Raw genomic sequence first — 71500 nt, 5'->3', positions numbered from 1 at the left:
CACTATTATCAATTTTCATAATTAGGAGCTTCAGTCCGTCACCTGCATCTGAACCCTTAGGTTGGCTAGATCATTTCAGTGTTTTTAGTGAATATTTTTAATCTCCTGAATTGCTTGTATAGTTTTTCATTTAGTTACTCTGTACTTTATGAACTGAAACTGTGAGAAGAATCCTCAAATCAAGCGCTGCTGCTACTTCTTGTTCTGTTAGTGTTTGAAAATAACGTTCGAGTAGTGTTAGCAGCTTTCCGCAATTTAGAACTTAAGAGAAAAATTTGAATAAAAGAGTCAAGAAATAGATAGAATTTTTATACATATAAAATAAAATCTTGTTCTAACTCTGTTAAAGTAAAACAAGCAAAGACATCTACAGATCGTGCAGACATCACACTTCACCAACAGCGAGCCTGGCTGTTGAAAAATGGACTGCATAATAAAGCCCATTACATGCAGAAGCATTTGCAACCGACGTGCATTACAGCAACATCCAGATTGCACTGTGCACCTCCGAGACATTATCTTATTAGGTAGGAGATGCGTAAGCATTAATTAATATTACAAAGAGCAGAAAGTGTCTCATGTACTAAGACTTTTAGTTTATTATGTACAGAAATTTGGATAATGCCTTTTATATATATATATATATTATATTTTGGAATGTATGCGATCCTATGATCAGTATATATTGAAGAGCTTATGAGGCTTTCACTTCCACAGATCAATCTGGCAGCTGGAGGTGGACGTCGATGCATAATCTGATGCCGCTTCTGTTTTATTTGGTTGCCGAAGGAGGAGGTTCATGTGATCGGAGACATGGAAAGCATTGGCCGTGTTAGAGTGGTTGGATTCTTTCGAAACATCGTCTTGGCTAAGTTGTGAAGCAACGAACTTGTCCAGAACCCTCCAATCTGTAACCTGGTCGACTGCTTGCTCGGAGCTGTTATTGTTGTATACGGAGCTCAAGTGGTTCTTGTGGCTTTGCTGTAGCTGCTCCTCTTGAGTAAGAGACGACGAATTGAGGGTACTTCCCCGGTTGACCTCAAGGCCGTATGCAGCAGCTGAGCTGCAGCTTACAGTGCCGGCGGAGTTGGGAAGTTTGGGGCTCTCTAGCATGGGGAGCTGAAGGAATGGATCATGCGGCATGTGGTAGTGTAGCTCAAGCTCTTGCTTGCAAGAATATGGGTGGTGGTATCCAACGTCAGGCTGAGACATCCTCTTCGGTGAATCGAATTCTGGCATGAAAGAAACTTGTTCATCGTACCAACAGGGTGATTCATGCTCGTTCCCTTTTCTTATTGCTGTCATTCGCTTCTTGAACACTCGGCACACCACCCAGCCCTCCTCCTGAGAGGTATAGAAATATGAATTATTAATCATATTAGCAGCTTAGGGGAAAAACTTCTGAAGTTAATTTACGCATATGCAGGAAAACATTGAATTGGGTTTCTGCTGGTAACTTAAGGGAAGAGCGTCTGCAGCTAATTTAAGAGACATTGAGGAAAACTATGAATATCAAAACTATATGCAACTAGTGCAAAGCTGAGTTACTTGCCTGAGGAGTCCCATTTTCATTAGTTTCGAGGCGGTACTCGTGCATTATCCAGTCCGATTTTTGTCCATTTGGAGCTCGTCCCTTGTAGAAGACTAGGGTCTTCCTCATGCCGATCAAGTTATGCTTAGTGTATATAGCTTTGTCTCTTCCAGTTGCTTTCCAGAAGCCTGCAGTTGTAGCTCTGTTGGTGCGCGTTCCAGTAGGGTACTTCTTATCTTTATGGCTGAAAAAATAAAACTCGCTCTGCTCTTCAGTCCCTATCTTGCACTTTTCTGCTCAAATGAAGAAGCGCAAATATCAGCAACACTCTTCAAAGTCTACCTGTTTCAAACTCGTACCGCACTTGTCATTTACCTTGAAGGTCCCATGGTTCAATTTTGTAGAGGTCGATATCTTTAATGACATCTAAGTCAATTCTTCTTGAGGCCACCTTCTTCCGAAGGTAGTAATCAACAAGCTCCTCGTCTGTTGGATGGAACCTAAAACCAGGGGGAACATATGAAAAGGTATTCATATTCTCCGAGGATGAGAAACCTGCATTTCACATGGTAAAGCACATTAGCAATGCAATGGCTGTAAATGACTTGTAAAAACTTAATTTAAAGGAATTGTGGGATCAAAATTTGGTTGTTTTAGATAAGAAAATGGGTAAAAGAAGTTAAAAATGATGTAGGAGTGCTTTGAGAGGAAACCAGACAAATTTATAAGCGATTTTGATGAATTCCTAAACCAAGTCGCGCAATTTTGATGAATTCCACCACTCTTGTCGTCTGGAATTCTAAACTCACCATGCTTATGGTTTTAGTTTTAATTGATGAACAAATGAAAGAGCTGAGCAAGAAGATCCTCCAAAGGCTTTCTCTAAATGTGATAGAATCTAACTTATGGATGATACCTACCACATTATCATAGTTCTAGGAAATAATGTTTACAACCATTAAGAGACAAATTGTGTTCATCAATATAAGATTTCTGTAATTTTTTTCACATAAAACCTTATTTTATCAAACAAAGTCTAGAAGCAACAAAATTAGGTTTCACAAAACTAAACATATACCATTGCTATAGAATGCACAAAGCAAGAAAAAAAGGAAAAAAAAATTACAGGTCTATATTCTTGCCTCCAGAAAGCTTCATTTCATAAGCTGAAGTTTACCCATAAAAAAATGCGAAGGAGTATTACATCATGAACAAAACTCTCAAAAGGAATAGAAAATCTATACGTTCATTTTAATTTTGATATTTATCCAATTTTATTTCAGAAAAAAAGGGCTTATTACAGCAATTTCATTCAGAATTCAACTGCAGAATTTCGAGAACGAGAAAAGATTGCAGCATGAAGAAGAGTCTTAAAAAAAAAAAGTAAAACTCAGTAGAATTCATGCATGGAGATGAGTGATTTGGAAGAAGTTCCCAGATCATGGCAGTTTTGAAAAAATGAAAGGCAAATATGAGGCTTGACAAATCACTCGGTGACTCTGCAGAAAGATTCAAGTTCGAAGACTAACTTTTGAAGAAAATTTTTGCTTTTTTTTTTCTTGAAGAAAAGATTAATTTGTTGATTGTTTGAAAGGAACTAGTAATATCAGAGTACATAAAATTGTTCGTGATCGGTCATGGAAGGATAATGTAGTAGCAGATCAGTGAAGCAAAGATTGCAACATTCTAGATCTAGTTTATCTAGCATATAAGATGTAGAGGATCACGGCGAAGAATGGAGTAAAATAATCGGCGAATAACCGAAGACATCTACGTCCAACCAAAAAGAGAGAAGAAAAAACGAAGCAAAAAGAAAGATGGAACCTCACGGTTGATAAAACCTTCTTCAGCCCTGTTAGTTCTTTACCCTAGCTGGAAGTCAGAATCCACAGATCTGCGTCAGCGCCAACTTGTGCTAATGGGGATAAGATGAGGGAGATAAACTCGACAAAGTCGAAGAGCAGCAGCAGGCAGCAGGCAGCAGTCCCTTTCAGAGTCGGGAATAACCGAAACCAAAAGAAGCACAGGAAAAGAAGACAGGCCTCGGGAATCGAACTCGCTCCGAAAGACTGTTGAGATCTGATCCCGAGGAAGAAGGACGTGAAGGTAAGTTAGGAACCAAGAAGCTCAAGCGAGAACATGAACGGAAAAAGCAGAAAGGCAACCTTGGGAAGGCGAGTTTGGCGAATGGGAGAACGGAGAGACGACGCGGTTAAGTAAGACAAATGCCCTCTTCCCTCCCTCAAATCAGCAATCACCCCCCTCCCTGGCTGGATTGCAGGAAAAGCTTCGGAACCACAAAAGCGAAAGCCAGAGAGAGAAAGACCGCGAGAAAACTGCGGGAGAAAAGGCCCTGAGTGCGTGGCGGCAACCGCCACCGCCACCCGCCACTGAAAGAGACCACCACAGAGTACACCCAAACAGCGTCTTACTCTTTCGATCTCGGTTCTTCGTCCTCCAAAATCCGCGCCAAATTAAAGCAGGGAGATCCAAAATGAAAGAGGAAAGCGAGTATTATATCTGCTCGATCGAGTTCAGAGACAAAAACAGAGCAATCTGGAGGTGACGTAACTCGCTAGCCTCTACTAAAAAGCCAGTCCATTCTTCATCTTCTTCTTCTGCTGCTGCTGCTGCTGCCTTGCTCACCCGCTTGTGGGCCCCCATAAGTCCCTACCCCTCTATCCCTTTCAGATAAATCTAATCTCGGAATCTCTAATCTCTTCAAACTAATCACGTTTTTTTAATAATAATCCTGGTTTTGTTAAGGGCAGTTTAGGTACTTTCGGAGATATCCGGTCGCTCGCTACAAAATAATAAAATCCCTAACTTTATATATATATATATTTAACTTCACATTTAGGGTTCGGGTTTGGGTTTTAGGAAACCCGACCCTTTGTCACTCACTCTCACGCGCTGGGCCCACACGAACCGACCCTCAACGTAACGAAAGCGACAGCTCTCCAAAAGCAAACAAAAAAAAAACACAACGACTCCAAGCCGAGAGTCGGCTCGAGCCGCCAAGACAGTGATGCCCGATGGGTCCACCGAAACGGAATGATGTTTCTTGTCCGGGACACTGTAAGTGGCGGCTCCAGATCCGGCGTGGGCTTATCCCCGATCATGAACCTCGCAATTTGGTTGGTAGGTCAACTCTGCGCGACCTCAGAGTCTGAGTCCTCTTCGACACGTATTGCCCAAGTCTATCCAAACGTGCGAACAGAGACCGTGGCCGGTCACTGGTGGCGGGTGGGTGGGTGGGACTGGGACTGGGACTGGGACAATCTTTTTGTCTATTCTTACTGCGTTCCCGGCCGTTCCTAGGCCTCTGCATAAGGAAAAATAGAATTTGTATATTATATGGTTCTAAAGTATATATTATACGTGGTAGAAAAGTGAAGCAAAAGTGTCACACGTGATCCAATAGTCATCTTTTCCTGCAAAAAGTAAAAAAAAAAAAAAAAACGCTTTTCTCGGTTGTACTTAGTGTGAATAAACTCATAATTACTGTTTTCATTCCTTAATAATCATAAAAAAATAAATTAATTTATAAAAAACTCTGAAAGAAGGGGTTGACGCGAGGAGAGTTAACCAGGGTGAGGTGTAATGATTGCGGAAGGGAACTCATCATTCATTCCGTCGGCCACGTTCTAGCGTTCCCGTTACAAAGAGCGGTGGGCCCAGTTGGGTGGCTGTATCCGACCGTAAAACCACCAATGCGGTTTCTCCAATACATCTTGGGCCCCACACGGTACGCCCATCATTCTTCTACGGTGGCCCGGACGAAAGTAAACGTGGAGAGTTCCTATTGTCCCCCCACCAAACCAAATAATTTCTTTAATTTCGAGGTTTAGTTTTTAATTAATTTTTACATCTTATTACAGGCGTGAAGGGAGTGAGACAGAAAATGACAAAGTTGCCCTTTTAGCCGGCCTTCCAGTGTGTTCAAGGATTTGAATATTAATCCTCGGATGATTTAATTAGTTAAATACAGCCGAGTTGCACCACTTGACTCATTTTAAAATATTTTGGTTTAACTAATTTAAGAGCGCTTTTTGAACTGCTTAAGCAGGAAATCAGAATGGGTTTAGTGGGTTTTCATGAGCTTATAGCATATATCGATGACCTAATCCTATCCCTTAAGTTTTAAGATACTTTATGATTAGGATCATTTTAAATATATATATATATATATATATCAAAAGGTCTAGATTTTTTTATCGCCCTTCGGTTGTTACGAAACATTTTTTAATCCCAAGAGTTTTTGGGGTTAAATTAGTAGGAGAGTACATATTTTATGTATTAGACAAGATGTTTCAGATTTTAAGTGGGGGAGATGTGAAGTTAGGTCTAAGACCTATCCCAAAAACTAATAAACTCAAGATCTTTAACACTTCTCCTCATGAGTAGGCCCTCTTTTGTGGCTCTACAAGTGGATAATTTAGTACATGCTCTTGATACCATGTGGAGTTGAGTCCAAATGCTTATCCCAAAATGATTAACCAATTTAGAAAACCTATTTTTCAACTAATAAACTCAAGATATTTCTACTCACTAATCCATATAGGACTATTCTTTAACACTCTTTACAAATGCATATAGAATTCAGTTCGTAAAGCTTAAGGTCTTGTCTTGTTTTAATGAATGAAGCAATGTTAGGCTCACAGGGGTACTCTTTGCATCCCTTTGTTCAAAGAAAAAGGGAAGCGGTGTTTTGTACCAACCAAACTTCAGAAAGCAGTGTAGAACCGTATTTGTATCGCTCGGGCCAATCCTTGTATAATGTCCTGTTGTGCTTTCCTAATAGGTTCGAGTCTTTTAGCCTACTGGTTTCAACATGGTATTGGCCCGAGCGATACAAATACGGTTCCACAGGCAGGCTTAGGCAACAAGCGAAAAGGGTTTTGTAAACAAGGTAAAGTTCTTTTCAGGGGACGCTAGCCATGGTGGGAAAACATGTTTGATGGGTGATGGTTGCTTTGCTCCACACAGGAAGCCAAAAGTGGAAGACACATGAGAGCACGTGTGATGCACATAGCTGCTCGACAAAATGCCTCCTAGCTCCCACAGCATGCGCCCTTGTCATTCTCCTCGTGCTCCCTCATCTTCTCATGCCTTCTCGTGCGATTTTCTTTTCACAGTAAGATCCCAAAACCCGGCCATCTTCAACAGTTAAAACAAGTGAGAGCCATCCCTGCCTCAAAACCCAGAAGCAGAAAGCTAGTTTTTACAGAAGGAAGGGATATGGAGATGGCTCATGGATGTTTTTAGGGATTAGATTAATGGCGGTGGGGGAGGATTTGACTCTGAGAAACGCCCGTCAACTCACTGTCCCTGACCTTTCAGAGGTGCGCCTGAGGTTTAATGGTCACCATAATTGCAGTTCATGGTCTTTTTATGTTTTGTCAACTTTAAGAGTGTCTGTGATGTCTATTTGAGTTGGGGAAAATACATGAAATCTCACCTAAAGATAATAATAATAATAATAATAATAATAATAACAGGGATGATGATTGCATTTGGTTTATATGTCCCCTTCAAATTAGTAATGGCAATTATCACAATAATAATAAGAATGGGAAATAAGAACAATAAAGAGCAAGGAAGTGGGAAATTTAATGATGAGGATCATGTTGCGGAGGATTTGCTGAGCCAGGGATATGAGCGATGAAAATGGCTACCGGTAGGTTGAGGGAGGGTCATGGAAGCTTACTCAATATGTTCAAGAGGCTTCGTTTTTTTTTTTAGAAAACAAAAATAAAATCCATTTTTCCTGGTATGCGAAATTGTTTGCCATGATTAGTGTCGAACTGTTGAAGTAGGTGAGGGAAGGAAGAGAAGAGAGGGAGGTCAACGAAGAAGATGGCCGTTTTGTATCATTGCTTGGAGGAAAGGGCAGTTTCCTTACTATTTCTTTTTCTTCAAGGGAGTCTACTTCATTTTTCCAAAGCTTTTGTAGAGATGGGACCGATTTCTTTTTCTGATTAATCTTGGCTTCTTCTACATGGCTTTCAACTATAAAATTAATCATAAAACAAATGCAAAAGGACTAATGATGTGATTACGCATTGAAGAAATCAAGAACAGACCCTCTTGAATCTCTTGTTAAATCGTCAAAACTTGATTAATTAGTATCTTCATTGAAGCTCTCGTCAATTTCTTTCGATATGTCACATTGGTCCCACAACTGAGTGATGTTAACTGCCAATAGGGCAGCTTGTATTCATTCCATTCAACACTTATGTGAGCTACTGTATGACTACTCAAAAGGGGGCTAAGCATGCAACTCATTCTACAAAGCAAAAACCAAGGTGAAAAAAAGTAACTGATTAGTGTGTAATATCATGACCTAAACAACACCCACCCTACTTTATTATTTAGTAAATGAGATCATATGTGCCCCCATTCGCTTACGTGCCATTCTCGAGTCTAACTTAAGGTAATATAATTGCATCTTTGCATTTTAATTACCTTAAGAAGGTTTGATTACGAATGACATTAACAATGGGAATGATACTTTTACTGAGTATTGGTGGTAAAAACTTTTGTTATCTGATTGGAACCATCACATTATTTTGCATCATGGTGTAGAACTGTAGATGTAGCTAGTGCGCATGCAGGGTATTTGTCCTCTTATAAATAAAGAGCAACATCTCCATGGACCATATTGATCAAGAATAAGACTTCAATGTAATCAATTCGTTTGAATGAAGACCCATGACCCATGTTGAGCAATTTTCTACCCTAATCCATACATTATTAGTGCTTCAAAACTTTCCAGTGGCTTCTATTTGTTTAGTCTTAAACATTCTCCAAAAACCCTAGTTCACATTGGTTTTGTAACTCTTTGAATGACTTGGTTTTTTTTAGAGGACACTTTGGTATATAACTAGTAACTGACCCGTTCTGAATTGGTGTAACTCGATCTAAATCATTTAGAAGAAGATTGGGTTCTTTCTTACGTTATTTGGGTCCCATGCTTAGCTTTAGGTTTCGGTCTCAAATCGAACCAAATCGTTTTAACTGAACCGAATATTTGAGGACACAAGACATTGGTTCGAACCATTTCTACACCATTCATAATCTCAATTTACCATCTAATTATAATAACTAGGTGGTAAACCTGTGAAAAAAGATGTAAATTGCTGAACAAGGAAGGAGTTGACTGAATATCTTTTACCAGGGTGAGATCCCATTGTTCAGACAAATTTAGAAAGTTTGGAGTTGAATATAATGGCAGTCCCCATCAAAACCCAAAGAAAAGGAAGATGGTTGAAAGGGGTTCAAATTCCAAAGCACAAAGCTGCATAGTAAAAGCCTCCGAAATCCAAACCCGACTCTTCTTGCTACCTTTTCAACATGGCAAAAACGACTCTTTCTCTTCTCCATCTTCTCCGTCTTCTCCTCCTTCCTCTGAAACTGGCTTTTGCCAATCTGTAAATTTGGACCCACTTAGCAGTGTCCTCTGTGAAGCACTACAGACATGGTCTGCCCGCGCTGTATGATGGAATATAGTAGTGACCCATGTCCTCTCAAACAGGAATAAATAAAGCCAGAAATCTGATGCCCAAGGGCCGTCGCAGGCTTTCCTCTCGCCCCAGAATCTGAATTCGTTCACACTTGAATCGCAGTCCCAAGCCGGGTTTGATTAATCATCTGGGCATCAGCAAACGATGAGGTCTCCTCTCCAGCAATGAGTCTACTTGGTGAGATATCAGAAAGCCATAATGATAATCCATAATAACGACGGTAATCATAATCAACCGTGCTGGTTGATTATTACGGCGAGGTCACCCAAGAGGTTTCGTTAACTGGTGTCACTCTTAACGTCATTAAGTGGTAATTTTAGGGTAATCTGAAATTAACAAGAAAATTTTGTTTTATTTACTCAGCATGACGTCGAGTCAGGTTGGGGTTAGACTTGTCTCTTCTATTATTAGAGAGAGTATCCCAACTCATTCCGAGTTTTAGTTTCTGGACTGGGATGACCGGATTCAACCTAGTTTCACTATCTTCGAGTCAACTCTGGATTCCCACTCGTGTAACCTTGGATTTAGAAGAGAAATACTGGGTGTATCAAACATTTTGTTACAAATATTAATTAAAAATTTACATTAAATTACAAGACAATATAGGCCACTTGTACGGATCAGTTATAAGACATTATGAAACAAAGGATGTGACTTATTGATAGATATCATGAATGATAAATATCTTCTCATTAGGCCTGATATGTTAAGTTGATCGATAATTGCCAGGGTATGATCGATTAATCAGAGTTCCCTCTAGCAGTGCATTACAAGTATAATCGATCAGTGAATTTCCTATGATTGATCATGTTTTATGTCCCTGATTAGCAAGATTCTGTTTGATAAATCAATCATGTGAGATGATCAACCATTCAATGTAAAATTTGTTAGCTAGGACAATATTGATCGATCAATCCCAAGTGGGATGAACGATCATGCTTTATAGCATGTAATAGCCATATTCTAGATGATTGATCGATCAATCATGTTTTATAAACTTGTTTTGTGTACTTCTAGATGATCGATCATTCAATGCAAGGTCATTTAAATTAACTTTAAAAGCATGAGAATAAATGATCTTAAGTGTTATAACATATTTGAAAAGATGTATATGATGTTTTGAAATATGTATGAATGCAATGTATGTCCTCCAGCTCCATGTTTAACATTGTACCTCAAATCGAAGGAGTTTGGACAACTCTCTTTTATACTAACTAAGTTTGGACATATATCAATGAGTCATAAACTCTAGTCTTCACTTTGTCTTCTTCTTCTTCAAGAGTGCTTCTTCAAGAGTAGACTTTCCATGATGCTTGAGGTCTTGAGTAGACTTGATTAGTTTTGAAGCTTTATACCTTCAAATGCATCTCTTAAAGGTAAAGTATCTAAAATACTTAGTTTATAAGTTGTGAATTGTATTAAGTTTTGTTATTATCAAAAGCAGAAGGGAGTCAACCTATAGTTAAAATCAACTACTTTATATTGTATACTTAAATTATTTGGCTTCAACCTACATGTCTACAAAGATTAAAATAAATGAGAAAAAGGAGGTCGAATACAAGTACAACCAACTTTAACTACACTTGACATTTTTTACTTTAGAATTTACAAGAATTTCACTTACATCATTATAAGAAAATAATTTCAAACATACATCAATATGAACAAATGGAATAATAAATAAATATAAAATAAAAATTAAAGTTTAAATCATTCAATTCAAATTTGGTGGTTAAATTAAAATCTTCTAGTTGCTAAGGTCAATACTCCTTTTTTAACTTTTAAAATACTATATTTTCATGGTCTAATAACTTAAAAGCAATGGGTGCATGGAGAAAAAAATATGTATTATACCAAAAAAAAAAAAAAAAATATGTATCATACCAGAAAGAAAAAAAACTTATATATTGTATATTTACTAAGTAATTATATTATTAAAATCAAAATATTTTATATATTTATAGTTATATGGTACTTGTGGTGCATTTTGTTACTAGTATAACTATATAGTACAATGAACTATATAGAGTTTAATGTACCTTGGAAGCTTCATATCCTTTTAGTATATTCTCCATGTGTAGCATGCCCATGCCATTATGCGAATAAATTCACCTTCTCCTTCAATAACAAGTTGTGATAATAACTATATATAATCCTAGTAAGTGGTGATATGTGCTTGTTGTTGTTTGATGTAACTCAAATAGGATGCCTCAAAGGGGCAGCCATTGTTTTTTTAGAAGTTTAATAATCAAGCAAAGCAAGATAAATTATTAGTGATAGCTAATACAATTAAAATAAAACCTTTCAATATGATTCAGGTCCAATCTATTTGTTGCCATAATGATTGTTAAAAAGAGCAAAAATCCACTCGGTTCAAAGAAAAAAAAGGGATACAAGAAAATATGACAAAATAAAGGATGTACCTTGCATATATAATATAAGCAATTCAGAATTGTAAGAATCTGATTTTCACAGTGAAAAGGGTGTCTTCCATTGAGTCCCAAGAAACAAAACGCAGATGAAAAAGCATGACATGAAGAAAAAAAAGGTATGAAAGTGGGTAGGTAATGAAAAATTAAAAAATAGCCATGAGTCCATAAAGTAGGAGCGATAGTAAGGAAAAAAAGAGATAAAAAAATAAATCACTAAATCCATGGTCAAAACTCATACCCAAACTAAAGCTTTGATATAGTTTAATGCATTTATTTGTGTCTTTACTAGATGGAAGCTACAACATCCATAAAACAAATGGTTACTATTACATCATTTATTAAAAGTAGTATCTATAAGCCATATTTCATGAAGTCTTGTTTTGCCTCTTTGGGGAACTAGAAAACATGAAAGAATGATCACTATCAAGCAACAACAACAACACCCAAAAAAGAAAAAAAGGTAGCAAAATGTACCAAGAAGATGTATAGTTCTTTCCTTCCAAATCATCAACACTTATCTTAAAAGAAACACCTACTTTGTCACATTTAGAAGGAGATTTAACTACTTGGAATTGGAAAATAGATCAATTACTACCGACTTATATAGAAAACAAAAAAAGAACTACAAAAGAGTTAGAACACATTTCATGCAATAGGGTTTAAGATAGAAAACTAATGGAAAATCCATGTTAAATTTCTAACATATTGACTCTTGCATTCTACTCCAAAAAGCATATATGACAACACTTACGATAGAAACATTAAAAGCAAAAGTTGTGGCCTGGTTGTTCCTTGCCATTAGATCACCAAGGTCTAGAGGCACAAATGATGCATAATATCATACAAAAAATAGAAAAATATCAATGTGGTAAATAGATTATCCCAAATCCACTATCCATAATATGATAGAATGACTTTGGAAAGAAGGAAGTGCATCAAGTCTTCATGAGGAAAAAAAGAATTCTTGTATAATGAGGCCGATTGTAGTCATAGTCAGAAATTTCACCTAAAACATAACTTCAAGGGTTGGTTCTTAAAGTTTCCATCGAAAATATAGAATGATGTGACATCTTCAATGAAGTTTACAAACGAAGTTTAAAAATATGGAGAAATGTAAATAGAATAGTATAGCAAAAAACTTACTTGTTTTACCAATCAATCAAGTGGTTGATACCAAACGATTAGTAGATACAAACTAAAACAAGAACAAAAAAGCATAACCAGTATGAACAAAATAAAAACTAAACAAAATAAAAAGATTTTTCCTCAAACCCCATTTCCATCGAGAAGCTTGGGGCTAACAAATTTTCATGTCATAAGCAAACCAATGGAAGGTCAAAAATATTCCAAAAAACACTTGACTTCTCCTACAATAGCAATATATAAAGATAAATATAAATATCGTTAATCACTTGAAAGTAAGAGAAAATGGTTGACAAATAGAAAAAGAAAGAGTGCAACAAACCTCTAAAGCTAAATCAAACCTTACTCATATTGACCTAGAATTGACTCCCATCCATAATTTGATAATAACAAAATTTAATCAAGCTAAAAAATGAAAATTTAACATTTTAGAGGCTTTTCCTCCATGGGACACTAAAATCAAGGTTTGTGCAATAGAACCTGCATATGCATCTTAGGACTTCGAGCTCCATCAATGTGTCAAGTCATCTTGAAGAAGCACCCACGAGTGAAGAAATAAAGATTGGAAGTTTAGAGCCCAAATTGTCTAGAAAATCTGAAGAACTCTATCCATGCAAGATAGTAGCCCAAGTCTTCAAAATTGAGGTAGACATGAAATTTTTGGAGTTGTAAGGTACTTTGCATTCATAAAATGTTTAACTGATGTATATCCAATTTTTAAACATGTTAGAGTTACTTAGGATAACTTTTATCGTACTTTGAAGCCTAGATTAAAAACCTAGTTTTGGCATGATCGATCATTGATTGTCGATGATTGATCATTTAGAATGTGCACTAGCTGTGAATATAGAGCATGGTCAATCAATTAGGGTCATTGATCGATCAAACAAAACTTGGCTATAATGTGCTATAAAGAATGACTAATTAATCCCTTTGGACCAATCGATCAATCACCCTAATCCCTTTGGATTGATCAATCAATTTTGTCTGAACATTAAAAAAATTTTGGGCATGATCACTTATACCAATGGTATCAATCAATCATACAAAATTATGCCTATAAGTTACATAATGTACGATCGATCAAACAAATATCATTGATCAATCATACATGGTTTTGCACAACTACTAGGATCAATGCATGATCGATCAGTGTAGGTGGACTAGTCAATCAACATAAAATTTCTACTTCGCCAAACAAGCATTGATCAATCAATCATCTAAAAGTCTAACAAAAATATAGTCATCACACTTTATTAATCAATCATTACTTTTCATTGATTGATCATTAAGTTATCATATTTTTTCAAATGACCAAATAATGGCTAGTTTAGCTTGGGGAAATGATAACTACACCACGAAATGTGCCTTAGAGAAGTTACTGAGCATTTGTTTGCATACCTACCATATCCAGAGCATTCAACACTTGAAATTAATTTCAAAGTCCATTGTCAGAGAAAAAGAGCCATGTATTGTGCACTTATCTCTCTCAAAAAAAGTATTTCTCCTTGCACTACATTCAATCAAACTCCAAATTTATTTTCATTCGTGCTTCAAAGTTGGAGGCTTGGAGATTCCAAAGGAGAAGGTTGTTTCTGTACCAAATACAAAGGGTATACACATTTCTTCTTTTGTAATTTTTACATTTGTATTCATAGGTTGATCTAGAAGACCTTAATTCTAAATAATTGTTGATTTCTAGGGCCAACACATAAACCCAAGGTATCTCACAGTAAAGAGAGAAGAGAGGAACTCTAGTTCTTGGGAGAAAAGAGAGAAGAAACCAAATGAGAGAAATAAAAGGAAAAGAGAGGTATAAGGATGAATTTGAACCAAGAGGAAGATGCATTAATGTTCTACCCCATGCCTTAAGGTTGTATTTATAATTGTATAGTGTTTACAATGACTACAATGCCCAAGGGCTACATGCTTCAAAAGGAAAAGAAAAATGACAAAAGGATATACACCAACTTGCATAATTAAAATTCTATATCATCTCTATGAAAGCTCTTCTTATTTTCTATCCATGCCACCCCTACACATGTAAAAATTTGTAAACATGGCTTGATATTTGTAAGAGAAAAACTTTGTGATAATTGCCAACATGGAAACAACACAAAAAATCTTTCAAAAACTCAAGAATGTAGTTTCCACCTCTTATGCCCTTCAACTAATCTAATAGCCTCAGACCAAAACATCTTTGGCAATCCCACATGTAATCTCATGCTCCTAGCATACCAAGATGGTTCACACAAACAGGACTGTTAGAAAGGATACCTACATTCGAGGGGAGGAATTTTGTGAGGAAATGTCACAATGGAGGGACCAATTTCAGACTCACAATCAAAGGGCAAGATATTTGAAGTCATTCACCACCAAGAGGATGGTGGAGCCAACTAGACTAGACCTCGGGTTTTGCAACTGTGTTGATAGGTTTTGAGGAGGCAATTGGGCAATACATGAGTTTATTTGAAAGCCCAAAGACCATCTACCCATCGTTGGTGAAAATCTTTTATGACAACTTGGGAATTTATGAGCCATCACTGGGGAAGTTGAAGATCACTTCCAATTCTAGAAAACCTCGATTGAGCATAGTTTCCATGACCTCAACCACATTTTGGGTATCTCCACTGAAGGGCTGAAGATATCGGGGGGGGGGGGGGGGGGGGGGGGTGAGATTGAACTTTTAAAATTTAACACTTGAATTTGATCAATTTAAAATAAAAGCAGGTAAACATAAAATCATGCACACACCACAATAACACAAGATTTTTTTCTCTATGTTTCCCTATTGGTATTCACCGTCCAAGCACCCGTACATAGGAAATTCCACTAACTTTTGCTCTATTGGTTGTAATTTACATAAACGAGATTTTGGCTCTCTTCTAAGCCACGTGTATGCTCAAATACAATATACAAGAAAATATCCTCTAAGATTTAACTAGATTCTACCTCTAGAAAACTTTTCTATCTAGATTCTAAGGTTCTAGATGAACCGCTCAAGAAAAATGAAAAATTACAACAAAAAGAAAAGTTTACACCCTTTGATTCTTGGAGAGATAGTCTTCTCCTTTGAATTGTCTAAGCATCCAACCTTGATGCACACTTTGAAATAGATTTGGAGCTTGACTAAGTGAATGCAGGGAGTTGGTTTTGAGAAGAGTAGAAAGAATTTGCAAAGAATGTTTTTTCTCTCTCAAAAAATGAACTTAGTAAGGATTTGCAATGTAGAATGCTTTGAATGTTGTAGATATGCCCATAAATATTCATCAACCTCTCAAAGGCACATTTGGTGGGGTATTTATACGTTTCCCAAGCCAATCTAGTCGTTGTTTGCCTATTTAAAATAATCCGACATCACATTGATTAATCAATGTAAAGTGAATGATCGATCAATAGAGTATAATGGTTATATTTATGTCAGAAATGGCAAACCAGAGTCCATTCGCTCAGGTATCCATGACAATGTCAAACATTTGTAGTCCCATGAAGTATGTGAAATTCAACTCCACTTGTTGTGTGATCCCCCACAACTAAAAAATATCGACGATCGTGAGTCTGGAGTAGGTACCCTTCACACTCTAGGAGTTTGCTTTAACCCATATAATGCTTTGTCTAATTTGTATATATGGTCAAGGTTACTCATGTCTTCAAAACCTTGAGAGTGTTCTACATAAACTTTTTTTTAATGTACCCATTTAGGAATGCATTCTTGACATTCATTTGGCACAATTTGAATTTCATGTGACAAACATATGCTAATAGAATTCTAATTGCCTCTACTGTTGCCACATGCGCATAGGTTCCAAGGACTTACGGATGGGTCAATCCACGAAACGGCGGGACCAAAAGTATAGTATGATTACACAAAAAAAATTACATGTGATTTTAGGGTCCTATCTCTAGTGATCCGATCGTGTACTTGAGTAATTTTCACTTGACATTTAGACGAGAATTTCAATCTCACACTTATGTATGGTGGGTTCGAGCTGCAACAAAGTGACAATAGTAACAATCTATTTGATGTGACTTCGAGGTGAGAATTTAGTGAAATTAGCTATTGGCACACCTTCTTTGGCTCTTTATGCAGCTTCCACTTAGTTCTACCAAATGACAATGTGATTTCTATTTATAGAAGGGTTAGGGTGATTTAACTACCCCCCTCTCCTTCCCTCATTTCCTCTTTACCAACTCTTCAACCTATGAAAATTTGACAAATGGTAGGACAATATTCTCATCCAAAAAAAATGACATATGATACCAAGTCTTGATCTCATAGGATTTTGACATGTGTCAGATGATGTGAATGATTTTTGTTTATATGAAATTGTTGTTGGCTCCACGTGTTGCTCTTGTGCCAACTCATCAACTTACGTGACTCCTAAGTGGCATCTAAGTAGCATTCTCCTACACTTTGATTTATGTGGTGGCCCGATAAGATTAACTTCATCTTGACCATCGATCAACTTTGATAATCAATCCAAATTTTGATCCAAAGCTGACCTTGACCACTAGTGAACTACTTGACTAAACCTCAATGTTTTAACCATTAAGAGTTTTAACTTTGACCATTTGTGAAACAACAATCAAACTCCTTTGATTTGGATCATTGATCGAGATCGATAATTCTGAAAGTAAATCAAGGTTGGAATTCTATAAGTATAGATAATCACGTAAAAAAATTTACAGAATGAAGTTATACATAAAGAAAATGAGATGATAATTAATTAAACAAATAATCTTTAAAATTTAATTTATTCTTAATTTATGATAACTCTCTATTCAACTCTTGAATTAGATTTTTCTAATGGCCAATCAGTTTACGCCACCTCGTATCGATACGCGCCTGCCTGAAATATCCATTATCAACTGGGACGATTGAAATCTCCGTCACCAGCGGTTACCAAAGCTTGCAGCGGAGTTGCCAATGCTGCAGTGAAAGTACAAAAGTAACCTCCCACTTTTTAAAAAATTTGTTTTTTGTTTTTTGAACCACGCTTATTATCCGTCTGTCCTCGCAGTGGCTCCTTGGTTATTTCCAGAACAAAAAGGACCATTTCGTTTTGACTCCAGATTCGCTGTCCCAACTGAAGCTCGACACTCGGCCTGCGTGCGATCAGTCGGAACTCTTCCATAAATTTGGATTGGTGAACTGGGCATTCTTTTCCTCTGAATCAACAGCTCAAAATGTCCATCTCGGTGCCTTCTTCATTCTCCCCTGCTCTCTTCAACCCTTCTCTTCAGGTTTTTCTTCCAACTTTTATCCGTGCTGGTCTATGATTCTTCCTTATGTTAATTCCCTCTCGATCTTTACCTCTTTGTTTGTTTTCATCAGGGTGGAAGATGGAAGTTGACTGTTCGCTCGATGCCTCATTTGCTCGCAAAAGTGAAGACATCGTATCCGAGAATCCGTGCTTCTGTGGGCAACTCCTCGTCGGTTGAAACTGGTATTTTGCCCTTCTAATTGATGTCGGGAGCTATAGTGCGGTAGTTTTTTGTTGCCTATCATTTCTCTATATTTGTTTTGGCAGATGCGAGATCGGAATTTGATGCCGTGTCTAGCTTTAGCGAGATTGTTCCGGATACTGTCATTTTTTACGATTTCGAGAGGTGATTCATGAATACGTCTTTTGCTGTGATGATTGATAATCCCATTCTTCGTGTTTTCTTTATTTTATCTTTTTCTTATTCTTTTTCTTGTTCGCATTTGTCTCTGAAATTTTCATGAACTATAGGTTTCCTCCAACAGCTGCCACTGTTAGCTCTTCTTTTCTTCTTGGAATTTCCAGCCTCCCGGATACAAAATTTAAGGTTGGGACTCGGTTACTGATTTTGAATATAAAAGAAATCATTTGTCGTTTACAACGCCCAGAATACAGAAAGAAAGAAAGTCGATCTCTTTCTTCTTTGGGTCGTTATATTTATTCTATTGGAGTAAATTGATGTAGAAGAATAATTAGTGCAGAATGCTATTGAAACTGCTCTTGCTGATGGTGAATGTTATACACAAGAAGATTCCACTGTCCGTCTGTCTTGTTTCTACAATAAGGTTAGAGTTGTGAGCATTATGTAATTAACTTGTATGCTTATTAGAATTTATTGTGTTACTAAATACAGTTTGTTATTTTGCAGGCTCTGGTGAAAGTTGGAGCTGATCTGGCAAAGTTGGTTCCTGGTCGGGTGTCCACCGAAGTTGATGCTCGTCTGGCTTATGACACTCATAGCATTATTCGAAAGGTAGTGCTGTCAACTGATTTTCCTAAACAGTCGCACTGCCTGCTCATTTATTCTACTTGGACTCATAGTAGTATTGATTACTAGATATTGGAAGCTCTATGTAATTTCTCTTTATGTTGGTCTATATAGATTTTTGCTGCGGGTTTGTCTCATATGCTCTGGTTAGAAGAACAAATATTCAATTAAGGGTTGGTTTCTGGCACATTATTGGCCTATCTAAATTTGTCATTTGAAAGTCAACATCTTCACTGTGTTTCTATCAGTTTCAGACATTTGCAAATATTATTGCTTGTTTCATGCTTAATACAATCTGATAAATTTAAAATGTATCGGTTGTTTGCATAGTTGCGTGATGGTGTTGTCTTCTCTTGATTCATACTAATGAAGTATCATTGGAGATGAAGTTGATATATGACATGTAGAAAGGGAGGAAGGTAAATTACTAACAAAGTAAACTTAAAAAAACTAAAAAATCTTTCCAGAATAATTGTTTCACCAGCTATGCTTTATGAAGTAGAATGTTGGACAGGGAAGAAGGACCATCTACCGGAAGGTCAGGGTCGCATATTTGTACATGATGGGGGTGAACATATGAACAAACTAAGAAACACAAAGATAAAAGTTAAAATACTAGGGAGCAACATGGATTGCATTAGATTTCTCAAAAAAAAAAAAAAAGATTCATTAGAAGAAAATATAGGAGTCGTTTGATGATTTGGATGTGTTCAAAAGAGGCCAAAAAAAAAAGATTCATTAAAAGAAAATATTGAAGGAGCCATTTGATGGTTTGGATGTGTTCAAAAGAGGCTGAATAATGCATGAATTAGGTGGAACTAGTAAGTGATAACAGAAAAAGGAGGTGGATTCGTATTATAGCTGCAGCTTATTGTGATGATGATGAAAAGACTTGATATCATGATTTATATTGTTAAGGAATAGTTCCACATGGATTAGTGAGTACAAAGATCTTGAGTTTATTAGTTGGGAAAGAGGTTTCTTAAGTTGGCTAGTCATTTTGGGATAGGCCTTGGACGACCCAACTTTACACATATCAATACATGGATGTGACTGGAACTTATTTTACTTTAAAGGAAAGTGACCTGGACGAATAGCTGCCCGATGTTATAAGAACCAGACTAGCCACTGAATCAGGGCATGGCTGGTTCAGTTGGGTTGGTTCAGCTAGTGGTTGAATTGTTATGACATTATTATGTGGAAGAGATTTTTTTGAGTTTTTATTTACTATATTTTCTTATTTTTACAAGATTTAGCTGTCAAGTGATGTCAAATTTCTTATTGTGTTCTGAGAGGTCACAAGGCTGAGTCTTGATCCCCTCATTTAACATTATGTTGCAAACTTTTAAATTTGAAACTGAAATGATAGAGGAGGCTTTGTCAAAAAAAAAAAAAAAATGATAGAGGGAAATCTTAGCTACATCAATTCAGACAGCTTTGACCAGGCTGGTTTGTGCTTAAGTTTATTTTCTGTCAGCTGGCTTTCAGGGAAAAACAGGAGTTACCTATCTATGAATGCACAGGACCTTGGTTCTAGTTAAACCCATGTGGCAATCTATCCATGAACTAGACTGGACCATGGTTCCAGCAAAACCCATTTGAACTGGGTGATCCACATAGATTTTAATAACAATGGCTACTACTAGTTCAGCTATTTTTACCACTTTATTATTATCTACATTTTATCATTCAAAATTGAAAAGTAATATAAAATATGAAAAATTCTGACATTAGATCAAAAGCTAATGGACGAATTAGAAAATGGGTGCACCTAAATTTCACGGAGCTGAGTCCATCTTTCTCATTTCCTTTACATTTTTTACCTCTTTTATGTTGTTGATGGGCTCAAACTACATATGGGCATCGGAGTGGACCACCCTAGTATGAAATACGTTTAAGGGCCTAGCATTTGTTTTTCCATCAACTTGCGCTTTTGTTGTGCTGCCTAGGTACTGAAATTTGGTTTTAGAACAATTTTCTCTTCATGAGTTTTAATCATAGATGTGGTGGCCTATGGAAAGGGTTACATGGTGCCAAAGTGAGGGCCATCACAAAGGAGAAGCACTTTGTGATCTATGTGTGAAGGCTTCCTTAGAATGGTCCTTTTTGCACATTGATGCAAAACTATGGACTGTTATGCACCTATGGAGATCAGTCTGGCTGTAGGATTCATATTGGTTCAATGGGAGCTTTATTTGTTCAATCAGCTTTGGAGCATCCCATGAATTGTTTAGACATATAGCTTATGCTTTATCTGCTCGAGAAATGGAAATATTTACCCTATTCTACAGGTTGTGAGAGTGCATGTCTAAACCTCTAGGTAAATCATATGGTTGAAATACTTTGCCCAACCGTTAGATAGCAAGTTAATGTATCAAGAGTTTTTTTTTTTAGTGAAATAAATTGTTTTTTACTATAAGCTCTTAGGCATCAAAACAAGATTTTTGGTATGAAGGTAATTAGAAATGGTGATATGAGACAGTGTTTTTACTTGAGCATTGAATTCACAGTGGTTATGAAGAGGGAATATTGGGTTTGTTGGGTGTCACATCATTTGATTGAAGGTGCTAATGTTACACTTAGTGCAGGTGCATGAACTGCTAAAGCTATACAGTGAAGTAGAAATTCCTCCAGAGTGTCTGTTATTCAAAATTCCTTCAACGTGGCAGGTAAGTTTATGAATGTTGAGGTTATACTTTTTGATTCTTGAAGCTCTCTATTTGGAAAAAGATCATAGCAATTTATACTGGTGAACATTTCTTGAGCTAACCTCATTATCGACTTGTTTCCCTGTTCAGGGTATAGAGGCCTCAAGAGTGCTGGAATCTGAAGGCATACAGACACACTTAACCTTTGTTTATAGGTAGGCAGGTTTTATTCTGATTTTATTAAAACAAAAAGAACTTCTCCTTTTGCTTACTGGATAACGGATTGCATTTTGAAGTTCAGCTCAATTTATGATGAACAATAATTAGCAAATGTATCATGTTTGAAGTATGTGGGATTTATTGCTTTTCCTGATCCTTGTTTGTCTCTCTTCATTGCCTTGTTGTTGGATATTCTTTTTGTCTTAATGTAGAATGATTATATTTTTTTATCATTGGTTGGGTTGTAGTAGGCAATGATGTTCTTTGTTTCACCTGTATATTCTCTTCGGCAATCTTCGGCAATCTTCATCTAGAGATTCACATCAGATGGTCTGGTCATCTATGAAATGCCAATAGGTTGAAGTCAAACACACTATTGTTCAAGATATAAAATGTCCTTTTATGTCGGAAGAGGATGGGAAATGTTAATATGATTTTTTTTATTTTGAAAAAAAATCATATTAACATTTCCCATCGTCTTCCTACATAAAAGGACATTTTATATCTTGAACAATAGTGTGTTTGACTTCAACCTATTGGCATTTCATAGATGACCAGACCATCTGATGTGAATCTCTAGATGAAGATTGCCGAAGATGGTTTCCTAGTTCCACGATCATGAAGATAAAATCTATTCATTCTTGCATAAAGGCATTTATTCTCTTTTTATTCCTATAATTTTATATTTAGTACTTCTCACGTTACTCAATATATATGTATATATATAGTACAACTGCTGACCGACAAGATTGAAGCCATGCTTTTTTCTAGAATGTATGTGCTACCTTTTGTTTCATGGGCTCTGGTGAGAGACGTTTATGAGCAACAGTATCTAATCCTGTTATAGCTTGGTCATGCTTTTGCAGCTTTTCTCAAGCAGCGGCTGCAGCTCAGGCTGGTGCTTCAGTTATCCAGATTTTTGTTGGTCGCTTAAGGGTAAACTTCTTTATTTGTAGAAAGCAAAAGTCTTGTACCTCTAATTGATGAAATCATGATAGAAAGATTATATTTCCACAGGATTGGGCACGACATCATTCTGGTGATCCTGAGATTGAAGCTGCACAAAAGAGGGGAGAAGATCCAGGAGTAGCTTTGGTTAGTTTCATATACTGCATTTTCATGTATCAAATAGAAAAGATCAAAAGCTTCTCAAGAACCATGATTAGCTTCGGTTGGTTCCTTACACTGCATTGTCATGTATCATATAAAATCAAAAGGTTCTCAAAACTAGTAAAGAGACTGGCTTTGATTAGCTTCATTTACAACAATTTGAAATATCTTCTGCTCTCGTGGAATCTTGGGACAATCTGCAACAAATTATTTTTGTAGTCAATGAACTTTTCTATTTGGTAGTCAAGAATTTGAGGAGACCCCTAACTTTCTATCAACCAGGAAAAGTAGAACTAACATCTGAAGATACATCTTGCTATACTTGTGCAGGAGTTGTCATCTGGCTTTAATAGATTAGCTGAATATGCTAACCATAAGCAGCACTAGGTTAGTTTCCTGAAAGATTCGGAATATGTAATAAAATTTTATATGGATTATGCATACCAGTCATTAGACAGTAATGGAATATAAAAACATTTGCATAAAGTTGGTATTTGGAAAAACTTACACTGCTGGAAAATGAAGTTGTGTTGCTCTCTGTCTTTAAGCACAAGTGCCACTGATTTGCAGATAACCAAGGCATACAATTACATTCACAAATATGGGCATAAATCAAAGTTGATGGCTGCTGCAATCCGCAACAAGCAGGATATATTAAGTCTTCTAGGGTAGGATTGCCATGTCTTATACTTGACCATGTCTATGCATAACTTGAATCTCTGTTAACAACACAAATATGATTTTTGGGTGTTTCTTGTTTAGGGTTGATTATATAATCGCACCATTGAAGATATTGGATTCACTCAAAGAATCCGTTACCCCACCAGATACGAAGTATTCATTTATTAGGAGGCTATCTCCTAGCACTGCCATGACCTATGATTTTAGCAAAGAAGAGGTAACTTAACCCTTTTTTCTGCTTTTAAAAAAACAAAATGGGGTCACCATCCCTGACATTTATGAATTTGTTTTTTGCTTGTCGCCAGCTTGTGAAGTGGGACCAGTTAACCTTTGCATCAGCAATGGGACCTGCTGCTGAAGAGCTGCTGGGCGCTGGATTGGAAGGATACATGAATCAAACGAAGCGAGTGGAGGAACTGTTTGGAAAAATTTGGCCACCCCCAAATGTTTAAAGTTTGCTGTGCACACAGGTTTGAGCTTCCTGTCGTTTTTGAGTATTTTATTTCCAACAAGAGATTAGCACTATTTTGTAAGAATGCTCAAAAGATCCAAATCATGCACATGCAACTATTGAAGCAGATCAAGATGTGGTCGAACTTGAGACAAATCCAACATGGGCAGAGATGGTGCAATTATTTATAAATTGAAACTCTAAACGAGACAAATCGCATTCCGAATGGAAAAGAAATCGAATGTGGCTCTGCAATTATCTCATCTTTCTGTCCACGATATATCAAAAAAATGAAAAAAGTGAGACATTTATTTGGAAAAAAAACAACAAATAAATGAAATCCATGTATGAGTTTGGTGATATCTGATCTCACACATTTCCATTGTCTCCATCGATGACACTTTTGACAGGTAGATGATGCACCTGTGACAGGCAGGTACATTCTCTTGTCAACAACTATTAAAAAAATAATTTTTATGAAAGTTTTTAGAGGAAAGAAAAATTAGAGAAATTTTTTTATAGATAATAAAAATTATAAAATAAATAATTAAAGTCTATCAATAATAATTTAATATTTATATATATATTTTAGTTCTTAGACTTGTATATAATTTTAATTTTAATAATTAATTTTTTTTAACTTATTTTTCTTTTCTTTTATTTTCTCCCTCACTTTCAAGTGAATGAAATTTTCTTAAAAAAAAAATCTCTAATAGAAATATGGTTCAAAGAAAAATAATTTTTTTACTTCAGTTTTCTATGATGACACAAACGAACCGTGGTTTCTAATTTGGAACAGAAATCGGGAGAATGTCCGTGGCTTCAACCAATCGAGGAGGATTATCTCCTCACGTGGGCTCATGAGAGGTGGAGAACAAAGAAAAACAAAACAATAGCCCGAGGGAGTAGATGGTTCGATGGTCAAACTGAGGAGTCACTGCCAGCAATGCGAACAAAATAAACGGCGAACCACACGTAGCGATTTCATTGGTTGATAATGGACTTCTCTCTGATTTGTCTCCGACCAACTGGGAGTCTGCACACCTTGAACCCACCTCTGCTCACCGCATCCCCCTCTCCGCCTCTCCATCGCCGGGATCTGACTCCCCTGTTCCTCTCCCCCCTTATTTAAACCCTTCCTCCTCATCCTCCTTCTCCTGCAACTCCGTTCCTTTCTGGCATCATGGAAAGCCACCCCGACTCTGCGCGATCTGATCACGACATTGAAGGCGCCGTTCCTTGCTCCTACCTGCCTCTCGCCGCCGATGAAGGGGGCGAGGCCGTGGCCCCGGTCAGGCGGAGGTCGTTCGGAGTCTTTACCGGGATTGTGTCCACGATCGGGCTGTTCGCTCTGCTGATTGTCGTTTTCGGTGGGAATGGTGCATCGGTGGTGGGGAGAGACGGTGGTGGTGGTGGTGATGAAGTCATCTCGGGGTCAGACACTTGGTCGCGAGGGGTGTCCGAGGGCGTTTCGGAGAAATCGGTGCGTTCGTTTCTGGGCGCCGGGAAGCAGTATGATTGGACTAATGATATGCTCTTGTGGCAGAGGACTGCCTACCATTTTCAGCCGGAGAAGAATTGGTTGAACGGTACCTTTCTTCGTCTGTTAATTAATCCCTTCTCTTCTTTCTCGCTTTTCTTTTGTGGCTCTTCTCTTTCATTGTATTTAAATTTTCCAACAGAAGGATATACCTTGCCCTTTTTTGTTATTGATTCCGTTTCCTTTTTGTTTCTGTCGTCGACGCCGGATTCGGTTCTCCTCTGCTTCAGATCCTGACGGTAAGAAATCAAACTGATCGATCACTACTTGCTTTTGATTTACATCTTTTACTAAGCAAATCAATCAAGCGAGCAGGACGGTATGAATAGTGATTACATATCAAAATGTGTTCTTGGTAAAGGTTTTCCTGCCTTTTTCAGATACCAAGTAGTATTCCCTTTTCCTGGTTGCTGTGTCAACTTAGAACAAGATATCCTAAACAATTTGTCCTTCAATCTTGTAAGGTTTTTTATATCTTTTAACGGGCTTTCATTTTTTTGGCTGAGAACAAAAATTAGCTGTAGAATGCGAGCGTTTCAGGTATCCAGAAATGGATTCTCTTCGCCGTAATTTTCTGGCTTTTAGGAGTTCGATTTATGTCTACGGCATGGTTTTTTTACCAGCAAGGACATTAAAATAATGAATCCGCCACTAAAGGTTGTTGCCTTTTCCAGATTAGATGAAACAGTTTCCACTTAAATGCTCTGAAAAAACTAATTTACGAATTAGTGATGGACTAGAGGATGTGATTTAACAGGAAAAAATATATGTGAGTGGTCGATCTTGGCATTATTGACGAAATGGGATAAGAAAGCGATGAGCACAAACGCAGTTTGTTACATCAATCGCGATCTGGAGGATTTGAGAATTTGGAAAATTTGGGAATGGAGTCGGGTTTTATCAGGATTCCTGTTTTTTTGTTGACGATAATGGCCGAATTAATGCAGGTCCTCTCTTCTACAAGGGATGGTATCACCTCTTTTACCAATACAACCCGGACAGCGCAGTGTGGGGCAACATCACATGGGGCCACGCCGTCTCCCGCGACATGGTACACTGGTACCACCTCCCGCTCTCCATGGTTCCCGACCGTTGGTACGACATCAACGGCGTCTGGACCGGCTCCGCCACTTTCCTCGTCGATGGCAAGCTCGTCATGCTCTATACCGGTTCCACCAAAGAATCCGTCCAGGTTCAGAACCTGGCAATACCGGCGGATGAGAAGGACCCTCTCCTTCTCGACTGGATCAAGTACGACGGCAACCCAGTTCTCCTCCCGCCGCCGGGCATCGGTCCCAAGGACTTCCGCGACCCCACCACCGGCTGGGTTGCTCCCGACGGCACATGGCGGATCTCCATCGGATCCAGGATAAACACCACCGGCCTCGCGCTGGTGTATAAGACCAAGGACTTCAAGACGTTCGACCTCTTGGAAGGAGTGCTGCACGCGGTGCCCGGCACGGGCATGTGGGAGTGCGTCGACTTCTACCCGGTGTCGACCTCCGGGAAAGAGGGGCTTGATACGTCGGCCAACGCACCGGGCGTGAAACACGTACTCAAGGCGAGTCTGGACGACGACAAGCACGATTACTACGCGATTGGAACTTACAACCTGGAAGCGAACACCTGGACTCCGGACGATCCGGAGATCGATGTCGGGATCGGATTCCGGTACGACTACGGCAAGTTTTATGCGTCCAAGTCGTTCTACGATCAGAACAAGAAGCGTAGGGTGCTCTGGGGATGGATCGGGGAAACCGACAGCGAGCGCAACGACCTCAGGAAGGGCTGGGCCTCCCTCATGACCATGCCTCGGATCGTCTCTTTCGACAACAAGACCGGAACCCATCTCCTTCAATGGCCGGCGGAGGAAGTCGATAGCTTGAGGCAGGGCATTACAGAATTCGACGACGTTAAGTTGAACCCAGGATCAGTCGTGCCACTGGACGTTGGCACAACCACTCAGGTGAGTACTCCGGTGATTCCTCTTCCCGTAAAGATCGATTTAAGTTCTCTGACGAGACACTTCTTACATTTTGATCGAATTGTTTAATCGTTGGTGGAACCAGTTGGACATCAGTGCCGAATTCGAGGTATCGAAGGAAGCTTTGGAAGAGATTATGGAAACCGATGTTGTGTATAACTGCAGCACCAGCGATGGTGTCGCGGGAAGAAGCAAGTTGGGTCCGTTTGGTCTACTGGTTCTGGCCGACGAGAGCCGCTCCGAGCAGACAGCCGTGTACTTCTACATCGGAAAGGGCAGTGACGGCAATCTTAAGACTTTCATCTGCCAAGATACACTAAGGCAAGCTCTGGTTTTCTGCTCGTCTCAGTCTAATCTCATGGATCACATAGATCAGGTTCACCAAACTTATTAAAACCACAATTTCCATTGATGGGCAGGTCTACAAGAGCAAACGACCTCATCAAGAGAGTATACGGAAGCGTCGTCCCCGTCCTCGACGGTGAAAAATTTGCAGTGAGAGTTCTGGTAAGTTCTGATATACAAAAAACAAATGAAGTTCTGATATAGAAATGAATCCTGTAAAAAAGAGGTACTAAGGTGACGATAATTTACACGAGATCAATACTTTTCATTCAGGTGGATCATTCGATAGTGGAAACTTTCGCTCAAGGCGGGAGAACCTGCATCACATCCCGGGTGTATCCAACCAGGGCAATCAACAGTGCAGCACGAGTCTTCCTCTTCAATAATGCCACAGGGACCCAGGTCACAGCCACTTCAGTCAAGATATGGCAGATGAATTCAGCCTTCATTCGCCCATTTGATTTCGAAAGCCAGCCTGCTTGAGAAACGATTTACTATTAGTGCCCCGTTTATTATTCTCTCCTCTTTCGACGGCAAGCTTGTTGCTATCGCTCGGAGATAGTGTAGAAAATTTTGTTCTGTAGGGATAGATTTAGCTCTGAAATCGTTCTTGCACCATTTTATGAAATCTTCTGCTGGTTTCTGTGACTTCGATCGTTCTTCACATAGGAGGCTGAGACGATCAGGAACGATCAGGATCTCGAATGTATTTTACAATGGGAATTTCACCAAAATAACCATTTAAACAACTTATTTTGAAAAACAAGGATGTCATCAAATTATTTTAAAAAATACCCAACTTGGACCGGTCTACTGCACATGTGTACAGTCAAAGGCAACATGTAAGCTTTGACTCCTTACATGTCACCTTATCATGAACATGTCGTCTGCCATGTCATTATTTTACCACGTCATCTGCCATGTAAGCTGTCATGTCATTAAATAAAAAATTAAATATTTTTTTAAAAAATAAAAAAATCAAATACTCTTTATTTCCCCTCTCATCTTTCTCCTCTCTTCTCCTCTCGCCCTCTTGCCGCTGCTCGGCCTCGGCCTCCTTTCCTCTCCTTTCGCCCTCTCGCCGCCGCTTGGCCTCGGCTTCCTCTCCTCTCCTCTAGCCCTCTCGCCACCGCTTGGCCTCGGCCTCCTCTCCTCTCCTCTCTCCTCTAGCTGCTGTCGCTCAGCCTCGGCCTCCTCTCCTCTCCTCTCCTCTCCCCCCCTCTCCTCTCCCCTCTCGCAGTGCCTGCTGCCGCCACTCCCCACCGCTCGGCCTTGACCTCGCCCTTGATGCCCCCCTCTTAATTAAAAAATTAAAAAATATTTTAAATCGATAAAAAATATGTTAAATTAGTAAGAGTAAGACTTTTTAATTAATTATATATTTATTTTATTTTTAATTATTTTAAATATAAGGTAATAATAAATTTGAAAAAAACGTATTGATAAATTTGATTTTTAAACTCAAAACTAAAATTTTCAAATTTTTTTATTAAAATAATTTTAAATCGATAATAAAAAGGTGTTAAAATGGTAAGAGAAAGATTTTTTATAACTTATTATTTTAAATATAAGTTAATAAAAAGTGTACCGGTACATTTATTTTTTAAACTCAAGTAAAATTTTCATATTTATTCGGTTAATAAATATTTTTAATTGATAAGAAAAGGTATTGTCAGATCTTTAATTAACTAATATATATTTTTAATAATTTATTATTTTGTAAATAATGTGATAAAAATTATACAAATAAATTGTATTTTTAAACTCTAAAATGATTTTTTTGTATATTTTTTCAATTTATAAATATTTTAAACCTAATTAGTATACTTATTTTATTTTTTATTTTTTAAAATATTAAGTAATAAAAAGTGTAAGGATAAAAAATTTTAATTAATAAATATTTTTATTGCTTTTAAATGGTGTTAAATAAGTAAAAGTTAATTTTTTAATAATTTATTATTTTAGATATAAGGTAATAAAAAGTGTATTTTATTTTTTATGTTTTTTTTAAAACATTATTCAATTTTTTATCATTTAATGATGTGGCAACTGACATGACAGAAGATGTAGCAAAATAATGACGTGGCAAACGACATGTTCATCTTACTTCACTGCACTGATGATATGGCGACATGTAAGCAGTCAAAGCTTACATGTCGCCTTTGACTGTACATATGTGCAGTGGACTGGTCAAAGTTGGGTATTTTCAAAATAATTTGATGACATCGTTGTTTTTCAAAATAGTTGTTTTAAATGGTTATTTTGGTGAAATTCCCTTTTACAAACGATGGGAAGAATAATGAGATTATAGAGATGGAATTTAAATTTGCTAGTAAAAATGATATAAACGGTGTCAGTCTCCTGCGTTCATATAAGGAGAAGAAGAATGAAACCTTATTTATATGAAGAAATCAGTCTCGTCTGCTTAGATTGAACTTTTCCAGTAGGAGAAGTAAATCAAAGTTAGGTTTAAAATGATCTGCTATTTACTTACAGGATTTTATACACAATAATATAGGCTATAATAGTTCATATGCGTTGTAACGGGTGCTACACCTATAACTGTAATGCTATCGGAGATTTTCAGTAACACCGGCCCACAGACGACATGTCCTTGCCGGCACTGCTAGAGCCCCTTCCCTCTGCGTGGTCTCAGTGGAAAACTAGAGGACCTAACTAAGAGTGTGAGCATCTCTCGCATCAGTTGTGAATACTACAATTGAGCCTAGAACTTTGGATACTAAGCTCAGCTTGTTGGCATCAAATTGAACATCTCCACAGTTCATAATTGATTTTCAAATTGTAGCAACTCCTTGTTGAGAGAGAGAGAGAGGTTAAAATTACATTAATAAAATTAAATTTTAATTTCAATAACATGGACACATTTTTAAATTTATGTGAAGTAATAAAAAAAATTAAATTACACATAAATATATTTTATCGCATTTAAATTAAATTAAAATAAAACATAGAAACTTATTTCAATTATAAATATTGAATAATTTGTATAATTGCATTTATTTATTCATTTATATTTATATATAAATTTGATTAATTTGAGTAAATATACACATTACTATGGACATAATAAGTGCAAATTAAAACATTAAATTAAAAATTCAAACAAATTAAATACATACAGAAAAAAATTTAAATACAAAGAACTACATTAACAAAATAAAATATAAATATAAATTATTAGTTCATAAAATTTTAATTTTTTTGCTCAATGATAAGATATTTGTTTACGTTCAATAAATATTTGAAATTATTTCTTACCAAAAACTTTTTACTGCTAAATACCACTTTTGTCATAATCGGATCAAACATGATGATTCAACCCGATTGAATCAGAATCAATCTTTCTCCAGTTCTCACATATGGAAAAAGGTTTTGTCTTAAAACATGAATACCTGGCTAGTTGGTCTAATCTAAACTTGAACTAGACTAGTTAATTTAATTTGATTCAATAATTCTCTTATGAAGAAATAGTGAGATAGTTTTTCCTAGAGAGAGGATTCAAAGCCATGACCAAGTACCAACATAAAAAATATAGTATCAATCAACCAAAGATTGATACTTCAACAAAATAACATATGTATAAAAAATGAGAAGGTGGCCAATTGGACCCAGTCCAACTAATAGTTGAATCCAATCTAACCCGATTGGACCAAAATCACTCATCCTACTGGTTTGATGGCTAGTTCAATGTTAATGACATTGTTAAATAGTATAAATTTCTCGATGATAATTAATTTTTTTGCTAAAGGTTAAGATATTAATTAACAATGTAAAATAAATATTCTAATTAATATTTTATAATTTTTTTATCACTATAGTATACATTTCTTGACAAAATTAAATTTTTTCTACTAACAGTATAAATTTATCAACTCAATTTATAATTCACCGTAAAGGTTTAAAATATTTATTTATATTATAAAATTATATAAATTTTCTGTAAAATTTAAATTTTATAGCTAATAGTATACTTGTTTGGTGAAATATAAATTTCACCACTAAAAGTTAAGAAATTAATAGTATACATTTGTCTGCAAATTTAAATTTTGCTGCTAAAGGTTAAGAAATTTGTTTACATTATAAAATACATATTCTAAATTATTTTTGGCAAAAGTTTATGGCTGTAAATAGTAGTGAAATTTAAATTTGATTGTGAATAATTTTTTTTGGTGGAGGGAAAATACCAGTTTAAATTTTTTCTACCAAAAATTCAAGATTTGTGCCTTTTTATAAGAATACTTTCATTGACAAAATTGAAAATTTTCCTTTAAAAGCCCCTTTCATAGTGAATGAAATTTCAATGTTAAATAGCTTTTTACTTTTAATTGTGAAATTCAAATTTGACCAAAAATAGTAACTTTTAGTGATGAAATTAAGTTCGCAAAATTTTTTACTTCTAACGATGAAATTCAAATTTGACCAAGAAAATTGACTTTTAGTGATAAAATTAAGTTTGCATAGAATAATTCACTATTTTAAGTCATTTTTCTTGTATCGAAACCATTTCCCCTCATTCCTCATTCCCATAAAAGGTGTACAAAATTGAGGCAGGCAGGAACACCCACTGTTGAGTAAGAATTATCTTTCATTTTCTAGGAACTAGGTTTATTATGCCATTGTCGATAGGCAGACCAAGGAGAACTACACATTTCTTGATTTCATTTCAACAAATGTATGTAAAATACTCAATGGCACAAAATGAGAGAGGAGAAATCTTACAAGATGCCCATGACATAGATCAAATCATTTGAATCAGATGGGGTGATCTCAACCAACCAGATTTGGATTTTGATGATATTTTGACTTCTCTTCATTTAAAAGTTATCTTCTTCTCTTCTTCTCTTCTTAGGTCTTTGTTTGAGACAACTCAAATGAGTTTTTTTCTTAAGATCATCTCCTTCTAAGACAAATCTCCCCTTATGAGACAACGGGCCAAATTGAATAATCCATTTATGAGTTTTCAAATTCCACATAGGCTCCTGTAGCTTGACATTGTCCATCGATTGAATGGTATGTTTAGACGGGCTGCAAGATTGGGTCTGTTTGATACTCTGTACAATCAAACATTGTTTGGGTCTTCTAGTTTTTACATGCACCATTCAATTGGTTCCCAATAGTTCAGATAACCAGTTCCAACACTTTGTTTTCTATTTTGTTCCTTGTGTAACTTCGTTTGTTGATCCATCTAGACGACTCTTAGTCATTTGAGTGCCTATGCCCTTGGCATTCCTAAGTTATTTGGAGAGCTTTACTACTAATCCCTCGTCATTCCTAGGTTCTCATTTGCATTTCAAAGTGAGGTTTTTAACTATTGTTAGGGTGATAAGATGAATTTGATTTCTTTTGCCTTGTTCCAGTAGATTTATAAGATGAACTTAAATTTCCTAGATGCCAACAAAAAGTTTCTTTTCCTTTGTTTCATATCTAATTCAAATTTCATCCATTAGTATTTTTCATTCTTTGTTGCATCTACCTTTGAGTTTGATACTGATATGCCTATATGCTCCAAAAACTCAAGGTATAAGTTGGATTGTCTCCACTTGTGTTAAGCACACTTGGATTTTACAACTTTTAGCTCAAGTCTAGATTTATTTTTTATCTAGAACTAGTGCACTTTGTAAAGGTTTGTCATAAATTTGACAATGTTTGATCAAGATCTTCCTAACATTTTATAAGAGAGTGAATGCCTAATTGTTATTTACATCTACAAGTAAGTTTGAATTGCTCTATGTATATTCAGGTAATAGTCTAGGGCATCATGGTATGCTAAGTATAATATTTATGCCTAAGCCTGAATGTCAGGGTAAGAATAAGAAAAATACTATTTATGCATAACACTTGAATCATGAACTTCACAATATGAGCACAATTGATTAGTTTTGCTATTTAGATCTCTAAGCCCTTGAATATGAACTATATCACAAGTACAATAGGTCCCAAAGCATAATTATCAAAGATAGGCAAGCCTATCATGTATGTGAGCATTCTTTGGCTCATTTTGCCAATACCAACCTTTCTAAGAATCTATTATCTCATACTAAGATTGGTTGTGTGTCAAGATATGCATTTTCCACACGATAAGAAAATGACATCCTAACAAGTCCTCCACTTCCTACTTAGGCACTTATGATTTGAAGAAACCCATATGTTACAAGTTTTTGTGCTCTTGTTTGGGTTGTAAGGTATATCATTTTGGTAATGTCCATTTTTCACTTGTATAGAGAGGTCTAACTAGGTTCTTTCCTATTAGAAGATATGGAGGATAACAATATTATACAAAAAGATCATATACATCATTTGTAGCAAACTGGGAGTTCATGATATCCTCCCACCCCCAGCTTGAGGGGGAGTATTGGAAGATGGGCCCAAACCCACACGACCATAAAAAGTAGGACCCACCATGATTACCACGAGCTGACATCCTTATCACATAAGTTGGAAGATCAAGTGGGACTCACAAAGATAACCACGAGCTAACATATTTATCCTATGGTCACGTCCTCATAGAAGAGTTCTAGTTTGAGTTTTGTTGTCTTCTATTTATATTGAGTTATTTAATTATGTTAGGACTTATCTTTAAGTGTTAGAGTTTGGCTGTAATTTAGACAAATGTAGTTTTATTGTAATTGGACTCTACTATCTTCCTCTATTATAAATAAAGGTTCGTGTACTATGATTATAATAAGTCAATGAAGTATTTCACTTTTCCATAAATTCAACATGGTTTCAGAGTAGGTTCTGTGAGTTGACTTGGTCAACCCACAAAGATAATGTGATCCTTTTCTGATCTATTATTTCAAGCAGTTTAGGTTTCATATTTATATTTTTTTTCACTCCCTACGCTCGTTAGTTGTTTTATATTTTTCACCTCTATAATGAGATTTTAATATTTCAAATTATATATTGACAGAAAGATATTCGAATCTACTTTCCAAAGAAAAACTATTTTTTTTCCAATCGGAGTTATCTATAAAGAGAAATCTATACAGCAAAGGTCAGATTACAAATAAAAGTTTCAGTAGTAGCAAAAAGTTTCAACTTTTGAGGTATTTTATGTTATCAAGAATGAGACTTTTTATGTAGAATTATATATCAAAAGAAATATCTATAAGTTTATTTTCTTACCTATTCAACCAATTCTCGATCTGAGTTATCTACAAAGAAAAATCAATATTTGAAGTAGTAAAGGCCAGATTGCAAAAGAGATTCGAGCAGCGTTAGAAAACTTCAAATTCTGAGATATTTTATGATATCAAGAAAGAGAATTTATATGAAAAATTATGTGTCATAAGAAATATTTGTAAGTCTATTTTATTACCTATTCAACCAATTCTTAATCTGAGTCTTTTATAAGGAGATATTGATCTTGGAAGAGTCAATGGTCATGCTCGCAAAAGGAGGAAAAAAGAACATAGTTCGGCCAGATTATAGTGACCAAAATCTTATCTCAAAAGAAGTATAATTTATGAAGATAATTTATACTTTGATGAAATTTATTTAAGTCTAGTTTCAAAAGGAGAAAATTTCATGTCAATCTTATCTATATTTAAAGATTTATTCGCATCGAAAGAATCAAAGGTCATGCTAGTATCCTGTTGCATTGAAAAATCTAAATTTAAGCCGATTGTTTTGCGTCACTTTTTGAGTTGCTATATCTGGAAAATATTTCACTTCTCTTTGGTTTGAGGTCTTATTACTACATCTATGTTATTTTGGCTTATGATATTTGGTTCAAGCTGAGATCACTGCCATTACCTTCCAGCTTAAGGGGGAGAAATAGAAGAAGGACAAGAAAGAGGTATTGTATTCCATATGTTGTGGATAAGTTTATGTGACCAAAATATTTAAGAAAGGGGGAGAACAAAAGATGAAGTTTTTGCATCTAAGAAGTAATTTTTGCATCGGATTATTTCATGGGTCCTTTTACAAGGTTTATTATTTTGGTTCTTGTTCTATGGGTCGAGCCCATTTTAGTTGCAATTATTGTGTCTCTTTGGATGAGACATTATTATTGAAGAAGTGGTGACCTTAGTATCCTTTCTCATACAATCCTTTATTTGACTTTGACAAATATCTTTGGGCCAACCCTTATTATAACCTAAGGAGAGTTGCTACGGTTGGGACACCGTGATGGAGGAGCTTATTACTACATCTATGTTACCTGTTAATTTCTACCAGTGAGAGTCGGTGTCCAGGTTGGGACACCATGATGAACGAGCTTATTACTACATCTATGTTACATCACTGAGATGGAAGAGCTTATTACTACATCTATGTTACATCACCGAGATGGAAGAGCTTATTACTATATCTATGTTATACCCCCCTTAATTGACATTTATTAATCCTACCACTTGAGAGTCGTTGTCCTGTGAAGGGATACAGTGATGGAGGAGTTCCATTACACTTCTGAATATTGTCTATAGACCCACTACCTATAGAAGATAGGAGTGTGCTCCAATCTATTGGAGTATGGAAGGAGTGATTTTATTCTCAATTATTTTATGCCAGCTGAGCCTCATGGAAGAACCACCAGCGTGAGGGGGAGTGTTGGAAGATATGGAGGACTACCATTTTCAACAAAAAGATCTTATATATCATTTGCAGCAAGATAGGAGTTCATGATGTTCTCTCACCCTCAGCTTGAGGGGGAGTGTTGGAAGATGGGTCCAAGCCCACACGACCAAGGAATGCCCACATATCTAAGAGTATTGTAAGATATGGCCAAGCCTATAAGAAGTAAGATTCACCATGATTACCACGATCTGGCATCCTTATCACATAAGTTGGAAGATCAAGTGGGACTCACAAAGATAGCCACGAGCTGACATCTTTATCCTATAGTCACCTCATAGAAGAGTTCTAGTTTGAGTTATGTTGTCTTCTATTTATATTGAGTTATTTAATTATGCTAGGACTTATCTTTAAGTGTTAGAGTTTGGGTGTAATTGGAACAAATGTAGTTTTATTGTAATTGGACTCTACTACTTTCCTCTATTATAAATAGAGGTTCATGTACTTTGATTATAATATGTTAATGAAGTATTTCTTTTTTTCATAAATTCAACATTTCCTAGCATGTCAAATCTTTCGTTATTGTGTAGTTGTGGGAAAATAAACGCTTTCTCAACCTTCATTCCAAGTTGGAAGTTGTAGAATTTAGGATTCCATAGTGGAAGGCCTCGATCAAGGTGGTGGAGAAAGAGGGGAGGAAGAATAAGAGAAGAAAGGAAGAGGAGAGAAGAAGAGAAGAAAGGAAGAAGATAGAAGAAGAGAAGAGGAAGAGATGGACAAGTGGTTGAGAAACAGATATAGAGCTCTTGGAAGAAGAGAGAATAGGCTAGGGACGAATTTGAGAATAGGAGAGGCTAGATGCACTACCTCATACCTTGAGACTCTTATTTACGGTTGAAGGAGGAGGTTTATGATGACTACAATGCCCTTAGGGCTACAAGCTTTATGAAAGAAAAGACATAAGTGAACATACATCATCTTACATAATTTCACCCTTATGTGATCCTTATGAAGATCACTTTATTTACCTCCTTTGCCACCTCTAGACGTGGGTAAAGAGTTCTTCCTTTTTACCAACCCTCCACATGGGTGCCTTCTAGCACTCCCCCTCAAGCTGGTGGTGAGAAGACATCATATATTCCTTGCTTGGTGCTCATAGTGGAGAGAATTTTCTAGCTAACTAATTTTGTAAGTATATCCGTAAGTTGGTTGTGAAATAAAACTATTAAGTTGTGGAGCCTAATCAACGGCCTACACTGAGTTGGTACGCGGATCGACCTTCACAGTAAGGTTGTTGTAGGATTTGGAATGGAGGTAGGGATCTCCCTTCCCGGGGGTGTGGGGGCGGAGCCCCCACCAGATCCACAATATATTGACAGCTGTTTCATTAAGGGCAATCTGGGAATTTCACTATTGTAAAGTGATTGCCCTAATTTTCTCTTCATAATTGGGGGCGCATTGTTATTAGGGTATTAATCATTTATCCGAGGAGCATCATAAGTTGCAGCCCAAGAGGTTAGAGAAAAATACATGTAAGTATGTGTGATTTCTCTTGTAACATAGTGGATTACTGCAGTGGTGGAAGATAAAACGTAGTCTTACCTTGAGGCAAACATGTATAAATCTTGTTGTTTGTTCTCTGGTTTGCTTTTCCTTTCTTTCGCGATTATTGTTATTGTTGTTCTCATTAGTTTGGAATAAGGGCGTCTAATTCCTAATAAGTGGTATCTTAACTTTGGTTCGTGATTGAGAGCAATGGCTGGCTGAGAAGGATTGACACTTGGTATCAACAAGTTCGATGGTATGAATTTTGCATTCTGGAGGATGCAGATCAAATATTATCTATACAATAAAAAGCTGCACTCACCACTTCAGGATATGAAACCAGAAGGTATGAAAGATGATGAATGGAATCTCCTCAATAGACAAGTATTGGGAGTAGTCTAGTTAACACTATCGAAGAACGTCTATCACAACATGGCGTCAGAAAAACCACAGTGGGGATGATGAAGATTCTATCGAATATGTATGAGAAGCCTTCCTCAAATAATAAAGTACATCTCATGAAAGGACTCCCTAAATATTGTCGACATCTAATTCTGCCCTAAATATTGATACTAAGGGCAGGAACTTCGAGAGGAATTCCAACAAAGGCAACAGTAAAGGGAAGTCAAGGAATAGAAGAAGCAAGTCCAAATTCGGAAGGAATGTGGAGTGGTGGAATTGTGGCAAGTATGGTCACATAAATAAGAACTGCAGATCACTGAGGAAGGATGAAAAGAAAAACGATGTTACAAATGCGGTGACTAAAGAAGTACAAGATGTTTTACTCTTGTCAGTTAATAACCCTATTGACTTTTGGGTGTTAGATTCAGGAGCTTCTTTTCACACCACTGTGCACAATGAGATCATGGAGAATTATGTTGTTGGAGATCATGAAAAGGTGTATCTTGCTGATGGAGAACCTTTGGATATTGTCGGTATTGGTAATGCTAGTTTGAGGATGTTGAACGGTCAGTGTGGAAAATTCACAAGGTGAAACATGTACCAAAATTGATGTGTAATCTGATCTCAGTTGGGCAACTTGATGATGAAGGTCATAATGTGACTTTTAATGGTGTTTCCTAGAAAGTCACAAAGAGAGCCATGGTTGTTGCATGAGGAGTTAAAGTTGGAACTATGTACATCACTTCCAGTTGCAGAGACAAGATTGCAATTGCTAATGTTATTATTTATTCTAATTTTTGGCATTATAGGCTTGGTCACATGAGTGAGAAGGGAATGAAAGTACTTCAATCCAAAGGGAAGCTACCAGGGTTAAAAATTGTAAACAATAGTTTATGTGAAGGCTGTATTTTTTGCAAGCAAAATAGGGTTAGTTTTTCTAAGGTTGGAAAGGAACACAAGACAACAAAATTGGAGTTGGTTTACACTGATGTGTGGGGACCTTCAAATGTTACATCCCTTGGTGGTTCTAATTACTATGTGACATTTATTGATGATGCAAGTAGAAAGGTATGGGTTTATTTCCTGAAAAAGAAATCTTTGATACCTTTTGGAGATGGAGAGCAATGGTTGAGAATGAGACAGATTTGAAGGTGAAGTCTCTATAGTCAGATAATAGGGGAGAATACATAGATGATGATTTCAAGTGGTACTGTGCTGATAATGAAATCATGATGAAGAAGATTATTCCTGAAAAACCTCATCGGAATGGTGTAGCTGAGAGGATGAACAAGACCTTGAATGAGTGTGCTAGCAGCATGAGATTACATGAGGGATTGCCAAAGATGTTTTGGTTTGAGGCTATTAGCACCACTACCTATTTTATCAACAAAGGTCCTTCAACACTAATACCAGAAGAGTTCTAGAGCGGCAAAGAGGTAAACCTTTCTTTCTTGAAAGTTTTCTTATATTCATATTGATTCGGCTGTTAAAAATAAACTTGATGCTAAATCTAAGATATGTTTCTTTATTGGCTATGGTGGTACCGAGTTTGGTTATCACTTTTGGGATGACCAAAGTCATAAGGTTATCAGGAGCAAGGATGTGATCTTCAATGAAGGTACCTTGTATAAAGATAGGTTGAGAACAGAGTTTGAGAGCACAGTTGATGAAACGAAGAAGTCTGAAGTGATTTAGTTGAGATATTTTCTAGTTATTGAGATGGAGAGTATTACTTAGGAAGACCAGGAAAACATAACCCCAGAATTAAATCAAGACATTCCTGTGATTGAACTCAGGAGATCCGCCAACTAGCAGACCACCACTGAGGTACTCCCCTGCACTGAATTATATTTTGTTGACTAATAAAGGTGAACCAGAGAGTTATGAGGAAACCATGCAAGTTGATGAATCAACCAAGTGAGAATTGGCCATGCATGATGAGATGGATTCACTGTTATCCAATCAGACATTAGCAGTTAATCGAGTTACTAAAAGGGAAGAAGGACTTGCAGAACAAATGGGTGTACCGAATAAAAGATGAACATGATGGCAACAAGCGATACAAGGCAAGACTGGTGGTCAATGGCTTTCAATAAAAAGAAGGCTTTGACTACATTGAGATTTTCTCTCCAGTAGTGAAATTGACTACTATTAGAACAATGTTTGGACTAGTGGAAAATGAAGACTTGAACTTAAGACCAATTGGATGTAAAGACAACCTTTCTTCATGGTGATTTGGAGGAAGAAATTTACATGAAGCAGCCATAGGGTTTCAAAGCACAGAGAAAGGAGAAAATGGTGTGCAAACTTCAAAAGAGTCTGTATGGTCTTAAACAAGCTCCAAGACAATAGTATAAGAAGTTTGACACCTTTATGAGTAGTAATGATTTCTAGAGGTGCCAGACGGATCATTGTTGTTATGTGAAGAAGCTTGATGACTCTTACATCATTCTACTGCTATATGTTGATGACATGTTGATAGCCGGTGCTTGCAAACAAGAAATAGATAAGTTGAAAAGGGAGTTGTCCTAGAAGTTTGCATTGAAGGATTTGGGTGTTGCAAAACAAATCATTGGGATGAGGATTACTAGAGATATTGATGTCTTGAAACTGTTACAAGAAGAATATGTGAAGAAGGTGTTGAGCGGGTTCAACATGAACGATGCAAAACTGGTGAGTACTCTATCTAGTCACTTTAGGCTATCTAAGGAGCAGTCACCTTCTACAGAGCAGGAGCGAGCCTACATGACACTGAAGCATCTAGAATGGAAGGCGGCTATGGATGAAGAAATGCATGTATTATATGAAAATCAAACATGGACATTGGCATCGCTCCCAAAAGGGAAAAGACCAGTTGGTTGTAGATGATTTTTTTCAATGAAACACAACCCAGATGGGTCAGTTGCTCGCCTTAAAGCACGCCTTGTTGCAAAATGTTATACTCAGTGCTATGGGATAGATTATGAAGAGACTTTCTCTCGGATTGCAAAACTGAACTTAGTACGTATCATCCTCTCTATTACTGCTAACTCATCTTGGCCAATATATCAGCTCAATGTAAAAAATACATTTTTAATGGTGATATATGCGAAGAAATTTATATGGTCCAACCACTAGGATATGTGGTTGAAGGGGAGTTCGTATGCCGGTTAAAGAAATATTTATATGGGCTTAAACAGTCCCCTCGGGCCTGGTTTTATAAATTCAGTCAAACACTTCTACGATTTGGCTTTCATAGGTGCTCGGTTGATCACTCAGTATATGTTAAAGATACTATCAAAGGGAAGACATTATTAGTCGTGTATGTTGATGATATTATCTTGACTGGAAATGATGCTCATAGTATATAAGAAGTGAAGAATATGATATGTCAAGAGTTCAAAACTAAAGATTTGGGTAAGCTCAAATATTTTCTGGGTATAGAAGTCCTTCAGTCAAACCATGGCCAGTTGATACACTTATGGATGCGAATGAAAAATTGTGTGTCACAACTGGAGAAGATGTTGACACTTGTGGGAAAATTGATCTATCTCACGGTAACCAAGCCAGATATATTATATGTTGTGAACGTGGTAAGTCAATTCATGCACAAACCAAAAATTACTCACTGGCAAACGTTGGAGAGAATACTATGATACTTAAAAGATGCTCCAAGAAGAGGATTGCTATATAAACAACATGGTCACTTCAATGTAGAAGACTTCTCAAATGCAGATTGGGCTGGATTACCCGATGATAGAAAATCTACGTCTGGGTATTGTACCCTTGTTAGGGGGAATTTGGTCACATGGAAAAGTAAAAAACAAAACATGCTTGTAAGATCTAGTGTTGAAGCAGAATACCGAGCTATGGCCCACACTATAAGTGACTTTTATGGATAAAAACTTTTCTTACTGAATTGGGATTTTATAAAGGAGGCTCTATGGGTCTACAGTGTGATAATAAAGCAGCTATTCACATTACATCAAATCCAGTATTCCATGAAAGAACTAAACATATTGAAGTGGATTGTCATTTTATATGAGAAAAGTTTCAAGAAGGAATAATTTCTCTTAAGTATGTTTCATCTCAAGAGAAATTAGCTGATATCCTCGCCAAACCGGTTACATCCAAAATTTTATCTTATATAGGTGGCAAGCTGGGTATTTATGATATAATTTCTCCTCCAGCTTGAGGGAGAGTGTTGGATGATGGGCTCAAGGCCACAAACTCAAGGCTAGAAGCCCACACATCAAAGGAATGGCAAAGTGGTTATTTATGATATGTTCCATAAGGATGACATGAAGATGTAAATACATTATCTTAGTATGTCTTTTAATCTATTGAGTTGTTGCGCCTATTCGGAGGGCTTCCTCTGTTGACCCTCCCTCCGTCATCTCTCCCTCCCATCCATTTCCAAACATAAAAGAATTCAAGAAGCGAGAGATGACTTTGAACTCAAAACAAGAGCCCACTTTATTGGAGCAATCCATTGCTTGACTATCGACGGAGAATCGCTGACCGTGCATCAAGACGACGGGCTCACACGATCCATGCCTCGTTAGTATTGACAAATACACTCCAATTAAATACATTTTGTGATGCAGATTGGGCTAGCTACAGGGACATAAGAAGGTCTGTAACTGGGTATTGCATATTTTTTGGATAATCACCCATTTTTTGGAAAACAAATAAGCAAACAACGGTGACTCCATCAACTGTCGAGGCAAAGTATCGTTATATGGCTACTACATGTTGCGAATTACTTGGTTGAATAATGTTTTAAAGAACTTAGAAATCATACACATTCAGCCGGTCAGATTATATTGTGAGAACCAAGTTGTTCTATACATTGCCTCAAACCCAGTCTTTCATGAGCGAACTAAACACATTGAAATTGATTGTCATTTAGTACATGAAAAGATTCAAGTGGGCATAATTAAAACAACCTACATACGAACCAACAACCAAACTATAGACTTATTCACTAAGGCATTGAGTTCGTCCCAATGTAAGGCAATTTGGGTGTCATTAATACACTCCAACTCCAACTTGAGGGAGAATGTTAAAGATAAAAAGATTGAATAAGAAGATTTGAAGATAAGATAAGGTAGATTTGTATTTTGAAATTATAGGGGATATATCCCTTTATATACATGTAATTGATAATGTGAGATATATCAGAAAATAAAATTTTTATTAGCATCCGGCATAAGAACCATCTTCGAAGAATATTTGCCTCACCCGTTTAACAAAGGATCTGATCTCTTTCTTCTCAGTCTTCTTACCGCTTCAGACAACTCGATTGAGATGGATTTGATTTGTTTCTTTCCCCTCTTTAATCTATTTTTAATTTTATATTAAATTGTTATTATTCATAATCTTTTTATAATATAATGTGGTCGCATCATTCTCCCGCTCGCAGAAGCTATTATTCGTCGCTTTTATCCTGCTTAAATTAAAGAAAGGCTGGCTGTGGGCCCGCTTTCTCCAGAAACGTCCTCATATCAGAAATTAGGAATATGTACTGGTGGGTCCCAGCTCGGAAAGTTGAACGCAAAGACCCACGAAGGAAGTACTCCTGGAGCTACTCAAATTCAAACTCCAGCGCGCCGTAGGGACACGCGCACGCTCGCTGCTGCCCTTTTTAATTTTTACACGCGCGCTGTTTGACCACTGCGGATGGGTACTCTGAGCTGGATGGGTCCAACGGGACGGACGTATTCGCTCGAAAGTCGACCGTATCCAAACGGAATACTTCGCCGTGTTCTTCGTATTTATGACACGTTCCGTTTCGAAGGGAAATTATCGGCTTTTCTCTTAAACACCCCCGGTGGTCCCCTCTGAAGACAGTAGAGGAAGTTTCTCTATTTATGGGCTCACTGTCCCGGCGAGATATTTAATTTATGGCGATATTTCGGAAATAGATGTAATACCGTATTTGGTCGACCGTCGTGCTAGGGACGGGGAAGACGGAAGGGCCCACGTAGAGAAGACATGAAAGATTTTGTAAAAACGAAAGCGGGACCGAGACGGATCCACGGGTGATTGATCCACGTGGCGACGAAAGAGTGTGGTTGTCAGAAAACGGAAAATGAGTATTACCTGACTGGCGATTGACTGGCGATTGCCTGGCGCTCAGCAAGTAATTTTTTTTCTAAACGTTTTTTAATTGTTTAGAGCAACCGAAACGCTGAACGGTCTCAAAAGCTGAACGGTCTCAAAAATACTGCTGCGCTTTTGTGTCTCGCACCTCTTTATCTCTCTCTCTCTCTCTCTCTCTGCGTTGCTCTGCCGCTCTGTGACCGTCTTCCGACGCTCTTTTTTTTTCCGATAATGTAACGAGGAGACTGATCGGGAGATTAGTTTGCTTCTGTGTTTTTGCTGAAGGAAAGAGGGAAATGGCTTCGGTATGGTCATTTGCAGCGGTTTTGCTCGGCGTTTTTCTGCTCGTTGGGTTCTCATTTGCGGCAGATCCGATTGTTGCCTATGACTGGGACGTCAGTTACATAACGGTCGCTCCGTTGGGCGTCAAACAGAAGGTCTGACTTCCGCTGGACCTCTCTCTCTCTCTCTCTCTCAGTATCTTTCTTGCTTTGTGCTGTATTTTACTCTGGCTACTTCTGTGATAGCAGTTTGTTGAATGTTGCTTCTACTGTATTTTTTTCGGGAAGGTGATGTGGATAAGTGACCGAAGGTAGTCTTGCGAGTACGGCATTGCTGTAGATCTGTCTATCTTACGCTTTTCTGCTTCATTGGAGTCGAATTTGGTCTTTCGGTTACTGTTTTCGCCGCATTTTGGTTGTTTTCTTCTGGCGGATCTGCTCGGTATTAAACGGGTGGAGTTACTCTGCTTGTGGTTTCTTTCTTTCTTTGTTTTTGTTTTGTGTTTTTTTATTTTTTTATTTTTTTATTTTTTTTATGTCTATGGTTTTCGGGCTATTAGTCGCTGGATTTTACTTTTGGGCCCATGATTCACTGTGTTTGAAGTGTTCGTGGTCGAATATTTCATCCTTTACAATGGGGCGTTTCTGAGCAGTCCCTTTCCATGCTAAAGTTTCCTTCCTGTTTGAAGGGATTGTTTAAATGTATCTAACGCTTATTGCGGTCTTTAGCCCAATGAGCATTAGTTGACGTTCTCAGTTCTTTGATACTCCATATTTGAATTACCTATTCTAATTATTATTGCTCGAATATTATAGGTGATTGCAGTGAACGGAAAGTTTCCTGGTCCCATTGTTAATGTGACTACAAATAATAATGTAGTAGTCAATGTTCTCAACAGCTTAGACGAAGATTTACTAATTACTTGGTAAGTGTGGTAATATTCTGGCTGTTGTTTATAAAAAAAAAAATAGGAGACTGGGTCTTTACTGTTGTCAATATTTGCAGGCCTGGAGTTCAGCATAGGAGAAACTCTTGGCAAGATGGAGTTCTGGGTACAACCTGCCCCATTCCTTCTGGTTGGAACTGGACATACCAGTTTCAGGTGAAGGATCAGATTGGGAGCTTCTTTTACTCTCCCTCTCTCAAGTTTCAGCGAGCTGCAGGAGGATTTGGAGGCCTCATTATTAATAACAGGATAGTTATTTCGGTGCCCTTTGGTCAGCCTCATAGTGACATCAGTCTTTTCATAGGCGACTGGTACAACAAGAACCATACGGTTAGTGTTATCTTAAGATTGTAATCTGGTTAATCCATCCTGTTCAATCTGATGGAAGAACTGGCTATAGTTGAAATAATGGTTTGATTGCATGCTATTCCCCTTTTTTTCTTTTAGGATCTTAGGAAGGCATTGGATGCGGGTAAGGACCTTGGCATGCCTGATGGAGTTCTCATGAATGGAAAGGGTCCTTATCGCTACAATTTCACACTTGTTCCAGATGGTATTGATTATGAAACTATTAATGTCCACCCAGGTAAAGTTTGTAGTTTTTTCTATTTTAGAGCTTGTTTTATATAACCAATTTCCATTATATGTACAGATTTTAGTATCTTCCTCACAATAATGTGCATATATTAAGATATTTCTTTGGACATTATAATAATATGAAGTGAACTTCTAGTTTCTCATTAGAAGTTGTAGGTCATGTTTAAGTAATTTAGAATATTGAAGTGACTATAGGAATCTGCAAGTTATCCATAGGATGTTATAGTGTATATATCTGGCTTATTTATCTGGTTTATTATTTTTCTTTTAATCTGATGGGTATTTTACCTCTTGCACCTTTATGTGGTATGGTAGTTACTAGTGCTTTTGCTGACAACATGTTTGCTCTGTTTAGGTAAAACGTATAGGTTTCGTGTACATAATGTCGGCATCTCTACAAGTTTGAATTTCAGAATCCAGAACCACAACTTGCTTCTTGTGGAGACCGAAGGATCTTACACAGTGCAGCAGAACTATACCAATCTAGACATCCATGTTGGACAATCTTATTCTTTCTTGGTCACGATGGATCAGAATGCAAGTAGTGATTACTATATTGTAGCAAGTGCTCGGTTTGTGAATCAATCACTTTGGACCAGAGTTACAGGTGTTGCCATCTTAAAATATTCTAATTCCAAAGGTAGTGCTAGTGGTCCACTTCCTGATCCGCCAAATGACTTGTATGACAAGACATTTTCGATGAACCAAGCTAGGTCTATCAGGTTCGTGTGTGTTACAGTTTTATGTCTGTAAGATTACAATCATTTCTGTGCACTATTTGAAAGAAAAAATAAATATAACGCTGACTGTTGTGTTCTAGCTCTTGTTTTCATGCTTAAGATGATAGTTCTTGATTGTTGTTCTTCTTAGTTGATGTGTTTGGGTTGCAAAATCAATAAGCTTTTTGAGGTTGAAGCCTGATTTACCTTTGTGCTTGTTAATTTAACCAGGTGGAATGTCTCTGCAAGTGGTGCTCGTCCCAACCCACAGGGATCCTTTAGATATGGGCAAATAAATGTAACTCAAGTTTATGTATTGAAAAACAAACCACCAGTGATTATTGATGGGAAACGGAGAACCACACTAAATGGAATTTCATATGTCAATCCTACTACTCCCATTAGGCTCGCTGACAATTATATTGTGAAGAATGTTTACAAACTTGACTTCCCAACCCGGCCTCTTACAGGGCCACCGAAGATGGCAACTTCTGTGATAAATGGTACTTACAGGGGGTTCATAGAAATTATTTTCCAGAACAATGATACAATTGTCCAGAGTTACCACATGGACGGATATGCATTTTTTGTGGTTGGGTATGAATCCCTTCTTTCTACTGAGATCTTCATGTTTTAAATGTATTTATGTTTTTTATCCTTTTCTTAGTCAACATGATTTGGCATGACAGGATGGATTATGGTGAGTGGACAGAGAACAGTAGGGGAACATATAACAAGTGGGATGGAGTTGCACGCTGTACAATTCAGGTATATTTGGATATATTTTGCTTTTAGTCTTTCCACAGGGCTTTGATTGCCCAATCATGCTGTTTAAGTGAGAGCTTGTGAGTTATTTTTGCATATGTATTGGTTTTGCACTTGATTATCTTACAGGGTTTCTCATATTTCTCAAAAAAATCTGTTTTTCTTATTATATTCTATGAGTTGAGAGTTAAATGCACTATTATGTAGTATTGCTCGTCTTTACAAATGAGTATTTGTGGAGGTAAGGGAAAGAGAAATGTTTTCATCGCTTGTATGTGATTTTAATAGGTATAAAGTTGATTGGCTATCTGGGCACTGGGTCAAAACTAAGTAAGCATCAAGATTTAGTACAAAATATCATCAGAACCTATTGAAAATTCTAAAAGACCAATAGAAGTACGCAATAAGGTTGATCCATTGATATAATTTTTGTTTTCATCAAAATCATTAATAAAATTTTGAAAAAGAACTAAATGCACATACTTGATGAGTTGTAAATACTTAATCCTTTAATCAATTTCTTTCTTCATTCCAAATATGTTACTTTATCTGATGGAAACTGTTATTAAATCATCTAGTAGCTCTACTCACTTAAGAGATTGCATTTTAGTCATCTATTTGGATTATATGGTATTAATTGAATGGGCCCTTAGATTAATTGTATCAGGTGATTGTCCTCCCCCTGTGGGTTAATTGCCTGCTGCTCCTTTGATTGTATATTAGTATTATTTTTCAATAAAACTCCATTTCAAAGTAAAGAAGAAAATGTTTGGGCCCTTAGATATGAAAATTTTGCTTAGATCCGAACTGTGGATCATCTAGTGGGGACAATTTCAAAAATTGTTGGTTGTTTGGGTCACTTAAAAATTCCTTTGATTGGTTTTAATAATAATTTTTTATCCTGTAAATTGCATTATAAGAGATGGCTTTACTTGAAAAAAATTATATTGAGATAATGGTTTAGGGAAGACATGCTTACTGGTTGAAGCACATAAGAAACCTTATTTTAGCTTATGTAGGCAGAAAATCTTATGGTTGCAGCATATAATGGTTCTCTAATTGAAATCATTTAAAAAGCAGAACTATGAATTATGATGGGTCTAGTATGAGCGCCTGATTGCAGGTACAAACTCTTGGTTAAAATCAGTTATTATAAATCTGACTCAGACATCTAACTTGCATTGCTACCAGTCAAAATGCGAGTCAACTTGCCCAGCTGGCCAAGGTTTCCATGCATGCTCATATGCACGCAAGGTAATGTTTTTAAAAATAGAGTACTGGATAAAGGTTGAGTAAGTTAATCCATGGAATTTCATGGGAAAGTTGGCTACTCTCTAGGAGGCGTGAGTAATAAACATTATGAAACAAGGGTTTTATACAACCTGATCTGTAGGTAAAAAGGATGAGTGAGCAATCCTGAAATCCTGATCTCTTAGTCATATTTTTGAACCTGGTTCTCCTAGCTTTGCAGTCAAGAACCGTTTGTGCTCACTAATCCCAACCATTATACATTTTCTTTTTTTTTTTTTGTTGAAGAAGTGTGCTCACTAATCCCAACCATTATACATTTAAAAAAAGAAAAAACAAGTAACATGCTTTAAAATTTCTGTAGTACAAGTTTAGAAGGTGTGTTGCATGTAGCCGTATTTGCTTATTTTGGAATCGGTTGATAAAAAAACAATATTTGCTTATTTGTGCGTTGTTGTTTAGTTTTGGATCATGAGACTACTTTCTGCATTGCCATTTTTTCGGGGGGAAGTGCTGAAATACAAGTTTCATTTATAGGTTTTCCCAGGGGCATGGACTGCAGTTTTGGCTTCTCTAGACAATGTGGGTGTGTGGAATATTCGTACAGAGAATCTTGATACTTGGTATCTAGGTCAGGAAACATATTTGAGGGTAGTTAATCCTGAAGCTACTAACAAAACTGAGTTGCCCTTGCCAGAAAATGCTCTCAAATGCGGGGCTGTTGCCCATCTGCAGAAGTAAGTCTGCAATTGCCGAACCTTTTCCTAAAATTTTTTTTTTTTTTTGTTCTTCCAACTGATTGTAGTTCATATTTTCTCATTCTTCCAGAGCTCAAACGCCTCATGGATCAAAATCTTCTGCTTCATTGATAATGGCTGGAAAAGTGAACTTCTTTTTCTGTGCACTGCTGCTCTTTGCTGCCATTTTATAATGAGCATTACTAGCAACTGAATGAACTCTACTTAATCTGCGGGGAGGTTTTCCACCCTGAGGAGCATATGAATCTAGAGTGTTAGGTGTGTAAACTGATTTTTGTTAATTTACATGGGTTTTCCACCCTGAGGAGCATATGGTTCTGTGATTTTACATGGTTTGGAATACTCTGGATTTCTTTTTATTTGTGTTATTAGGAATTCATCATTCTTTCAATTCTATTTGACTGCATATACTCAGTTCATATACTCTCTGTGATATTCTTTTTCTAAGTAACTAAACAATGTAACTAGTTGGTATTTTGAGAGGTCAAGGATGTGCCAGTGAGAGAAGGTTCGTTATGGGGTGTGACTACCGATTTTGGAGTTCGGATACAGCAGCACCTTGTAATTTTTTTTTCATTTAATTTAAATTGACACCCGTATACACAGTGCTACAAAATGAACGAATAATCCAGGACCAGATGAGCCACTTTCGGCGTCGTTATCATTCGCCAATTTTCAACTCGGGTTGTTAAAATGTTAACGGATACAAAATTTCTAAAATCTCCATTAATTTTGATGTTTCTTTCCGTGATTAGCTCTGTACAGGCCAATTCAAAATCTGCCCTTGATTCTCGGCCCAACTCTCACCAAGACTGCCATCTTCTCCATATTTAACACCTGTAATTAACTCTTCTGAAAACCTCAGTTTGGCAATTTGCAAAAGATTAGTTTTGAGATTAATAGTAGAGTTCATGAGCTCTGACCCTTCTGTAAAGCATTTGACTTTGCCTTGGTCAGTACTGTTATGCCCAGAACGCCATCATCTCCACAACGAACCTTTTCTTTTCAGTGATTTCCAACTACTTCCACTGACGAAAGCGTGTCGAAGTCCATTATAAAACCGTAAGTGACTTCGTCTTCTCTTTTTCTTTTTGGGTCTTCTTTCACATTTGGAGGGATTTAGTTTGGATTTCAGAGAGAGAAGGATAAGGCGTCTCGGAAGCAGGTGATCAGAGTATTAAATTTCGCTTTAGTTTTAGTAAAGGAATCGATTAAGAGATTGAAACTGTAGTTAAAAGGTGTCAAAAGCGAACGTTGGGGAGCTGTGCAGTTCTGTTATGAAGCCTTTCTCTGGAACCGGAAAAATAAAATGGAGGAAAAAGCTTAGCCTGAAGAGGAAAAAGCTTAGACCCAAAACGTGTGAGGTCAGGCTTGTAGAGATCCTTTCCGAATTCTTTCCCTCAGTTCTCTCCAACTGAATAGACATCCCTTCCTTGAAATAACCAAAAGAATAAAGGCAAGAGAGGTGTAGATACCCTTTTGATTTCTTCTGCTCTTGCTTCATGTCTTGGTATTTTGCGGAAAGAAGGAAGAGATCCCTCCACTATCAGAAGAAATGGTAGAAATGGAGGGTTCCGTAAAGACTCCTCAAATCTCCGAAATGTTCCAGAAATTCGCCCTTGCTTTCAAAACAAAAACCTCCGAATTCTTTGCGGAGGAGGACGAAGCAGCAGCTCCGGCAGGGGGCGCCGAGGAGGATGATCCCATTGATCTCTCCCTCCTTGATTTTTCTGAAGAAATTATCACGGGGCAACGGGTCGTCGTTATCAAGCCTGATCAACCGGAGAAGCTTCAAACGCTTCAAACCCTTGTTTCTTTGCTCTTCGCCACGGTTTCCTCCTTCAACGCCTCCTATCTTCATTTGCAGACTGCGCACGCGCCGTTCGACGCTGAAAGCATACAAGCTGCCGACCGGACCGCCGTATCACACCTTCAGAGGCTTTCGCAGCTGAAACACTTCTATCAAAATTATCTTAAAAATCCCGACTGTCCGAACCCTAATATCCCTCTCGTCTCACACCTAGAAGCTCAGGTTCGAGAGAACCAGAGCCTCCTCCGCACTTTCGGTATGATGGTCGACTGTTCGCAATCAGAGATCGACCGCAGAGATGCTGAAGTATCGACTCTCAGGCAGCAATTAGAGAAACTCGAAGCTGACAATTGGAGACTGGAGAGGAGCTTGGACTGTTTTGACTCTTCTTCGCCGGAGCTTCTGTTGTCGATTGGGCTCTTTCGTTCTGTTTTACAGGACGTTTGCCGGTCAACTCATAGCTTTACCAAACTGTTGATCGATCTCATTAAGAACGTGGGATGGGATTTGGATTTGGCAGCGAAGTCATTTTATCCTGGGATTGAATATGCCAAGAAGGGGCATAGTCGGTATGCTTTTCTATCATATGTTTGTTTAGGAATGTTTGGAAGTTTCAGTTCAGAGAATTTTGGGTTAGAAGGGAACGAAAAGTCTGCCTCTGAGCAAGTCAATCACGGTAGTAGAAGAAGGAAATTTTTGTTACAGTTTGTAGAGCATGGATCAGTTGATGCCTTAGAACTCTTAGAGGCAAATCCCGATTGCGACTTCGCACAATTTTGTGAGAAGAAGTACCGGCAGCTTATCCGCTCAAACATGGAGTCTTCTCTGTTGGGAAATTTAGTTGAGGACATGAGCTTGGATTCTTGGAGATCATCAGGCTCCTTTTATGAGGCATTTGTAAACATGGCGAGCATGGTTTGGATGCTTCATAAATTGGCATTCTCGTTTGATCCCACTGTTGGGATTTTTCAGGTTGAGAAGGGAGTTGATTTTTCTATGGTTTATATGGAAAATATTGTCCGGAGGAGTGCTCCGGCTAATTCGGCCAGTGGGAAGACAAGGGCAAAAGTTGGGTTTACTGTAATTCCGGGATTTAAGGTTGGAAAGACAGTGATCCAGTCTCAGGTGTATCTAACTGGATTGATACAGAGAAGACAGTCAGATAGCCTTAGTGTGATGTGGCTTTTGTAATATACCACTACTTTTCTTTTATCTTTCTCCTCAAGCTTTACTTTGAAACTCGTAAGACATTACAAGGTAGAGCTGATTGTAAAGAAAAGTTCTTCTTTTTTACTAAAACACACACATTTCAAGTCAAGAGTGAATTATAAGAAGTTTTTCATTACTTCATTACTGCATCCATATTAGTTCTGTCTTTTTTTCTCTCATTCTTTCTTGCTTGTCTCCCCACAGATTGTTATCTGGACTGCCTTTTTCTGTTTCTCTTGACTGTATGGAATTTTACCACTAAGGTGTTCTTCCATCTGTGCAAAACATTGGTTTCTTTGCATTTGTCAACAAACCCTATTATTGAAGTTGTTTGTTACTTAATATCAAAACAGACTTTAGCCACTCTTTGGGATGTCTGATTGTCTATGTGAGGTAACTAGTCCATGCATTTATCTCCATTTTGACGGCTGAGAAGTTCTGTTTGTGCTTATTATACTGAAGACAGGAGAAGAAATGGTTGTGGCTTTGAAAACCATCTTGGAACATAACAGAGGCCTGACAGTTAGAAGTAGACAGAATGCAAAGTAATGTTATGAGCTCCATTGCTTGGTCTGTGTTGTTTGTTATCTTTGTCAGGATTCTTCGGAAACGATTTTAGAGTTTCTTCAAGCAAGATACAGAGTTTACTTGGTGGAATAAGGCATTGGTTTATTGTGTTTCACGGATTGAAGAGTCAACTGCGTCCTCTATAGATCAGATAAGCAAAGAATCAGCCCTTGTCCAGCCATGATCCTGTTTCATGGAGATGATTTAACCACGTGGTGGGAAGTGGTCCTGGAGAAATTGGGCTTGTCGGGCATCCGGATAGACTGCCTAGAAGAAGCTGGTATTTTTGGGCTTTCTGGGAGATGGGAAAGCTGCCATTGGCAGTGCTTCGGTGTTGGATAAAGTATTCTGGCAGGGGAATGGTAACGGTCACTGAACAAAACAAGTTTTTGTCAGGGATCTTGTCCTGGTTTTGAAGCAACTGCCAAGGAAGACAAATGACTGTGGCCAACGTACGTAACTTGTAGTGTATTTAAAATCAGGTTCTGCAAGAACTGATAGCTATTTTTCTTATCCTCTTGGCAACATCTTTGCTCTAACAAAATTAGAAAGAATCTTTACTCGTTTTAGGCTTCCGCGAGTAGATTCTTCTCCAGAAACTAAGTTTTTTTTGGGAAATCGTTCCCAAGTAAGAGGCCATAAAACAAGCTGTAATACTGTATACAAATACCTTGTTTACCATTAACAGAAAAGTTAAATGTGTTAACCCCCCCTTCCATGGTGAAACCCATTATGAACAATTCCAACTCTCATCACTATATTGTGATCAACATGGTGAAAATGAAGTGTCCAGTCAAGACCCTATATTATCCATTTTTCTTCTTTCCATCAAAGAAACCCTAAACTGTAAAACCATATAACCGTCTTTGGGGCCTACACATAGATAAGATAAGATCATTAAAGAAATAAATTCTAACAGCCTATCACTTGGTCCAAGCATATTACATTTGTAACAAAGTAGAGAATTACATGAATCGTGGTAGTAAGTCTCTTTCAAACAAGTATTACCTTCTGTGTATTCTAATGCGAATTCTCTAGTGAAATATATAGTTTTATTTTTATGAATAAGCCTCAAAAGTTTATTCTGGTCTACAATTATATTTTTCATTCTCAGTCATATATATACAAATAAAATGAGAAGACAAATTAAAACAAGAATTTCATAAGCAAAACTTGCTATAAAATGCAACACTTCCCATTAAGCTGAACATGATAAATGCAAACAAAGTCCTATTCATGTTATATGATACTTAGATAACTTTGGTGACATGCATTTTGTTAAAAGATCAACAATCATTTCATAAGAGGGAATGTGTTCAATAACAATTCGTTTGATCTTACATGCTCGTTGATGGCTAAGTACTTCCTCTCGATATGTTTACTTTGGCTTTCACTCGTTTTATTTTTAGCCAAAAACTCAACAACTAAATTGTCATAATAAATCTTCAATGTCAATTAGATAGAATCAACAACTTGAAACCTAGAAATGAAATTCTTCAACAAAATATCCTGTAATGTTGCATTAAAATAAGTAATTTTTTTGGCTTGGATGGTGGATGTTGCCACTAAGGATTGCTTTGTATTTTTCCAAGATATAGTTCCTCTAGTAAGCATGAAGATATATCTGATGTTGATTTATGAGAGTCAACACAACCAGTAAAATTTGAATATGAGTATCTAAAAACCTTCTAATTGTTGAACCGTCTATATTTAAATATGAAATTCTTGGTCCTTTGAAGATATCTCAAGACCCTTTTTACAATTTTCTAGTGATCCAAACCTAGGTTCCTTTGATATCTTTCCAACACTTCTTTTGCAATTGCAATATGTGGTCTAGTAAAAACATGGCAAACCTTAAGCTTTCAATAGCTAAAGCAAAAGAAATATTTTTCGTTTGTGACATTTTTAGGTCATCACAAGGGTATTGGTTTCAACTGAACCTATCACCTTTCATAATGGGTGTTACATGAGGTGAACAATTTTTTATATCCTAAAATACTCAAATACCTTATTAATATAGTCTTCTTGAGACAATTCTAAAATGTTTTTGTTTTGTCTTTATGAATCTTAATGTCAATGAGATAAGACACCTTGTCCATATCATTCATATCAAATGTTGAGAGAGGAATATTTTCACTTCATGTAGCAATCTCATATTATTCATTGCGAGAAGATATCATCTTAATATAAAGCCAAAAAGATGGTTTTGCTCCTGATAACCTTCTTGTATATGTATTATAAAATTTCAAATACCATTAACGAGAGGTTTGTTTGATCCAATATGAACTTTAAGCTTGCAAACTAGGTGACCACAAACACTTGAGCTAAAACCCGTTACATAGTTTAATATAATCCTCTTCCTCCAATTTCCATTGAAAAAACCCATTTTCATATCCATTTGGTGACTTAAAATGAGCAACTAAGGCCATGGTAATATGAAAAGAATCTTTCTTAGAAACAGGAGATAATATTTCTCAGTAGTCAACTTCTTCCTTATGTATGAACCCTTTTATTACGAATCTGACCTTGTAACATTCATTATTGCCTAAAGATTTTTTTTCTTAAATACCCATTTATAGCTAATGGGTTTCGCTCCATTAGACAATTCTATAAGATCCCAAACTTGATTAAATTATAGGTTTCATCTCATTCTACATAGCAACATACCACAATTTAAGAGTTAGAACTACTCATTGGTTGTGAAAATGTCTCAAAACTCATTCCCAATACCAATGTCATTGTTTAAATTCTTGTAAGTACACATTGTTGATTTTCAGGACTCTATGGATTTAGCTCATGAAGAAAAAGAGAAAGGGATTCACTGGGAGAAAATAGAGGAACAAGAGGTTATGGACTTGATGTCCTAACCTCCCCTTGAAGCTCTATTTATAGATTAATAAAACTACTATATTACAATAATACCCCTGAACTTAGAGTTTAGGGTTTAGGGTTTTAACCCTGGAACTTTAACCTAATTATCAATGTCATCTCTATGAGACGATCATCTATTTAACATCATGTCATCATTGTATGGGCCTGTGGGTCTTCTCCTTGGTCTATGGGCCTTGAGTCCATCTTCTACATCTCTTGGATGTGTGGGTCTTCCTTGGTCTTATGCGCTTGGGCCACACTTGGATATGTATGCCTTCCTTGGTCATGTGGGCTTGGGCCCTATTTTCCAATACTCCTTCTCAAGCTAGGGGTGAGAGAACATCATAAACTTCCAGCTTGCTAAAAATGGTGTATAAAACCTTTTTATGTAAATTGGCAGTCTTCCATATTTTCCAACACTCCCCCTCACGTTGGTGCTCTCGTTCGTGAGGCCCAACTGGCATAAGATAAGTGAGAGTAACATCACTTCAAGGAATATGACATTGCTCCATAATCTATTCAAATAACTCATGTTGGATGTTTGACACACTTCTATCTTCTGTCCATTCCTATTAATGTAGGTAGTGGGTCTATACGCTGAAAGGTAATAAAAAAATGTCTTCCATCACCGTGTCCCTGGACAGGACAGTGTTTCTCAAGTAGGAGTAATAAATTACATTAATGGGGGAAGTAAAATGATATGTTTTAATAAACTCATCCATCATGGTCACCCAATCGCAATATTTTTGAGAGTCAAAATAAATGATGGTGTCCCAATCCGGGCACCGACTCACATGGTGTCCCAACTGTAATATTTTTTAGAGTCAAAATAAATTATGGTATGAAGAAAGATACTGAGGCCACCTCTTCTTCAATAATAATGTCTCATCCAAAGAGACACAATAACAGCAGCTGACATGGGTCCCCATACAACACGAACCAAAATCTTCCTTGTAAAATTGACCCATGAAATAATCTAATGCAAATATCTGTACCAAATAATATCTTGACCAAGGAATAATCTATCGATTCTTCAAAATAATAATTCAGCCAGGGAAAAATTTACCAAGTCGTGCCGAGTCAAATAATAGACCAATATATCCGAGTCACTGCAAAAATATGTATAAGTTTTGGTCTAGACACGTATACTGAGGCAAAAAATAAGTGGCCCGTGTCAGATTGACTCAGTCCGAATTGGTCTGGGTTGACTCGGTTTGGCTGGTGCAGAAGCAGTAACTGCCCTCGGGTTGCTGGGTTGACTCGGTCTGGCTGGTGCAGAAGCGGTAACTGCCCTCGGGTTGCTGGGTTGTTGGGTTGTTGGGTTGACCCGGTCTAGTCCAAGTTGAAGCAGGCACTGATTAAATCAAGTTCCTGACTTAGGAAACTTTAATAAGGCTACAATGCCTTCTTCTTCCTCTCCTTGCCGAATAGAGTGGGATAGAACTAGAGATGGCAAATGAGTTTTTGCCCAAGCTTGCAAAGGAAAGGTCAGCATCATCGTCCTCCCAAAATTGGCAACCCAACCGGCATTACCGTTACGACGCAACAAGCAACAACGGTGTTCTGGAAGAGGCAATGCCAGATAAAGCAACAAATATAATCATTTATATGCAGTAACTTTGACATGAAGCCAGATCAGAATTTGTATCTCGATATGGAAATGCAGAGTTGTCTTCTTTGACAATGGCAACGGGATAATAGAGCACTAGAGAGACTTTGGATGACAACATATAACGAGCTTCGGCTTGACAACAATCGGGACCTTTAGAAAATAAACGGAGTGTCATCGGATGGCAACCTTCCAGATAGCAACGCAAAATAATTTTCCGTCTCTGCATGAGAAACAAAACCAGAGCCGTCTTCTTCCCCGACGTCGGCATTCTAGAAGCTAAACAGAGGGTAAGGCATTCCATTGCAAAACAACATGAAGCAGTTTATTGAGATGATGATCAGGAAGCAGTAGTTTAAAAATACCAGCGACAGATTAATGAGAGAAAAATAATTGACCTCAATCTCATCAGGCTCTAGCAGAAAAAAAACTGAAGAAATAAAAATAGTACCATTAAAATAAAAACACGAATTTCACCAACTATATAAAAAAACATCAATATGAGAAAAGAAATATAATCCGTTTCTGGAATCTTCAAATACCATACTCTAAGTCCTGAAAATCAATGCTCTGATACTATATTGATTTTCAGGACTCCATGGATTTAACTCATTAAGAAAAAAAAGAAAAGGACCCTGTTAAGCACCTAGCCAATATATACCAAAAGACCGGCCTGTTAGGAGCGGAAGACATAGGTACTTAACCCAGGACCATAACATCACACCCACTGTCACGAGGCCGACGCTCACGGTGGCCTACAATGGAGACAACCCACTTTTGACGATGGCCCATTATACTGATGGCCCTAAGGTGCGGGAACACACTCAGGTCGCCCCTTCCGCTTATAGCAATGGCCCATGGTGCGGGAACACACTCTGGTCGCCCCTTCCGCTAGGTCGCCCCCTTCGCCCAGGGCTACACACCTCCACACCGCTTGCAGCACATGAGAATCAAACCCCCGTCGTAGCGCTAGCTCTGATACCAAATGTTAAGCACCTAGTCAATACATCCCAAAAGACCGGCCTGTTAGGAGCGGAAGACATAGGTACTTAACCCAAGACCATAACAGACTAATTGGGAGAAAATAGAGGAAGAAGAGGTTATAGACTTGATGTCCTAACCCTCCCCCTGAAGCTCTATTTATAGATTAATGAAACTATTGTATTACAATAATACCCCTGAACTTAGGGTTTAGGGTTTAGGGTTTTAACCCTGGAACTTTAAACTAATTACATTAAGGCCATCTCTATGAGATGACCATTTATTTACCATCTTGCCATCATTGTATGAGACTGTGGGCCCTCTCCCTGGTCTATGGGCCTTGGGCCCATCTTCTACATCTCTTGGATGTGTGGGTCTTCCTTGGTCTTATGGGTTTGGGCCACACTTGGATCTGTGGGCCTTCCTTGGTCGTATGGGCTTGGGCCCTATCTTCCAACATACATAATCACTAGAAATTATTAGTTTCCATGTTCTAGTTGATCTTTTCAATGTTGTATCAACAACCTCTTGTAAAGGTTAATGTACAACTAAAAGAGCTACATTTACATGAGGTCGTGGCTCAACAAACTCTACATTATTTAGAAGTTGCTAACAATGACCAAACAAAATTCCGATGGTTACACTAGATCTCCCTGAAAACAATAAAAACTAATAAAGCTACAACAACATAAAAATAAAAAATATAATTCTAAATTCTATAAAAAAGAAGACATACATCTTTGATTTACTAGAGTCATTCTGACAATGATAAATAAAATCCTTGAAAAACAACGAAATTCATAATTCTACATTACCACCAAAACTTGATGCTCTGATACCACATGTAATATCATATACAAAATACCATGTTTACAATAAAAAATAAATACATAAACATACTTATCTCCTTCCATGGTATAAATCAATTATGAGGAATTTTTAACTCTGATTACTACTCAAGTTAGGACTCTCTGTTACCTATGTTTACACTTGCTACGCTTCTATACATTAGAGAAGCATAACCTTGTAACCGTATAATTGCTCGGGGCTCTCACACAGATAAGATTGGATTATTAAAGAGATAATTTCTAACATATGCTTTTGCATGGAATATGCGTTAATAAACATAAATAATTTGAGAATTAGTACAACAAATCAATAGATACAAGCTTTCTCAAAGTGTCATGCAATACTTTGCAAATTTAGATAAATGTTGTTGAATCAAAACCTTTTTATCACCATTACAAAATATTAGAAATACAAGAGCAGTTTGCACATAAATCATTTATGTGATGTCCAAACCTTAATTAGTGGTTCTCATCTAAGAATAATCCAATAAATCAATAAGTAATATCAATTTACCTTCCATGGCCTCTTAAATTCAATTTCACCAATTCTATGGCAGCTTCGATAGCCTCAATACCAATAGAACTAGTACAATAGTCATTATGTATCATTTTGCTATGATCTTGCCTTCTTGCTAGAGCTTCAAAAGCAAGAGGTTGGGGACCCTTAACTTTCATTTTGAGTGGGGAATATGGTACCTTGAATGAAACTCTGGTTGGCTGGATAGGGTTAGGCTTGAGCAAGGGGATAAGAAAGTAACTTGAGTGACTAGGGTAGAATGGCTTGTCCAAGGTTGGGGAACTAATAGGGGCTATTTGGAGACTAGGGGAAAGACAAAAACAATTTAAAGGGGAAAGTGAGTATAGAAAGGAGGTTGCCAACCTCGTCAACCAAACTAAAGTTTTTATTCTAAGTTAAACGTGGATGGAGAATTCTAGGGAGGCTAGAACTCATAAGAAGGATGGGAGGAGGGAAATATGCCTTTAGACCTACTAGATTTTAGCGTTATAGGATTGGGGAAGGGTGGCTAGGCTAATGTGGAAAATGACTAAAAATAAATTTCAAAAAGAATTGAAGATACTACCAAGGATTCTTGCTCTTGTCAAGAGTCGTCTTCCTCGGGGGAGCATATGAGCTACTGAGACTATGTACGTTGAATAGAGACCCTATTAATGGGGGATGAGCCACCCCGTGACCTTTATATTTTTTATCAGGACACCTAGGGGTTGGTTGAAGTCGATAAGTTTAGTTAAAGCTAAAAAGGGGAGTTTTTGTATTGATAGTTGGTGAATACAAGGCTAAAAGAGCTTACAATTTATAAATTGAGGACTATAGATACTTCTATTGTGTGGGACTACGAGGACATCCCCTTGTGCTTGAAAACATACAATCGAACTTGGATTCTTCTAAAGTCTTCTTCTTAACTAATACCACTTCTAAAGAGTTCTCTATGATAGTTCTGCCCCTAAACTAGTTGGCGCTTCCTTTTCTAATTCTTCCTTAACTCTTTTGTCTCTACAAAACTGATTCCAGTTTTTTAGGGCATTTTTAGACAATTTTCCCCTAACTCTCTAGTGCCATATGGTTTCTCCTCCTCATGGGCTTTCAGCTTGGTCCTAAATAGCTTCCTACGGGCTTCTAATTTAAGACTCAAGTCGTGTTGTGGAAAATTGCCAATAGATTCACCCTAGGATTGTTGTAATCAATTTGATATTTAATTATTACATCCGCCTTAAAAGATGTATTTTTGTACATTAAAATCAAGTAATTCTTGCAAAATTTGTCAAATCTGATTAGAAGTTGTAAAATCCCTTAATTGAGACCTACGTGCTTGTACCTTGAAGTTGTTGATCATAAGTCCAAAGGTGTTTGGGCTGGTGTTGTACTTTGAGTTTCTTGAGGCTCTAAGTTGTAAATGTCGTTTGGCTAACTATAGTGAAATCCTTTAATTCCAGGGCAAGAGCTCCCTAGGAGTGTAGTAGCAATCTAAAATATTGATTAAGAACCACTATAAAAATCATTGGTGTAGTGATTGGTTGACTTATTTTTGTTTTTTGATTGTTCTATATGCAAGTAATTTATAAATTAGCGATAAAATTTAATTAACCTATTCAATCCCTCAAGGATTATCCTTGTCGGATCTAACAAGTGGTCAAGAAAATAAGTTTGATTTATAGGAAATCACTGGTCAAGGACCATAAATTCCCATAAAATGAGAATTAAGGTGACAAAGAAATAGAACAGTTTCCAAGAGCACACTAATGATGAAAAGAAAGAGTATCTTTGAATGCTATGGAGCAATCTAGGATCATTGGTCCGACAAGTGTCAAGGAGGTTTGGGACAAACTTGAGGTACCCCATGTGGGTGCTACCCAAGTAAAGAAGCAAAGGTAAATATTCTCACCAACGAGTATGAAAAGTTTAGGATGAAACCGGGAGAATCCTTTAAAAGTATGAGTGAAAAATTCAATGGAATTCTCAAAAAATTAGCTATCTAGACACAACCTTCTTAGACAAACAAAAGGTAGATAAAATTATGAGAAACTTACCTATAGAATGATGCTCAAGGTTATAACTATAAATGAAACTAGAGCAATAAAAATTGTAACTATTGATGAATTAATGAAAAATCTTCTCACATATGGATGAGACTGAAAGAATTTGAGAAAGAAGATAACAAGTAAAATAAAATCAGTTTTATATTATTAGTAAATGATGATGAGTATGATAATGAACTTTATTGAATTTATGGAAAAGAGAAATACTTCATTGACTTCTTATAATTAGAGTACATGAATCTCTATTTATAATAGAGGAAGGTAGTAAAGTCCAATTACAATAAAACTACCTTTGTACCAATTACACCCAAACTCTAACACTTAAAGATAAGTCATAACATAAAATATAGATAAAAGACAAACATAACTCAAACTAGAACTCTTCTAGGACGTGACCATAAGATAAAGATGCTTTCGTGAGTCCTTGTTGATCTTCCAACTTATGTGATAAGGATGTCAGCTCGTGGTAATCATGGTGGGTCCTACTTCTTATGGATTTGGGCCCATCTTGTGGGCCTTCCTTGGTTGTGTGGCTACAAATGAGGTATAAAATCTTTTTGTATAAAATGACACATCTTCTAATATGCCTTCATCTTCCAAGACTCCCCCTCAAGTTGTTGCGCCCTCCCATGAGGCCCTGCTGGCATAATATAACTGAAAGTAAAAATCACTCCTAGCTGGTAAGACATTGATCCATACTCCAGTCCTAATGCTGGATGTAGGGCACACTCAGTCTTCTGTAGGTAGTGTGTCTATCGACATTGCTCTGAAGTGTCCACCATCGTGTCCCTCCAGAGGACAATGACTCTCAAGTGGTAGGAGAAATAAAAGCCATTACAGGGGGGTAGTAGGTTTATTTATAATAGTGTCCCAATCCGGTCACCGAATCTCATGGTATCCCAACTATGATATTTTTTAGAGTTAAATTTATCATGGTGTCCCAATCTGAGCACTGACTCTCATGGTATCCCAACCATGATATTTTTTAGAGTTAAATTTATCATAGTGTCCCAACCGTGATATTATCGAGAGTCAAATAAATTATGGTATGAGAAAAGGTACTTAGGCCACCTCTTCTTCATGTTATCCCAACCATGATATTTTTTAGAGTTAAATTTATCATGGTGTCCCAACCGTGATATTATCGAGAGTCAAATAAATTATGGTATGAGAAAAGGTACTTAGGCCACCTCTTCTTCAATAATAATGTCTCAAACAAAGAGACATAATAACAGTAATTGTAATGTAACACGACCATCTTCCAACACATATAACACGAACCAAAATAATAAACCTTGCAGAAGGACCCATAAAATAATCATAATCTGATATCAATATTTTTCTTAGATGCATAAGCTTCATCTTGTGTGCTCCCCCTTTCTTGAATATTCTGGTCACATAAAACTTATCCACAACATATGGAATAAAATACCTCTTCCTTGTACTTCTTCTACTTCTCCCCCTCAAGCTGGGAAGTAATGGCAGTGACCCCAGCTTGAACCAAATATCATAGATGTAGCCATAAGTTCAAATAATAGAGATGTATAGATAAACCCTCAAACCGGGTAGAAGTGAGATATTTTCCTGATATATCAACTCAAAAAGTGACGCAAAACAATGGGCTTAAATTCAGATTTTTCAATGCAACATAATACCTGCATGACCTTTGATTCTTCCAATGCGAATATACTTCTAAATATAGATCAGATTGACATGAAATTTTCTTCGTCTGAAACTAGATTTAAATAAATTTCATAAAATTATAACTTCTCTTCATAAATTATAATTTTAGAAAAATAATCTGATAGATTTTGGTCTCTGTCATCTGGCCGAATTAAATACTGTTTTCTCCTTTTTTTCCAAAATGACCATTGACTCTTCCAAGATCAATATCTCCTTATAAAAAACTCATATCTAGAATTGGTTGAATATTTAAGAAAATAGACTTACATATATTTCTTTTGATATATAATTCTCCATATAAAGTTTCTTTCTTGACAACATAAAATACTTTGGAAGTTGAAGCTTTCTGCTATTGATCAAACCTCTTTTGCAATATGACCTTTGCTACTTCCAATATCAATTTCTCTTTGTAGATAATTCAAATAAACAAATTGGTTGAATAGGTAAAAAAATATACTTACAGTTATTTCTTTGGATATATATTTATCTATATAAAGTCTAGCTCTTTATAGCATAAAATACCTCAAAATCGGAAGCTTGTTGCTACTGATCGAACATTTTTTCAATCTGACCTTCGCTCATTCAAATATAGATATCTCTCCGTAGATAATTTTGATTGGAAAAAAAATCGTTTTTCTTTGGAAGTTAGACTAAAATATATTTTCTTCAATATATAATTTTCAATATTAAAAGCTCATTATAGAGGTGAAAACGCAAAGAAAACTAACGGGTGTAGGGACTGAAAAAGAAATACGAACCTAGACTTAGGCTTAGGATTTAGAGACAAGGATCTCATTATCTCTATGGGTTGACCAAGTCAACTCACAAAACCTACTCTGATACCATGTTGAATTTATGGAAAAGAGAAATACTTCATTGACTTCATTGACTTTTTATAATCAGAGTACTCTATTTATAATAGAGGAAGGTAGTAGAGTCCAATTACAATAAAACTACCTTTGTCCCAATTACACCCAAACTCTAACACTTAAAGATAAGTCCTAGCATAATTAAATAACTACATATAGATAAAATACAAACATAACTCAAACTAGAACTCTTTTAGGACGTGACCATAAGATAAAGATGCCTTTGTGAGTCCTTCTTGATCTTCCAACTTATGTGATAAGGATGCCGGCTCGTGGTAATCATGGTGGGTCCTACTTCTTATGGGATTGGGTCCATCTTGTGGGCCTTCCTTGGTCGTGTGGCCCATATTATAATACTTTTAGATATGTGGGTTTTTCTTGGTCATGTGGGCTGGAGCTCATCTTCCAACAAAATTGATTTGGATGATGAGGCTATTGCTTTTTCTATTAGAAAGTTCAAAAGATTTTCCAAGTTCATGAAGGGTTTACAACAAATGAGGTTTTGAAAGACAAGTGTGTCTCTCTATAAAATGAAAGAGATTGTCTTAAAGGAGATTTTGAGAAATTCTCCTTAAGTCATAAGAAATTGCATACGTTTATCCAATTACAAAAAATTGCCCAAAACAAAACAGGCTTAGATTATGATGAAAATGTTGGTCTTAGAAACTTGACTGATTATTTTGTAAGACCTAGCACTATAGAAACCTTTGACATTTGTTGGGATCTAAATGAGTAGCCTTGCACCTCAAGTAGTCAACAAATTCAGTCAAAAGGCAAGGAGGTGTCTAATAGGCCTAAAGTTTCTTAAGGAGAGGGCAAATCCTTTAAGAACAAAAAATTCCCACAAACCTCTAGAATTTAATCTAATGCTGCAAAATCCAACAAAAGAAATCCTATCACATGTTTTCATTGTGGAAAAAAAGGGCCTTCCAACATAAATTATTTTTATAAAAAGAAAAAGGGGCAATACCAACCCTCATAGCAAGATAGGAGTGCTAACTTTTAAGAACCCACTCAAAGGGTACCACACCAACCTCGAACTTTTGTAAATGCAAGATAGGAAGAAATTTGTCCTAGAAGACATGCGAAAGGAGGAATGTGGTTCCTAGACAATAGATATTCACAACACTTGACAGGAGTCAAGAGTCTATTCATCCATCTAAATCTCAAAAGGGGAGGAACGATCAAGTTTGGAAGTGGAAAAAGCCATATCAAGGTACGGACTATAGGTATGCTCCCCCTCTCTACTATACATGATGTTCTTTAGGTTTAATGACTGAACTATAATGTTTTGAGCATAAATCAATTATGTGGCCAAGGAATCAAAATTGAGTTTGGGCTGAATGGATGTAAAGTACTTTCAGATTCTTTTTTATATTTGAAGCTTAAAGAAAATGAAACATGTATGTTCTTGAAATGGATGATTTACTTCGAGAAAATGTAGTGTGCCTTGAGGCAAACCATGAGAACACTTTCTTGTGGCATAGAAGATTATGTCATGTTCATATAAAATCTTTAAAGAAACTTTCAAAAACAAAAAAAACATTGTTCAAGGTCTTCCAGAATTGAGTTTTGAAAATCAATTCCAATGTCATGCATGTATGAAAAGAAAACACTTGAAAATTTTGGTTGAAACCCCAAAAATTAATTTCCACCACAATACATCTACAACTTCTTCGTATAGATTTTGTATGGGGACATTGGAGTAGCTAATCTTGGTGGAAAACATTTTGTATTTGTGATAATTGATCATTTTTCTCGTTATACTTGAATATTATTTCTTGCTCATAAAGGTGATGGATGCATTTAGAGAATTTTTGAAATGATCCATTATGGTTGAGAATGAGAAAATTGATTACTTGAATTAGAAGTTATAGAGGAGGTGAATTTATGGGAGACTTTGATAGATTTTGTGAACAGGAGGGTTATAAACATGAATATTCAACTCCTAGAAGACCTCAACAAAATGGGATGGCTGAAAGGAAAAATAGGACACTTAAAAAAGTGTGTAGAATTATGCTAAATTAGTTTAGTTTACCCAAATACTTATAGGCTGAAGTTGTTAGCACAAGTTGTGACATTGTGAATTGAGTATGTTTGAGATCCAACTTAAGAAATATCCTTATAAGCTTAGGAATAGTAGAGCACCCAACATTGGGTACTCTAACGTGTTTGGATGTTTGTGCGACATTCTAAACACTAAGGATCATCTAGACAGACTAGACTCAAAATTTGATGAGGGGATCTTTCTAGGTCTTACTCAACCAAGAGCAAAGCTATAGAGTATTCAACAAAAGAACTATGGTAGAAGAAAAGTCAATTCATGTCAAATATGATGAAAATTACCCTAGAAGTATACCCTTATTTAAGAAAACATGGAAGGATGAAGAGGTAACCAGTGGGATTCAAGAAAAACTTCATGAAGTGGATTTGGACAAAAACATAATGCAACCTCAAAATTTACTAAATCTGAATGAAAGATCTAGTTTGGAACCACCAGAACCAAGAATCTGGATAAACCTCTCCAACAATTCCCCTCAACCAAATATTAGAGAAGAAGAAGTGCATGAGCTACCCAAAGCTTGGAAATATGAACTAACCATCTTAAAGAACATATAATAGGTGAACCTAATGACCTTAGACTCACAAGAAGCCAAACTAGAAAAGAAGTAAATCAAATATTCACTTATCAAATAGAGCCTAAGGATTTTAGAGAAGCAATCAAAGATCTCCATTGGATTGAAGCTATGTAGGATGAGTTGAATTAATTCACTAAAAGTCAAGTATGGGACTTGGTTCCATTACCCAACGATCAAAAATTCATTGGCACCAAATGGATATTTAGGAACAAATTAGATGAATGTGGCAAGGTAGTTAGAAACAAGGCTAGATTAGTTGCACAAGGATACTCTCAAGAAAAAAATGTATTGATTATGATGAGAATTTGGCTCATATGGCCAGGCTTGAAGCCATTAGGATTCTATTAGCTTTCTCTTGTTATAAAAGTTTTAAACTCTATCAAATCAGGTATACAAACTCAAAAAAACCGTGTATAGTCTGTAACAAGCACCAAGGACTTGGTATGAAAGGTCGAGTCTATCCCAAATTGAGATCGACTTCACTAGGAGAAAGGTTGATACCACATTATTCATTAAAATAGTCGACCTCACATATTAGTTGTTCAAATTTATACACATCAGATAGCGTTTGGTTCCACAAATGAAAACTTGTGCACTGAATTTTCAAAATTAATACAAACAAACCAAGAATTCAAAATGAGCATGTTGACAAAATTGAAATTCTTTTTAGGTTTACAAATTAAACAACGTGAAGATGGAATTTACATCTCTCAAACAAAATACATGAAGGAAGTTTTAGATAGATGACAAAATAAGTATAACAATCCCACTTAGCTCTATAGCAAAATTATGCAAAGATGAGGCTAGAAACCAAGTTTTGTGGTATAATCGGAAGACTTACCTACTTGACCTTAAGTAGACTTAACATTCAATATTTCGTTCGTCTATGCCCTAGATTTTAATCATCTCCCAAAGAATCCCTTGTGGTGGCTTTAAAAAAGAATATTCAAGTACCTACCTGGAACACTTCATTATACTATTTTATCCTAAAAATGATGACTTTTCACTTGTAGGTTACTGAAGTTCTGACTTTGAAGGTAGCCTTGAAGATAGGAAAAGCACCTCTGGGACAGTTCACTTTCTAGGAAATTGTTTAATAGCAAGGTTCTTAAAGAAACAAAATTATGTGCCTCTCTCAATAGCCAAAGTTGAATACAAGTTTGGCGTTCTATGTTGCACTCAAATACTGGATGAAGCAAACCCTACAAGACTACAATCTACAGTTTGATTTTATCCCTATTTAGTGCTATAATACATATGCAATTAAGTTATCCTCTAATCCTATGTATCATAGTAGGACAAAGCATATTGAAATCAAACATCATTTCTTTAGAGATTATGTTCAAAAGGGGATAACGAACTTTATATTTATAACTAAAAATGGTCTAAATGCTTACATTTTCACAAAAAAATTTTATAGCTAAAAGTTACTGTAAAATTAGAAGTGATTGGGAAGGGTAAATATGGATCAATAGAATTTCAAACCTAAAAAAGAAAGGACTTGAATCCCTAGTGATGGATTTGAATCAACATATTGAACCCAGAAATGAGCAGGTATTGATAGACAGATTGATTCACATCCTCAATTTGGATTCAAATCCTTTCAATGGATTTGAATCCTCCTGTCGGGATTTTAGAAGGTGTAGAACTCAAGGCCTTTTTTTAGAAACCCTTTGTCTTTCAGAGCTTCATTTGATCTTCCAACCACTTCTCATGTTCGATTTCTCCTGTCAAACACAAATCCATGACCATTGGCTCCCAAGAAGGCAAATTTGTTTCGTCCGCAAGCCGAAAATCACCTTCCTCACGGCCCTGTAGAGTGCAGCAGAATGTACATTTTGATTCTAAGCATTCTGTGTTAGGAAATTCACATTTCCTATTCTAATTTGGGTAACATATTTATTATGCAATTATATTTTCTATTTTTAATGGAATGGGCTGAATTAAGTGGTCTAATTTTGTTATGCCCATTAAGGAATATGGGCCATGAATATGGGCCATGAATATGGGCTAATTGAGTAGATACCATAGGGAATTATGGGAACCCTATATGAGGAGACACATTATGGTTATGGTCCCCAATATAGTAAATCACACACAGTTTTCCTTCTCCCCATCCAGAAGAGAGACAAATGTCCCATTGAGGAATAAGGTGATTTAGTTGAAAAAGACCACAACACCAATCATCCGTTCATATCATTCATCATAGTGATTCTGAAACAAAAAGACGAAATTTCTGGAATGGATCCAGGTATGTATTCGGATCCTAATATTCTGGCATGATATAAATTCTAGATTATGGACTTAAGATTATGGTTTTTCTAACAAGTGGTATCAGAGCAGTCCTGTTAGATTATTAGGATTTCTAGATGAATTCCGTCAAGAGAAATATTGTGCGCCGGCTCTGTGTAAAATCGGGGCTTTACAGACAAATTTACTTCCTCCGAAATTTGTCTCTAAGTTGTGTGTCGGCCAGCGTCGTCATCAGAAGACGGAGGCCGTCGTCCGACGTTGGAGGCTCGCACAGCAGCGTCCGCTGGGAAACACTGCAGCGATGCCCCCCTTCCCTCTCTGCGCGTGGTTGCAGCGTCCGTTGGGAAAAGCTGCAGCAACGTCCAGCGGGAAGAGAGGGCGACAGAAGAAGCCACAACGTTCGATGCTGCAGTGACATCCGGCGACAGAGAAAAGGGGAGGGGTGACGAAGGAAGATTGGGAGACAACAGTGCTCGTCGAGAGCACTGTCATGGCCGTTGGGCAACAGCAGTGGCCGTCGGGAGCATTGCCATGTTTGTTGGGCAACTGCCGTGCTCGTTCACAGCAGTGGGTGCGCTGCCATGTCCGTTGGGTAACTTTCCTGCCTGTTCACAGCAGCGGGCGCACTACCATGTCTGTTGGGCAACCGCAATAGCCCTTGAGTGCACTGCAGTGTCCGTTAGACAAACTACAGCGTCATCATTATAAAAAAACTCTGGTTTTGTAAGATTTACCTAACGAGATCGACTTGGGTGAGTCAACTCGGACCGGTTGCTGCAGATCGGGGTTGACTAGGTGTTAGCCGGCTTGACCGAGCTGACTCGGTTCTAAAAAATCAGATTTTTGCGCCTTTGGGGATTCAAATACGCACACACGTTTTGCGTTTGGTGCACATGCCCAATAAGGTTGCTCGTATTTGTTTGTTACATTTGGATAAATGTTTTGTTTATATATATTGAATTACAGAACATTCATTGCAGCTCCAAGGAAATAAAGGCCAACGTTGCGGCGCCAATGGGGCGGTGCCACATCATTGGGCAACTGAATAAAAAAAAAACATTTTGTTCAGTTGGTCTAGTATTTTCAATCAAATTGTTTGAAACTACATGTTGCCAAAGTAACATCTATAGTATATAATCATTTGACTAGAAATACTTAGATATTTGTACGAAATTATTTATGCAAATTGTGATCGGCCCAAAGGAAGACACGGTTTGGCCAAATCAACAACATGCTTGTGATGATAAATGCGTGACAATTATAAAGACTTTTCATGTGAACAATAGTCGGTCTAAAGAAAGGCTATTGTTTAACAAAACGGATTGTCAGTATTTGATCATTGCACTGAGAGTACCACCTACAATTAATTTCTTTGTCCAAAGACTAGGAATTAATGTTGTACTAGGTATCTTGAGATGGGTCCCCAATTTGGATTTTATTTTGTACTTGTCTTATTTTTCTTTATATGACATGCTAGTTAATGTGAGTATGCTTGTTTATTTTGTTCTTTATACAGTTTCTATTGCTACTGCTACAAATGTTACTACTCAAATAAGCAGCATTCCAATGTTGAGCGGGATGAATTTTAAGTCATGGAAAGATACCGTGGAAATTCTCCTCGGTTGTATGGATTTAGATCTGGCACTTCGGGCAGAGCAACCCATTTCTACTCTGGATAACTTCAATGAGGTTAAAATTGAGAAGTGGGAGCACTCTAACAGAATGTGCTTGATGATCATGAAACGCTCCATTTCGGAGGCGTTTCGGGCCTCTATGACTGAGAGCAAGAGCGCCAAGAAGTTCCTAGAAGAAATTGAACAATATTTTCCCAAGAATGAAAAATCGGAGGCGAGTAGCCTTTT

At 37.0% G+C, this 71500-nt stretch overlaps 6 protein-coding genes across 6 annotated transcripts; 4 read left to right on the top strand and 2 right to left on the bottom strand.

Annotated features, from left to right (window-relative positions):
• Nucleotides 1-682: 682 nt before the first annotated feature.
• On the bottom strand, nucleotides 683-3761 carry LOC137948746 (NAC domain-containing protein 7-like). The gene is made up of 5 exons (XM_068794905.1): nucleotides 3697-3761; nucleotides 3361-3610; nucleotides 1907-2086; nucleotides 1553-1824; nucleotides 683-1344 (listed from the first exon to the last, which is right to left on the bottom strand). The coding sequence occupies exons 3-5, from the start codon at nucleotides 2064-2066 to the stop codon at nucleotides 706-708; spliced, it is 1071 nt and encodes a 356-aa protein (XP_068651006.1). The 5' UTR covers nucleotides 2067-2086; nucleotides 3361-3610; nucleotides 3697-3761; the 3' UTR covers nucleotides 683-705.
• Nucleotides 3762-17684: 13923 nt separating this feature from the next.
• Nucleotides 17685-24149, top strand: LOC137948254 (uncharacterized). The gene is made up of 13 exons (XM_068794266.1): nucleotides 17685-17876; nucleotides 17968-18079; nucleotides 18164-18242; nucleotides 18368-18443; nucleotides 18598-18681; nucleotides 18765-18869; nucleotides 21473-21553; nucleotides 21683-21747; nucleotides 22618-22687; nucleotides 22769-22846; nucleotides 23432-23529; nucleotides 23624-23759; nucleotides 23848-24149. The coding sequence occupies exons 1-13, from the start codon at nucleotides 17820-17822 to the stop codon at nucleotides 23992-23994; spliced, it is 1188 nt and encodes a 395-aa protein (XP_068650367.1). The 5' UTR covers nucleotides 17685-17819; the 3' UTR covers nucleotides 23995-24149.
• An 815-nt stretch (nucleotides 24150-24964) lies between these two features.
• On the top strand, nucleotides 24965-28599 carry LOC137947932 (beta-fructofuranosidase, soluble isoenzyme I-like). The gene is made up of 6 exons (XM_068793791.1): nucleotides 24965-25582; nucleotides 25764-25772; nucleotides 26481-27499; nucleotides 27603-27838; nucleotides 27937-28024; nucleotides 28136-28599. The coding sequence occupies exons 1-6, from the start codon at nucleotides 25177-25179 to the stop codon at nucleotides 28343-28345; spliced, it is 1968 nt and encodes a 655-aa protein (XP_068649892.1). The 5' UTR covers nucleotides 24965-25176; the 3' UTR covers nucleotides 28346-28599.
• A 241-nt stretch (nucleotides 28600-28840) lies between these two features.
• Nucleotides 28841-29996, bottom strand: LOC137947609 (uncharacterized). Its single transcript, XM_068793414.1, has 2 exons — nucleotides 29980-29996; nucleotides 28841-29159 (listed from the first exon to the last, which is right to left on the bottom strand). Exons 1-2 carry the CDS (start codon nucleotides 29994-29996, stop codon nucleotides 28841-28843), a joined length of 336 nt encoding a protein of 111 aa, XP_068649515.1.
• Nucleotides 29997-44546: 14550 nt separating this feature from the next.
• LOC137947911 (monocopper oxidase-like protein SKU5) lies at nucleotides 44547-50166 on the top strand. Its single transcript, XM_068793752.1, has 9 exons — nucleotides 44547-44865; nucleotides 45526-45635; nucleotides 45716-45986; nucleotides 46104-46242; nucleotides 46609-46975; nucleotides 47204-47569; nucleotides 47662-47740; nucleotides 49523-49722; nucleotides 49814-50166. The coding sequence occupies exons 1-9, from the start codon at nucleotides 44725-44727 to the stop codon at nucleotides 49914-49916; spliced, it is 1776 nt and encodes a 591-aa protein (XP_068649853.1). The 5' UTR covers nucleotides 44547-44724; the 3' UTR covers nucleotides 49917-50166.
• Nucleotides 50167-51079: 913 nt separating this feature from the next.
• Nucleotides 51080-52977, top strand: LOC137948763 (protein GRAVITROPIC IN THE LIGHT 1-like). The gene has a single exon (XM_068794925.1). It carries the CDS (start codon nucleotides 51299-51301, stop codon nucleotides 52742-52744), a length of 1446 nt encoding a protein of 481 aa, XP_068651026.1. The 5' UTR covers nucleotides 51080-51298; the 3' UTR covers nucleotides 52745-52977.
• The last annotated feature ends 18523 nt before the right edge of the window (nucleotides 52978-71500 follow it).

This window comes from Aristolochia californica, unplaced genomic scaffold (genome assembly GCF_029961685.1).
Source record: "Aristolochia californica isolate CCGP_79_NKW_82.1479 unplaced genomic scaffold, dmAriCali1.0.hap1 SCAF_13, whole genome shotgun sequence".
Taxonomy (NCBI): Eukaryota; Viridiplantae; Streptophyta; class Magnoliopsida; order Piperales; family Aristolochiaceae; genus Aristolochia; species Aristolochia californica.
Note: the sequence above shows the minus strand (reverse complement) of the source record. Positions and strands in the feature narration are given on the sequence as shown.

Coding starts and splice junctions, on each gene's coding strand:
- LOC137948763 (XM_068794925.1), top strand. CDS start 51,299: ATGGTAGAAATGGAGGGTTCCGTAAAGACTCCTCAAATCTCCGAAATG.
- LOC137948746 (XM_068794905.1), bottom strand. CDS start 2,066: ATGAATACCTTTTCATATGTTCCCCCTGGTTTTAGGTTCCATCCAACA. Junction 1,825..1,906: donor TGAACCATGGGACCTTCAAG/GTAAATGACAAG, acceptor TCATTTGAGCAG/AAAAGTGCAAGATAGGGACT. Junction 1,345..1,552: donor ATGAAAATGGGACTCCTCAG/GCAAGTAACTCA, acceptor TATACCTCTCAG/GAGGAGGGCTGGGTGGTGTG.
- LOC137947911 (XM_068793752.1), top strand. CDS start 44,725: ATGGCTTCGGTATGGTCATTTGCAGCGGTTTTGCTCGGCGTTTTTCTG. Junction 45,636..45,715: donor GAAGATTTACTAATTACTTG/GTAAGTGTGGTA, acceptor CAATATTTGCAG/GCCTGGAGTTCAGCATAGGA. Junction 46,976..47,203: donor AACCAAGCTAGGTCTATCAG/GTTCGTGTGTGT, acceptor TAATTTAACCAG/GTGGAATGTCTCTGCAAGTG.
- LOC137948254 (XM_068794266.1), top strand. CDS start 17,820: ATGTCCATCTCGGTGCCTTCTTCATTCTCCCCTGCTCTCTTCAACCCT. Junction 18,243..18,367: donor ATTTTTTACGATTTCGAGAG/GTGATTCATGAA, acceptor CATGAACTATAG/GTTTCCTCCAACAGCTGCCA. Junction 23,760..23,847: donor ATGATTTTAGCAAAGAAGAG/GTAACTTAACCC, acceptor GCTTGTCGCCAG/CTTGTGAAGTGGGACCAGTT.
- LOC137947932 (XM_068793791.1), top strand. CDS start 25,177: ATGGAAAGCCACCCCGACTCTGCGCGATCTGATCACGACATTGAAGGC. Junction 27,500..27,602: donor ACGTTGGCACAACCACTCAG/GTGAGTACTCCG, acceptor TGGTGGAACCAG/TTGGACATCAGTGCCGAATT. Junction 28,025..28,135: donor AATTTGCAGTGAGAGTTCTG/GTAAGTTCTGAT, acceptor CTTTTCATTCAG/GTGGATCATTCGATAGTGGA.